The 72089-nt window shown below is 32.3% G+C and overlaps 1 protein-coding gene across 1 annotated transcript; it reads left to right on the top strand.

Annotated features, from left to right (window-relative positions):
* Window positions 1-21178: 21178 nt before the first annotated feature.
* LOC114749512 (WD repeat-containing protein 74) lies at window positions 21179-35860 on the top strand. Its single transcript, XM_028938008.1, has 12 exons — window positions 21179-21342; window positions 21450-21565; window positions 21652-21681; window positions 21783-21919; window positions 22249-22425; window positions 23408-23471; window positions 23596-23703; window positions 30281-30434; window positions 32457-32546; window positions 32923-32978; window positions 34416-34473; window positions 35239-35860. The coding sequence occupies exons 1-12, from the start codon at window positions 21261-21263 to the stop codon at window positions 35508-35510; spliced, it is 1344 nt and encodes a 447-aa protein (XP_028793841.1). The 5' UTR covers window positions 21179-21260; the 3' UTR covers window positions 35511-35860.
* The last annotated feature ends 36229 nt before the right edge of the window (window positions 35861-72089 follow it).

Genomic DNA, 72089 nt, shown 5'->3' with positions numbered 1-72089 from the left:
TTGATTACATTCAAGAGGAAGCTTTAAAAATTAGATGTTTATTAATTGGATAATGGGTTTGAAGATCAAAAAGATTGTTATGCATTAATTAGTTGTCAATGGGAAGCTTTGTTCTCATAATCTTTGGATTTTTGTTATGTTATATGTAAAATGTCCACTACTTGTAAAAGTAATTTTTATTTCTTTTTAAATTTTAAGAATTGGCATGATGATATAGTTATTATGAGATGTTTTATGTTGTAATTGGAATGAATCGGATTCAATTGATACCATTAGTTTTGAATTTGGTTAATGTTTATTGGGACTGTGCTGAATGGAATTAAATTGTTTAAAATTCCTTAGGTAGTAACGGAATGGATCATAGTTGGATGAATGCTTTGAGAACAAGTGATGAATATGAGAACGGAGTAGAACGATTTATTGAATTTGCTAAAAAGAATGCTCCTAGCAATAATGGAATGTATTTTTGCCCCTGTGTCAAGTGTTTAAATGAGAGTCAACTAAGTGTTGATGATATTAGGGATCACCTTCTTTGTGATGGTATAAATCTTCGATATACAAGATGGATATGGCATGGTGAAGTAGGAACAAGTTCAATACTCAAAGAAGAGGAAGTTATGGATGATGTAAATGATAGAATAAGTGATACGATTCATGATGTAGAGGTAGAGTTCTTTGTGCGATCACATGCAAATGATAACTTGAAGAGTGATGCAGAGATGCCTTTGTACCCTGGGTGTTCTAAGTATACACGATTGACAGCGGTATTAAAATTGTTCAGTTTAAAGGCAAATAATAGGTGGACTGACAAAAGTTTCACAGAGTTGCTTCAATTGGTTAGTGATATGCTTCTAATTGATAACGTTCTTCCAAATCATGTGTATAAGGAAAAAAAAATCTTGTCTCGATGGGTATGAACTATGAAAAGAAACACGCTTGTCCTAATGACTGTGTATTATACAGAAAAGAGTATGCTGGTCTACATGAGTGCCCAAAATGTAAAACTTCACGATATAAAGTGAAAAAGAACATGGACTATGCTGGTAACTATGATGGTGATGAGACAAGTAAAGGGCAACCTTTAAAGGTGTTATGGTATCTTCCGATAATACCATGATTTAAGCACTTATTTGCTAATACAACAAAAGTGAAGAAGTTAAGATGCCATTTTGGTGCGAGAATATTAGATGGAAGATATCTTTGGCACCTTACTGATTCTCCTTAATCGCAGAAAATAGATGAAATGTTTCCAGAATTTGGTCTTGACAAACTAGTAAGTTAACAAGCAATATTAGAACAGGTTATTGATTAAAGATTGATCGATAAAGTGATCGATAAAAGGGGAATTAAATAGAATATAAAGTAAGTACAAAGACTTTACCATTTATCTGTGTTCTCATCGATAACTCGTTGATCGATAAAAGCTTCCCAGAATTGTGTACCTTTTTTCTATCAGTTGATCAAACATTAAATTATCGATTAGTTGATCAATAATCTTCTGCAAACTTGTACACTAAATAGCGTTAACGATGATCGATAAACTGATCGATCAACTCATAAATTTTGATTTATCTAGCAAATCATCAATCAATCTTATTGCTACGTTACTATTATACTGAGACATTTTATCTGACATATGATCGATTAACCTTTGATCGATCAGGTGATCAATCAACTTACTGAACTAGAACTTACTTAAATTGTTATCACCAAAAACTTAAATCTAACAACCCACACATCGTCTTCTAGAGCCAATACCAAGCTTAAGGAAGTCCAAGTATGTAGTTAAAATTTACAAACAATCTAACCCTAATTTAAAACCTAAAGAGTATACCACGAGTTTAGGTCTAACAGAAGTGGCTAGTCCTCTTACAACATAACGAATCAAGATTTGAATCTCCATTAGAGGAGGTACCCATATTTAGTACCCAACAATATCTCAAACGAGATTGCCTCTAATAGAAAGATACTTGTGTTTAGGGAAATAAACCTAAAAAGTATTCACATCCAAAATTCTAACACTTACATATATATAACATTCAAAACCTAAAGAGTTGACAGAAGTAAAGCTTGTACAAAAATCTCCAAATTTGTTCTATTGGTTTTTTTCCCCTAATAATGCAATATTATTTTTTAACATTGATTATCATATCCTGTTAATTTTAACATGCTAAATAAGGAATTTAGAACTGAATGAAAGCCAAACAATCTAGTAGAGAAAGTGACAGAACACCCAGGCAAGGACTGGACTATCATTTTAAAAAGTTCCATTCAAGGAAGGGCAATATTAGAAACTATGCCCAAAATTCCTACAACTTCCTAGAAATTGATGAAAAATATAATAAAGTGTCTAGAAAAGTATTTGAGGCCTAGAGAATGAAAATAGAATAAAAATAATTTATTACAAAATTTTCTGTAATTATTGGTATTTTTGGCTAATTAAGAGAACATTAGCCAAAATGAATTATTTTAAACATATAGAGTCCTCAATTATTCAAAAAAATGAGAAAAAATTAGTTGAGAGTTTATAATGGATTGTAAAATTATTTTTGACATATGAAAGTGTAAAGGTTAGCTTTAAAAATATTTAAAGTCGAATTATGTCAATAAACGACCAATTTTGGAAAAATTTGAATAGAAAGAGTTACAAGTCAAATTTTCACCTGAGAAAAATTAGTAAACTTCTCCTCAATAAAAGAGAATTAATAGAGCAGAGAGATGAATTTTTAGAGCTATTGGATTGGACATGATCTGGGAAAATTTTAACCAATACAATGAGATTATACAGTGGAATAACCTAAAGCTTGGTGGGACAATCTTTCCTCCCATTTTCCTACTATTTTTGGTGCCATTTTTTAAGAGGAGGATATAGATGAAATTGTGCCATTTGTCAAGGGATATAATTAAAAGAGGCTAAATTAATAATAAAATAACGTTTTATAATCACATGTGTATTAGGTATCATGACATGATGCACGATCATAGAGGAGAGGACAAGATCATAAAACAAGTGGACAATGGAATTATAACATTTCACCAAGGGCAAAATAGGAAACCTAGGCCAAATATTTGTCTATAAATGCCCCAATAAGTGATAAATTCAACCAAATTTGGACAACTATGGAGGGACGGTTTTACTCTTGAGTTGAAAAAAAGAAAGAGCAAAGGGAAGAGAAAGAGGAAGAAAAAAAATCAAGCTAATTTCAAGCAATCATCCAAGAAAAGTTAAGATTTTTATTAAGGATTTAATTACCTTGATTAGTGGTTGTTTTGGAATTGATTTGGATGGAGAAATATGGCTAAAAACCCTATGGTACCATGCTGTACAAAATGCCATATAACTTATTATGAATGATTAAAAGATGGCATAGGGACTAAAGGATAGAAAATGGTTGAAAAGTTGTGTTGTAACTTGGTTTATGGGAGAATTTCAATCTGTAACCCTAGAGTCTATGTTTTGGCCAAACTTGGATCATGAGGCTAGGGTTTGATTCAAGTTGATTTGATGCTTCCAATAAGTTTAAAAGATGAAATTGTGTAAGAGTATGTTGAGACAATATGTTTGGAAGCATTAGAATTGAAAATGAAATTTTTGGATCTAAATACCCTATGTTGTGGCCAAGCTTGAGTATGGGAAAAGGAGTTGGATTTTGATTAATCTAATTTCCAATATTAATTTTAGATAAAAAAATCATGTGGGAAAAGTGTCACATCTCACTAATTTTAACCCTGAGAGTATGAATAATAAATTAGATAGAGGGCTAAGTAGTAAAGTAGATTCAAAGTCGAAACAACTTTTGAATTGAGATCTAAACCTGACTGGACTGGCATTTTCAAAATTTCTAGTTCAGGAAGGGCAAAATGAGAAAGTTGGTTAAAAATTCTAGAAAATTGTCAAAAATAATTAAAAAAATAAAATAGAGAGTTTAGAATCATATTTGAGGCCTTGGAGGTGAGAGTACTATGAAAATGATTTATTACAGAATTTTCTGTAAAAGGAGGTTCTTCTGATTAAACAGTGAAAAATTGACTAGAAACAGTTATTTTACATATATAAATGTCTCAATAATTTTAGAAAAAATATGAGAAAATTATTTGAAGGTTTATTTGAGATTATAAAATTATTTTTAGCCTCTAGAAGAGAAAGAATTAATTTTAGGATAATTTTTACAAAAAAGTTATCGGTAAAACTCGATTTGCAGAAAATTCACTACAAATAGTTAGAAGGTGAGATAAATTCTAAAAAAAATCAAGGTCACCATCCTACCCAGGATCAGAATTAGATATTTCCTCGGTCTCTGGGAATTGTCTTAATGGCAACCGGTCTCCTCTTTCTTAAATGTTATTTTAAAACTGGGAGAAAGCAAATTAAAGAACCCGTGGATATGCGCAAAACTAAAATTATTGTTAGCCACGGAAAATGACTCATGGTAAAGACAAGATAGACTTTAACCAGACCTTTCTGTATTAAAAGAAGATTATTGATGGGTAGAAATGAATTTTTGGAGATTCAGAATTATTATTGAAAATTAGACAGAAATTTTAGCCGATATGACGAAATCGAATTGAGAAATACTGGGAATTGAAAGGTCACATTTCTTTCTTCTTTCTTCAGCCTATTAGGCATGAATTTGGGCTAGAAAAGCCCAGAAATTTCATGGCCCAAGTAGCCTATGTGATTAAGGAATAAAATAATGGAATTTGATCGCATAATTAGCTAATTACATGATTCCCTTGGGACACTTGGCTTGCCTAAAATTTTTGTAGCTTATAATGGTGGACGCATGGACTTTTGTCAGCAGATTTTTGAGGGACACTTGGAGCTTAAGGGAGGCCAAAATCTTGCCTATATATACCCCCTCCCAAGCCTTCAATTTTGGTTATTTTGGCACCTTAAAAGGGCTAGGTTTTGCTGCTAAAAATCTCATCTTAAAGGGCAAAGAACTCACAGAAAACAGCAACCTATTATTAAGTAAAGGTCAAGGATTAATCAAGGTAAGTAAGAGCTTCCATTTAACAATGGTTTTAGCTTGTTTCAAATAGAGTTTGGTGATAAAAATCTTGAGGTATCATGCTGTTTTAAAATTAGTAAGGAATGATTAGGAAGGATAGAAACCATAATTTAAGGCTTGAGCTTGTCCCATCTCAATTTTTAGACCTAAGAGCCCTGAAAGTAGCCTAAAGAAGGTAGGTTACTAAGCCCTTTTTAAGCAGGAGTCCCAAAAATGAGAAAGGAAGTCAAAGCAATTTCAGGGACTAAACTGCAAAGTGAAAGTTTTCAGGGATTGAGGTGTAATCAAAGTTAGAGGCTTTAGTAAAGTCTCAAGGACCCAGAAAGAAGAAAGAAAAAAGAAACTAGAAACAAGCTAAGGGGTAGGTTAGAAACTTCAAAAAGATGGTTGTACGAAGTTAAGTCCAAACACAAACTAAAATGTAAATTCAGAAAGTTACGGCCAACAGGGGTAAAAGTGAAAGAGTATTGAGAATTCCAAGAAAATCCTAGAAAATGGGAAATAATATTTTAAGACTCTTTTATGAAGAAAAATAACAAAAATACCCCTGAGGCAGCTTAAATGGAATTTATAAAGTTATGGCATGTAAAAAGTACACCATTTGAAATAATTATTTAAAATAGTAAGAGACCTCAAAAATGTATGCAAAAAGGAGGTTAAATGATTGAAAGGTTGTCTTAATTTATAAAATTAGTCCCACAACCAAAAGGCCAATGGAATGGCTTTAATAAATTAAAAAGCCGTTTATGCCAATAAAAGGGTATTTTAGTAAATGAATTTTATACAAGGCTTAAAGGAAGTGTTACAACCTGAAAAAAGTTATAGATATTTTCTAGAATAAAAGAGAATTTATGGAGTAGACAGGAGAATTTTCTGAGCTTCAAAAGGCCGTCAAAAAAGCCGGAGAAACGTGGACCAGATAAATTAGGAGGAAACTTAAAGATTAAGTTTTGATCCAACAGTTAGGATTTAATCTCCCTTCTCCTCCACTACATTTGTGACACTTGGCACCTTCTAGAAGAATGATATAAGGATGATGCAAGAAGATGATATAATGATTATGTGAAAGTGCACTTGAAATTCCAAGATTGCCCTTACTCTTTCTATTAGCCATTAAGGGCATTTTGGTCCATTCAAGCCAAAGTTTTGACTATAAATAGAGCCTCTCCTCCCCCTTCATTTCGGCCAACATGAGTTTAAGAGGGAAAACTCTTGCAAAATGTTTTCTTGAAGATGAATCAAGAGGAAATCATCTATCTAAGCTTGGATACAAGGTTAGTTTTATGTTCTACCTTGTATTTTGCTTCGTATTCTTGAGTTTGATGGTTGACAAATGTGGAATCCCCCAAGGGGAAGTGCTGGCCAAATTTATATAGGCTTAGGGGAGGATGATTTTGATGTTATATCTAGTTAAAACCCATTGATTCAAGGTTATTTCAAGTAGTTTTAAGTTGTTATTGAAAAGATTTCATGGTTGGTTCACTAGGGGTATGGTTCAGCCAAGATGAGAAATATAACCTAGGATGTGATTTTGATGATTCTAAGGCTTCCAATGGGTTTAAAATGGAAAATAATGTAGGGTAGACCTAAAGAACAAGCATTGGAATCATTGGAATTAAAGTTAGAATTTTCAGATTTCAAACCTCCCTATTCGGCCAACACTATTTCTTGGGGAAGGAGTTTTTTTTTCAATCAATCTAAGCTCATATTTGGATTCATTCGGAAAAATTGTGTAGGATTGGCCTAAGAGAATAATTTTTACAAAGCTAGAACATTAATCTAAAAATTAAGAGAAAAGGGTTAGTTCAAAAAGGTTAGTCTTGAACTTTATTTAATCTCTTGGTCCTAATAGATTGGATGATTAATGTGACTATGTTTAGGACCTTAGAACATCTAAGAGGATGTGCGAGGCAATGAACTTATCTATTGTCATTGCTTGATGTTGTATGCTTGTGTGTTGCTGTGTACATGTTATTTGAATGTTATTATGACATGTTTTAGCTGCTGTAATTGCTATTCATGATGAGTAGATTATGTCTCCATGGCCATGCATCAAGAAGTTAGCTTTGAGCATGCTAATATGTCACTAATTAACAAGAGAATAAAAAAGTTACGTGTAGTGTATTAGCATCCATCTAGCATGATTAATATGGTATTGTTTGCTATTGAGATTCCCCTCAGATCTCACTCCCTCCCTAACCAGCCATTTAGGTCAATAAATGATAGGCAATAATGGCATGAGAAGCAAGGAGAAGAAAGTAGAGAATTATTGATGTTAATGAATGAGATTAATGTTCAATGTATAATTCTCCTATGTTGTAAATTATGTTTATAAATGCCTTGATGCAATTTATGTGCATAGAATGCTTATGGCATGTATGAAAATGCATGAGCATGAATGAGAAAGAGTAAACCCAAATTATGTATGCCAAAGAAATAAAAAGAATTAAAGCAAGCAGAGGTGAAAGGATAAAACATAGGTCCTGAAGTAGTTAGTTTCGAGCTTCAGTTTGACATATCAAATGAATGAGTTAAGCCACAAAATTTGGCAGATGTATAGTACACATCGTAAGTTTTAGATCACCTCAATTGGATGTGTACACAAAGAGATATGAATTTCCAAAGTTGAGGCACATAATTTGGAAGTTCCAGATTTTACCAAATAAAGAGTAATCTTTACCTAATAATCTGTATGAATTGGGCAAGGATAAGCCCAATTGGACTTTTTTCTTTAAAGTGCATTAAAAGAACTTTCCGTAGAATTTTGGAGCACCTCCATACGATTTTTCTAGAATTAGTTATGATTTTTCAAAGTTAGACCTGTAATCTGAAAAATGAGTAGTGAATAGTAATTTCTGTAAATCAGCATCCAGTGCATTTTTATGAGCTTAAGGCCATCCAAAGTGGTCCAAAATGGCTCTGAAAGGACTCTAAGGTATTATATAAGTAAGGTATGACAGAGCTACAGCTACCTTGCTTGATTGATATTTTGATTGATTTTGGAAGAAACTCCAAATTCCCTAAATTAGGAAGCCTATTCGGCCAAGCTAGGTTCAAAGGGTTAGGAGTTGTTTCAGATTAATTTGATGATTCTAATGAGTTTAGAATGTGATTTTGTGTGGAAAAACACCAAGAGAAAGTATTTGAAAGCATTGGAATCAAAAATGGAAATTTAAACCCTAATGGTGACACCTCTTGGCCAAGGACAGAACAAAAATGAGGAGTTTGATTTTGATAAAAACCAAGTTGATATTTGAATTTTATATAAAAAATTGTGTAGGAATGGCCATAAAGACTTGTCAAAATAAAGGTGGATTATTGAAGTCAAAAGCCAAAGAAAAAGGGGTTATGAAATTGTCTTGATAGTTAATGGTATTTTATGTGACATTGTTGGTAATGTGGCATATATTTGTACATGAATTGGTAGACACTACATAAAGTTACAAAGAGAAGCAAAAAGAAGAAGTAAAGGAGGCCGAACATGTTGAACAACAAAAAGGTAGCAATGAACTTACAATTTGAATGCTAACTTACTTTGCTTGCTTTGCTATGTGTTGCTTGATCTTTCCATGCCATGATGTAGTAAAGCTTGTAAGAATGGCTGAACACCCAAAGGGGGGTGATTGGGTGTTAATTAAAATTAAAAATCTTTTCACAATGTAATGAAATTCATAAGAAATTCTGAATATAAAAACAATAAATCGACATAAGCATAATCACAGTAGTAAAACGATTTAGCTGGAAATATAAAGAAGTAAGGGAAGAGAAGATGCAAACTGTGATTTATCCTGGTTCGGTCCTCACCGACCTACGTCCAGTCCCCAGGCTCCCCTTGAGATTTTGAATCAACTATCTCCCTTAAGTTTAACACGGGTAATTGAGAACCACTACAACCACAAGTTTGATCTGGGCACTTGTGTTGCCGCTTACAATCCTTAGACTAACCAGTCTATTCAACAACGACCTCTCACTGAGGTAAATACTCCCCCTTACACACCGTAAGGATACAATATGATATTGATAAAGAAGATTGAATATTATTTCTCTCAAAGAAGTTATAGATGAATTTTAAACACGTCTGGGAAACTCTCCTCTCTATCTTACGAATACATAAGTCTTAGTCTATGAAGTACAAAGACAAGGAGTTTTCTCTCGAAGCTCTAAATGAGAATATATTGATTCGGCATTTTAGCATTTGATGTTGTAAGCTTAGACTCTTCTTCTTTTTTTTCTTATTTTGAATGCTCTTCTATTTATAGATGATATTGGGCATTTGACTGTTGAGCATCTTCTTCCTGTTTGGCTCGAAGAATATGACTGTTGAAACTAGCTGTTGGAAGCTTCTGACAAAAGTTGATTCTTCACATTATAAATTCATTGTGGCTCTTTACCTGAAATAATCTTCCTCAAATCAAGTGATAAATATCTGATAATCTTAGAAACAATAAGTTGGAAAACATGGAATCAATCATCAAATATTCAGATATTCAGAAAGTAAGATGAACTTACTTAATCCATGTCTTGATCGACAATCCCTGGATTGATCATATTATCGATTAATTATATGAAGAAAAGATATAGCAGATATATGCAATTATCGAATAGATTATAGATCATATAATGATCGAACAAATGATCGATAAATGATTAAGCATGTATGCAGTAAGCTTTAAATGGATTATGTAAGGATAATCTTTTTCAAGTTACGTTTGCCTTCGTATCCTTTTAATAGAGAGTTATATGTAAAAAGAAGGCTGAGAAAAGCTTAAAGATAAAAAGATAAAATATTTCGAAATCATCGTGAAATGCTATTATGAAATGAACTTGTACAATAATCGAACAAGTAATCGAAAATTGTTTGATCGATCATATTATCAATAAAGCTAAACATAAGAAATATATTTTCAAAGTGTGTTGATCGAATACTGTATCGATAAACGGTTGATAGGAGAAATGATCGATAAAAAGTTTCCAAAAGATTTTCACAGTGAAGTTACTGAATATAAGATGATCGATTAATGATTAATCGATTAAGTGATCAATAAAATATCATTGAAAACTTATTTCAGAAATATTAGGAAAAACCTTGATCGATCACGTTATGTGAAAACAGAAGTTTCAGAAGATTGGATGATCAATCATTTTATCGATAAATCAATGATCGATCAGGTGATCAAAAAAAGACTTAAAACAAGTAAGTGCAGTGAGATGGTGATGATAGATCAGTTGATCAATAAACCATCGATTGATCAATTGATTGATTAAAGAATTTGTCAGGCAAATTTAAATAGAATCTATTATCGATAAAACAGTAAACAAGCAAGGACAGTTATCGATTAACAATTGTTCGATAAAGTGATCGATAAATGGTGAATAAAACAGAATACAACGTGAGTAGGAAACTTTACCATTTATCTGTCTTCTCATCGATAACTCATTTATCCATAACGTTAACCTTGTTTACCGATCAAGTAATCGATAAATACATTTATCCATAACGTTATTAGGAACTCGACAAAGTGATCGAGTATGTAGTTGCTTACTCAGGCTCAAGTAACATCTGATAATGGATTTTCATTTTCTCATTTCTTTTAGTGCTTTTACTCAATAACATGTTTAAGTAGCATGTTGCTCGAGAGCTTAATCAATCAATGTAGAACTTCTTGTCTTTGCCTCAATAAATTCGAATTCTGATTCAAGCAAAACAAAGGTCAACTTTGAGTGATTATAAATCTTCCAATTCAACTCCAAATTTTGCAAATGACCTATCCCCAGAAAGCTCTTTGAGTCTACTTTCTAATGCAATAAGAACCACCCAAAAATTCGTTGTGGTTACAAAGTTATCTTCATCACAATTACTGAAGTTCATAATAAAGACGTTAAACCCAATTGCAATGTTTCGAACAGCATATCTCCCTCATATGAAACTCTTTGAAGTTAATTTTGGTGTCCATGAGCCGTGTTCTGAGTCTAGTTTCATATGAATCAAGTTTCACCTCAAACAGATTTGTGGTTTAAGAGATATTAGAGAAATACTAAACCTATGTCAGAGCTGAACGAAGAACAGAGCATAACAGAGTATATGTTTTATTGATAAATTGATCGATAAGTATCTACTCGATCAATTGATCGATAAATGCCCATTAAAATCACCTCTAAAGCTTATTTTCAACGCTTTATATGGAGGGTGACTCAATATGTGATGATATAACTTCCAGTTTGTGCATTTTAGCTTCCGATTGAGCCATACAAACTTCTGATTGAGCATAACAACCTCCAATATCAAATCTATGAATTTGAATCTTGATATTTCCATTTGATCTTACAAGTTATTCTTTTCTCAATCTCTCTTCTTCTTCCTCCTTTTGATCATTTTTCATAACTCAAAGTTTAACATAATAACCCCTTTCTTTTCGTGAAGAAACTACATAAGATATTAAGTACGGTAGTTAGTCAAAGTATGAGACAAATAATTTATGCAAACTTTTTGCTTTATTATTTGACATCATCAAAACTAATCATCATATCTAACAGAGCTAAATGGATGATAATATGTTAAATCCATGTATAATGTGTCTTGGCTTTATGCAATATTGAGTGATTGAATGGTATGTTTACTTGCTCCCTTTCTATGACATAAGAGCATGTTAGTATGCATGATATTTTATTAGTGACATATGGCATTCTTGCATTGCATGTCTAGCATGATTATTATGGTTCTCGCTATTGAAATTTCTATGAAATCTCACTCCTTTTTATGTCTAAATAATCAATAATTTAAGAGTTGGACCATCCAAGGAGAAGGGCAAAGAGATTGTGATGGGATGAAGGTGTAAATGTACTTAAGTTTGGCATAAACTTATGCTATGCAGTATTGTAATATTTATGTATGAAGTTTGAGTGTTTATACCTATGACTTTGGTGGCTATAAAGGACTAAAAATATTGTGCTTGAACTTGTATTATATGAATGGAATACATAGATGATGGCAAGAAAAAGAATAATTGAGAAAAGCATGAAAAATGAATGAAATAACCTTAAAAATAGCTAATTTTCATGTCAACATGATTCTAGCCAATTGAATGAGTTCTCAGCTGAAACTTGGCAAATCTTTAGATAATAGTTTTAGCTTTAAAATAGGGGGTAATTTATCAAAATTAGAGTTTTGTACAAAAAGTTATGCTTATCCAAAGTTAAGCATAAATTTTAAAAAATTAAAAATTTACCAAATAAATAGTACTTCTTTGCATAAATTCTGGGAATGATTGACAAGGGCTTGATACTAGAGAGTATTTTCCTCTAAAGATCATTATAAGAGCTTTAAGTAGAACTTGAAACCATCTCATTCTAATTTTTTGTAGAATTAGTTATGATTTTTCAAATTTTGATTTAAGTTAGGGTTACAATAAATAGTAACCAGAATTTAAAGAATTTTGAAACTTGAATTTTTCTAACTTAAGGTGTGAAAAGTGGTTCCAAATGGTTCTATTTGAGAGGTAATTGTTGGAAATTGTGCCCTAGGGGCCAATCATTATGTTATGAACATTGTTGATTTATGAATTTATTGATTACGTTATCATATTATTTGTATGTTTACTGTGATGACTATCCTTGGATAACTCATGATTTATCCTAAATGTCCCTGGTCGGTCATCTATGTGAGAGCAGAGATGAAATAAGACTAGTATGACTTTAAAGATATATGGAGATATAAATTAAAGTCATAGGCACATGTAATAGTACAAGGTGTTGGACCGACCCGCTATGAGAGAGCTGCATGGGTTAAGTCATAAGCTTCTCTCATATACAAACCATGTCACTGTGCCCTTTGACCTGAGATCATCATGGATTCCTACATGAGAAAAGCTCAGCTTTGACCTAGTCAAAAGTCACTTTTGACCGAGTGATCATAAAGACTATGTTCAGGCTTAGTGGTTTTTCATGCGGAGGAATGTGAATGGTCAAGATGGAATTTGTCCCTCACATTCGTAGAGAGATATTATTGGGCCCCTCGATGAGTGATTCTGAGAAATGTATGGCCATACTATAATGGAAAGGTAGTTCCATTTCTATATTCAGACTACTCAGGGATCGAGAAAGTAACGGTCATGAATAAGAGGATGACGTTCTCCATGCCTCATCCATGACCAAAATGTCATGTGACAAAAGGGACGTGATATGGTTGTATGAAAGGTTGCATCGTTCAATGATCCTCATATGTTTTGGGTAGTCGTGATGTCTTGCTAGAGACCGCTTACGACTCGTGAGTCATTATAGTTAATGGCCCACTGCCAACTTCATATGGGCCTACAGGGTCGCACACAAAATAGCCCAACACAAGTTATGATGTCCAGATTCATTGAATCTAAGATATATCCAGATTCAATGAATAATATAGGGTGGACGTGTATATATATATTCGTATATATATATACATATTATATAAATATAAGAGATATTAATTGTTAGATTTAATTTATAAGGATAAATTAGATCTATGTAAATTAATTCCGTCATATCTTTATTTTAAATTAAATAAATAGGTGAATTAAATATGTGAGACGGATTTAATATAAACCGTATTTATTTAATTGTTCTCTTATCTGATTATGCAATATTTGATATTGTATTAATTTCGGAATTAATTTAGGATTAATTTCGAAATTAAATATCATTCATAATACCTATAGCATCCTATATATTTGATATTAGGGAGCTAGGGTTTGAGTGAGAGTGAAAGCACTTGCAGATAAGAGACGGCCAAAAAGAGAGAAGGGAGGACGGATTCTTTGAAAACCCTAGACGGACAAAGACGCTAGCACGTCGTTCAAGATTGAGAGCTATTCGCCGGTAGAGGAAGCCGATCGGAGTTGTTGACTTCGAACGACAAAGGAGGCGAGCAGAGGCATCCTGAACGGCAGAATCACCGAGCCATCAAGAAATTGAACACCGAAGGTAATACTTCTTACTACTTGACTTAAACACGATCGGTAGATCCGGGCAAGGGATTGAAAGTTTTAAAATTTATCTTCCATTGCGCGTCTTTCAATTCCCTACAGTAATATGGTCTAAAAGGAAGGTATTATAAAAAGCATATGGAAATTATGTTAAGAAAGACAATACAAAAACCTTAAAATAAAAAATAAAGGGTTAGGGTTTTAGGTTAAGTTTTAATGAAGTTGTTTAAGTTAAAAGTTAGAATGCCTTTACTGTCTGATTGATAGGTATTGATCATTGAAAAGAAGAGCCTTAAGAACAAGGAAAAGGAAGCAAGAATCAAGGGTTTGTTCAAGGTAGCAAGAACTTACAATTTTAGTGTTAACTTGTATTGGTTGTTTTGCTATGTGTTTTTACGTCATGTTGTTGTTGAGCTGGCTATGATATAATGTATTTAACTCCTTACATTTTATTCCTTGACAATATGTATAGTTAATTTGATTAATGGTATGTTTATATACTTCCTTTATGTGGCATGATTTTAAGAGAGAATGCATGAAAATGTTGATTACATGTAGCATAATATAACCTTACATTGTTAGTATTATAATTGTTTTTCTTTGCTACTGAGTTTTCTTTGAAATCTCACCCTTCTTTATAACTAATTGACACCATAGGGACTAGTTCTTCAAAGGATAAAGGAAAGAATGTGGAAGCTTGAGGAAACATACATGAAATGCCACGCAATGACTTGCTTGACTATGTTTTGTAATTATGAAATTTGAATAGATTTATGTAATTTATGTAAACTTTAATGAAGGCTTGTACAGGATAATGCTCCCACCTTTTGGGAGGTATCATTATGTTTAATTACAAGATAGCATGAATGGTAGTTGGTAAATATGAAGATCATGGGTTAAATTTCATGAGTTGATGTAATTAAAAAGGGTTGGAAGTACTTGGAAAATTATGATTTTGCGGCAGCAACTTTTCCAGACAAATGGCTGAATCTGGCTGTGAGATTTGATGAGTTTAAAATTCACACTCACGCTTCAAATAGAGTGGTAGATCACCTTATTTGGAGCTATGTGTTAGAAGTTATGAATTTTTGAAGTTATGGTAAAAAGCTAAAAAAATTAAAAATTGACTAAATAAATAGTGTTTTTTACACCCAAAATGGAGCTTGATGGGCAGAGGTAATTGACCAGTGAGTATTTTTTCTAGGTAAAGAAATGAAAGAGCTTCAAATAAAACTTAGAACCACCTCATTTTGATTTTTCTAAAATTAGTTATGAATTTTCAAAATTGGCTAAAATTTTAGGGTTACCAAATGAATAGTAACCCAAAAAAGTGATTTTTCAAAGTTTGATTTTCTAAACCTAATGCCATGCAGTGTGATTCTATTTGACATGTTTTGGTTCCATATATAGTTATAAATTATGTTAAGTTGATAGGATGAACTCTATGGTGCTAAGAAAAATTCTTAATGTTTATTGTCAGGCATCTATTTAGATGGTTAATTTTAACAAATTGAGAATTCTTTTTTTCTATCAACAAATAAGCACATCTTTGGATCCCCGGGGAGAAAATGTGTATAGGAAATTGGAAAACGCACATTGGTGGGTAATTGGAGATAAATATTTGTTTATGTGGACTTTTTTCTCAAACCAGCTTCTAGAAAAAAAAAAAAAAAAGCTCAGTACATTAGAATGCTGGGATTTGTCATGGTTAGTAGTGAGAAAAGCTCTTTTGAGCATTTAATACGCATTAAATTTTAAATTACCATATTTATCCTTCTATCTCTCCTCCCTCGCGTTACTTCTCCTTCTCACTTTTACAAGGAGGGTCTTTGGCTATTACGAAAAACACTTTCTAAAAGCACTTTTTCCACAAAATGAGACAAATTCCTCCACATATTTGCTTCGTAAACCGTAAAAGCAGTTTTAAAACTATGATTTGGTTTCCGTCCAAACACTCCCAAGGTCAATAAACCTTATGTGGCTTTCACAAATTACTATTCTAATTATAAATGTAAGTCACTTGTAGGAAAAGTCTTGATTCTAAGTATAATTTCTATGTAATATATTTAATGCTTATTTTCTAATTTTATTCCTATTTAATTCTTATTGGAAAGAAAGAAAGAAAAAAGAGATATGAAAATGATTTGTAAATATAAAAGGAGAGAATTTTAATAGAGGTAAAACAAATTGTACAAAACTTGCAATCCAATTAATTATATAATATTATTTGGTTCAAAAATTTTACATTTGAATAACTTTTAATTTATATTCATGTTAATTCATTAAATATATTTAATTAACTAGATGTGTTTTTAAAATTTTCTCAATAGTAACTGTTTTTATTTTTATTATTTCAGTTTTAATTATTTTTTAACAATTATTACATTATAAACATATAATATAATACTTATTATTTAATAAAGTTGATATTCTTTTCAGTTATTTTATATTTAAATTTATTTTTTTATTAATCATTTAAACAAGTTTTAACTTGTAAAACTGACTTTTTTTATAAAATCTAATCCAAACATAAATCGTATTATATTAGCTAATTTTTATTTTAACTTTAGTTTGCAAAAGTCATATGTTTTTGTCACTATTAATCTAAACGTATTCTAAACAAATCTACTGTGCTTTTCCTCCAAAAAGCAACTTTTCACTCTTCTAAGGCAACCTGTCTTTGTCTCAAAACACTAATCCCCTCCCCTTATTGGCTTTTTGGGCTAGCAGCAATTTAGAAGTTATTTTATCTCAAATGCCATGCTGAAATTAAAGCCATTTTCTTGGCCTTAGATGCTGCTAGCATCGCGGTGATAATTTCATTCCTTCTCTACCCTTTGCCCTTCACTCCGCATGGCCTGTGAGTTGTTGTTAGGGAGGATACTTTCACAAAACATCCCATCACTAGGCAATAATTAAAATAAAGGTAAAATAACTTTTGATTATGTTTTTATAATATTTTTAAATTTTTAACATTATTTTAGACAGTATATTTTACATATATTTATATTTTTATTCGTCTGAATATATCTCTTTTAATATTTATAATTTTTTAACAATTCTTTTTGTTTTTATGATATACGCATCTTCTTTTTAGTCATTTTATATCTAAATAAGTTTTTCAATATATTTATCTATTAAATATATTACCAAAATTTTCCCAATAATAACCATTTGTATTTTTATAATTTTTATTTTAATTATTCTCTAAGATGTATCACATCTAATTTCTTTTATTAATCATTCAAACAAATTTTAATTTTTTTAAATAAAACTCAATCCATGCCAAAGACCCTTGGATGAGCGTGTTTGTGATGTGTGTTAATTTACTTTGTATGCTTTTCATCTGTCTCCCATCAAAAAAATATTACTCCTCTGATTCTAAATATAAAACCTTTATACTAGTATAAGAGTCTTATATTTAAGACCGAAAGAATATTATATTAATTGACTTTCATCCTTACTTAAATTTGCAAAAATCAGAAGAAATAAAGGTTATTTTTGCCACTGCCAATTCAAACACATCAAATATTATCATGAGCTTTTGCAAATCACCAATAGGAGACTTTTGGCTTTGTTAACGAAGAAGCTATGTGGCAGCGGTTTTATTTTCTGCTTTCCATTTTTTTTTTTTTTTTGGTGCTTTTTGTTTCCCATACAGCCATACAGATTCATGATATGACACAGACATTGAGTTATAATTTTGGGATAAGATAATTAAATACTTTAAATATATTTATGAAGAAGCACCCATCACCTGGAATTTTTTTTTTTTAGATTTTATATACTATAGAAGTTTTATGTCATAACATTTTACCCTAAATCATTATCTATCATTAAGTTAGACCGTTAAAGACATTAGTCAAATCACATAATTTAATTGTCAAACTTAATGACGGATAATGATAAGATATTTTGGCTGTGAAAATAAATTTTCAGGGTGTATAAGAGTTAAAAAAACTTTCAAATGCTGGATATTCTTTTATATATACTTTTAGGATATTTAAGTATTTTATCCTTATAATTTTTCGTCAAATTAAACTCAGTGATGAATGGAGATAAGTTATGGATGGTAAAATATAAATGGTTTCAAGACCTAATGTTGAGTTTTGAGTGAAACAAAAGTTGAAAGACTAAAATATTAATTTTCTCATTTAATATTATAATTATTTTAGTTAAAATTTAAAATATACATATTTAATTGAGAAATTTAATAAGATCATAAAATTTATAAGAAATTAATATCCTATTTCAAGAAAAAATTTCACTATGTTAATTTTTTTAAAAAAATTTATTAGAATAAAAAGAATAATGTTTTTGAAAATTTCGTATTCATTATTGTTTTTAAAGACTTCCTGCTCAGTTCACCTGTGAAGGTGTTTGGGTTTTTTTTTCCCCCTTTTTTTACCTGAAGTTTAGGTGTTTTTTCTTTTCTTTTTTTTTTTGAAAAATGGTTTTAGAGGGAAAAAATGGTTTAGAGAAAAATTATCTAAGCACCAATTTTTTTTCACAAAATCAGTTTTGAATTTAAAATCTTGGTTTGGGGTATAAAACCATGGTTTTCATAATTTTTTTCTTTTGCTTTTGGAAGTATAAAACCATGGTTTGGGAATATAAAAATACATTTAATATTATATTTTATAAATATATATACACATATTAATTAGGGAAAATCCTTTGAACAAAAGAAACTTAAATGACTTAAATTTTTATTTAGGTTATTAAAATTGTCTAACTCCTAATCAGAGCACATGACCTGAAGAAAGATTTTAAAATTGTATGAAATGAATTTAATATGCTTTTCATCATAAATCAAGAGAGAAAAATTTTAAATTAATGTGTTTCGTTTTGCAACTAACACGTCTCAATTTTAAATTAACAACTATCTATATCCATAATACATTTGTGCAAGTCTTTGAATAAAATTTGATTACAATACAACCTTAAAAATTAATAAGTTCAATTATGTGGTTATTACAACAAGTCCTTGAATAAAACTTGATCACACTACAAGCTTAAAAATTAACATATTTTATTTCACAAGTTAACATGTTTCAGTTTTAAATTCATAACTTTTTGTCTTCATAATACACTTGTAATAAGTATTTGAATAAAATTGATCATAATACAACCTTAAAAATTAGCATATTCCATTTTAGAGTTAAAGACGGGGAAATTTGGTTAAAAAATCCCTATTTGAAACTTTTAGCTAAAGGACCTAAATTTGAACGAGTGTAATTATGATATGTGAGTGTAACTTTTCTTCTATTGTGTGTAACATATCTTTCACTGTATACAAATGACTTTTGTGTTGATGATTGTTGCACATCATTGATGATATGTTGCACATAACAAAAGAAAAGTTGCACATATGGATCATAGTTACACTTGTTCAAATTTAGGTTATTTTAACCAATTAAATTTTCACACAAGGATCTTTGACCAAATTTCCCTTAAATTAAATATGTTTCAATTCTAAATTAATAACTTTTTGTCTCCGTAACACATTTGTAATAAGTCTTCTAATTACAATACAACTTTAAAAATTAACATGTTCCATTTTGTAGTTAACACGTTTTAATTCTAAATTAATAATTTTTTTGTCAAGATAAAACTATCAGGATTGATGGAGGAAGATTTAATATATAACTAGCTCACTATTATCTCCTTGATTGATTTTTCAATTTTGTAATGGTAGATACTAATTTCTCTTGTTTAGAGCTCTTACGTAACATGAGAACAATAGAAAATCCCCAGGTTTCTAATGAAAAGGGCATTAGAATCATTTCATAAAATTCTAAAATCTCTCTTTAAGTCATACGACCTAATTAGAATTTTGACAAATTCAATAACCCAAATAGTAATTATATAAATAATAAATTAGTCTTACATACTACTTGTGGTCCTTAAAATAGGAGCTAGTTGAAAATTCAACGTGTTCCTAAATATAAAATATTAATCCATTTTATTTCTCATATTTTTTCCTTCTTGCTCTTAAGTAATCTCTAAGATGATTGTACTATGTTAAAAGATGATTGTACATGTTAAGGAGTCCTTATTGATATTAAGGAGTAGTTTCAATATATATGATTGATAGAAGTATTTAAAAAAAAACAACATTCATTTATTACAAATAACTAACTTAACTAATTTTTTTAATATTTACAAATTAGTTATCTAGCTCTTATATTAAGGACCTGATATGATATATTTATTCAACTTTTCTAAAAATATTATGGCACATGATGTTTAAAATTTTTAAAATGGAATTCTCAATTTTCTAAAAAATATAAATTAAGATCTGCTGTCATTATAAATTTACTAACTGATGTCTTTTTTAATAATTTGCACATAAAAAAATGATTTTCATAACAACAATCTAAACACTCCTTAAGTCTTTTTTCTTTACAAAATCTCATAAGAGTATAATGTTAGGATTACAAATTTTGTCGAGTATGGTGGTGACACATAGGACTGGCTCAGGACATTTTGATAGTTAAGAGGGAATGTAGTAAACTTTTGATTAGATCTTTTCATGTATATTGATATATTGACTTGTATGTCATGCTCTATTCTAAACAAAAGGTTATTTGTCAAATTATGGGCCTGTTTATTTTTGTTCTTTATTTTTTTGTTCTCAAAACAATTTTATAAAATTGTTTCTTGGAACAAGTTTTGAAAATAAAAAAACAAAAGAATTTGTTTAGATAATAATTTTAAAAAGTTATGTTTTAAAAAACAAATAATGGAAAATTACACTTGGTAAATGATAATTATCACTAGTAATGATAAGTGGTGGATAGTAAGTAAGAAGAGAAAAAAATTTCTTAAAATTTTTCAAAATAAAAAATAAAAACACAAAAACAAAAACAGAAAAACATGTAAAAGTTGTTTTGGTTTTTTAATTTTTAAAACCATGTTATTATTTTTTTGTTTTTTAAAACAATCAACTAAAAACAAATTACCAAATAAGTTTTTTTTAATTTTTAAAAACAAAAAATTATTTGTAAAAGAGACCAGACAAGGCGGCTCTTCTCAAACGGCCCCTAGCCAAATGTTTCGTACAGACACATTATATTTCCGTAGGATCACACAAACGGTCTAGATTCTTTCAACGCCACGAATATGGTTTCCGTAAGATTACACACGCCGTAGGGGATCCGGATCTCAGTAATTCTCGGCTCCGTTCGAAAGAAGCCTAGCCGCAAGGCGCTGTCAATCCTCCCTCCAAACCAAGGAGCTACTTGGGAACGCACAGAACTGGAAATTTCCCTCGGCGGCGCCGTGAACGATGCCGCGTACCACCACTGTTGACTGCCCTGGTTGCCCTCCGTTTCGAGCTCTAACTTTTGACGCACTTGGTCTCATTAAAGGTGATTGATTGATCATATTTATGCACTCATCTCCTGGCTCTTCCAAAGTCGCATCTTGTTTTGCTCCACTCTTTTGATTAGCTTTTGGGTTCTTTTGTTTGTGTTAGTTGTTGAAGCCCGTGATAAGCAAGCTGCGGTTCCACGTGTCGTGGATAGATGGGGTGACCCAGACTCCTCCAGTTGCGTCTCAGCCGTGTCTTTCACTGACCGCAAGGCTGACCCGGTATGTGCTGTGTTGAAAAGGTACCATGGAGAAACATGAATTGTTGTTCTCTCATTATTTTCCTTTTTTTCCCCCTTACATTGCAGTTATTAGCCGTAGCGAGGAAAAATGGGAGGGTAAGTTCCTTCATAATATCATTGAATGTTTCTTAACATGTTTTGGTGTTCAATCTTTACTGTCAGATTCTAAAATGCATTAATCTACATATTCACTTTAGGTTGAAGTTCTGAACCCTGTAAATGGAGATGTACAGGCTGCAATGTTAAATTCTAATGCTACGGATATTAGGTCTGAAGAAAATGTTATTGGTGGGTTGCATTTATTTGCGAAGAAAAACGTGGAGTTAGCATCCAGGTAGTATATATACCATTTTCATTTAACTGTTCAAATTTGCTATGCTTGTTTCTTTTGTGCCATATTTTTATGCTCAATTTAGTTAAAAGTGATTATCACGGTGAATTTTTGTTCGTTTTTGACACATACACGTTATCTTCATGTTCTGTAAATCAAAATGGTTGTTGGCTTTCATATTGGTGGTGCATTGGTTGATTTCTCGTGCTTACATGATTGATATAGTTTAATTGCTTGTAATGCTCTGACGTATGCATGAATGGGTCTCAGTTATATGTCTCTTTTTTCTACAGCTTTAAAAGTAGTAATTCAAATTTAGTATCTGTTTTTAGGTCTTGTACTTTACTTACCTGCACAACCAAGGGAAACGCGAGTGTGAAGTCCTTTGAAGTGACCAATTCATCTTCAGAATCTGTTTCTCTTAATTCTTCAACTTGGAATGTATGTGCTGGCGGTGACATCTTATGTTGCAAGGTGGATGGAAGTGAGAAGTATGCTTTATTTGGAGGGTAAGTCATTACCATTTACATGAGTATCGCATATAAGCTGTAGAAATCAACTGATTCGAAACCATTATCAAACTGTTCAAATAATTTATTTCACGAACTTTTGTAAAGAAGGGTTTTATGAGTAGAAAATATGGGAACAAAGGAAAAGATAGTTCCCTGAATATTGTGAAGTGCGTGAACTAAAAGGAATGGAGGGCATTGAAAAAAACCAGTGTTATAAGCTATTGGGTGATTGATACCCCTTATTATCTTAAAATAACCATTACAACATAATCATATTTGTGTTTTAAAGATTATCATTTACTGCAGCAGATGCTAGGCATGAACTGCTGCATGAAAATCCTGGCTTATTACCTTAATCATGTATTGCACATTCATATTCTTAGGTCTTTCATAATGAATCTGTAGAAACTTTGCAAACAATTCGGGCAAAAAATTTGTAAGTACCTTTCTATTAATAGTTAATCTTCATTTAATTCCTCATGTAAACAGATATTAGTTTGGAGTTACTTAAACACATGGTATGAATACACAGAGACATTGTGTTATAACGGTTTATGCTGCTTCTGGAATGGCTGCTCTGTATTTGTTCTAATGTTATCAAGTTTTGTAGACCAAATAGACAGTTTTGATATTTTGTGGTTGCTGAAATTTCTTAGTATCTTAACTGTGAAAAAGACTTGCAGTTTGCAATGTATTATAGATATTTGGGAGTTCTAAGAAGCAAAAGAAATTTCGCTGTTTCTCATTTAATATGGCTAATAGAGAATAAAAAATTCTCTGAAATATAAGACCTCCAATGTTGAAATATATAAAATAGAAAGATCTTGCAATGATACAAGCTCGAAGCCAAGGGAAAACAACGGAGAGGGAGGGCCTTCTTAAAATCTGATGAGAAACCAATACAAGCACTATCATCTATCAACTTATTTTAGATATCTGAGCTGGAATATTCTAACTATTGCTTATATCCATCGCTTAGGAAAGGCGTTGAAGTTAATTTTTGGGATCTTGACAACTCCACTAAGATATGGAATGCCAAAGCTGTGAGTCTGCAATAAATTTATTTTTGTCCTTTCAATAATTACTTTTCCTTTCCCACCCATATTATCTTCTACTGTATCATATCTTGGTTTTCCTATATTCATAATCTTACCATTTGTTTTGCAGCCTCCTAAGAACAGCCTTGGTATTTTTACTCCTACCTGGTTCACATGTGGTACATTTCTTAGTAAAGACGATCACCGTAAAATTGTTGCTGGAACTAACAGCCATCAGGTAATTTTAAACAGAAACTAGTATGAAAATTTGAAATTAAATGTTGGAAGTGGGTCCAATAAAGGCCCAATTACAGCAAACCCTAGCTTAATTAGTAACAGCCGTAACAAGCAGTAATTATAGTTTTTAGTATCTGCATGGTTTTAGAGATTTGTTAGATATTTCTCTGATTTATTATCCTATCATTATTCTAGATTAGATTTGATCATATTCAATCAAACCCTTTCTCCCCTATATATGTATCGATCTGTTTCATGAAATAAAATATGAGTTCAGCGCCAAACTCTGTCATGGTATCAGAGCGATCATGACCTTCAAAGCGGCGCTGATGGGTACTCCACGAGCCTTCACTGCCGGCGGTCTGAAAAACTCATCTTCGGCCGCGACTGGTGATGGCTCAAATAGCGAGACCAATTCTGTAGTGAACCGACCCTCGAACCAATTTTCATCTTTGAGTTCAGCGTCGGATTCACTATCTCAAATCACCATCTCCCATAGACTCAACGGGAACAACTACCTACAATGGTCCAGGAATGTACTTATGTTTATTCGAGGTCGACACAAGGAGAAATATCTCACGTGGGATCCCCAACCACCATCAACTGAGGATTCCCAATTCGATACATGGCGGGCCGAAGACAATTTAGTAATGACCTGTTTAGTGCATTCCATGACTCCAGAAATCAGCAAGAATTATGTGCTTGCTAGTTCAGCTCGTGAAATCTGGGAGTTTGCTAGGCGAACATACTCAATCAAGGAAAATTTTGCCGCTATAATTCAGGTCAAACGGCTCCCACGTAGTCTAGTTCAGGGAGAGCAAACCGTAACCCAGTACTTCAGTGCACTCATGTGACTCTGGTTGTAGATTGATCTGTATGATGTTCATCAATGGACCTGTCACACAGATGAATCATACTACAAACAAGTGGTTGATCGGGATCGCTGCTATGATTTTCTATTAGGCCTTAATGATACCTATGAGGATATACGAGGCAGAATTATGGGTATAAAGCCTCTCCCTTCGCTTGAAGATGCCTTTAATATGGTTAAAAACGAGGAGAGTCGTAAGGCATTGCTCCAATTAAACCCTCAAGCTCTACCTTCTGCTGATGCCTCAGCCATGGTCATCCATGGCAATCCTGAGAATGAACCTAAAGGAAAGAAATTTCAAAGGTGTGACCATTGCAATAAAAATGGCCATACATGAGACACCTGCTAGAAGATTCATGGAAAACCAGCTCATCTTAGACACCGAACAAAAGGGGACAAGAGCAGTAAAGGTATGACAGTGAGGAACATGCAAGACGATGAGTTGTTGAACCAGGAAGAGGTTTCCATCCTCCGGAAAATCCTAGATAAATATATTTAAGATAAAACAAGTGATAAAACGACTCCTCAAGTTACTTTAGCACATGCAGGTATGATTTTCTTGGCTACTCACAAAATAAAGAATACTTGGGTGGTTGACTCTAGAGTCATAGATCATATAACCGGATTTCGTGAATTATTCTTTGACTTTAAGCCCTATTCTGAATACTCCCGAGTTCAAGTGGCCAATGATACATATGCAAAGGTCATGGGGTTCGGCACTGTTATTATCTCAGCCACTATTATATTATATAATGTCCTCTTTGTACCTGAGATCAAGTGTAATTTACTATTTGTTAAAAGTGTCACTTACCAATTAAATTGCCATGCAATATTTGACAAATTTCACTGTGATTTTCAAGACTTAGCCTTGGGGAGGGTGATTGGCAAAGCTAAGGAGTGTCATGGACTCTACTATCTTGAAGGCGACTCGAAGACTTCTATGGTTGATTCTTCTGTTTCAAGTTCAGTTTTTTCTGCTATGTCTCATGATGACATAATGCTATGGCATTCTAGGTTAGGTCATCCAAATTTTAGTTACATGAAAATTCTGTTTCCCAACTCCATCAATAAAGATTTTTAGTTTCATTGTGATACTTGTCATCGAGCAAAGCAAACTCGCTCAACTTATTTGCCAACTCCTTACATACCTACACATCCTTTTGCCCTAATTCACAGTGATGTTTGGGGTCCATCTAGGATTGAAAATGTTTCTAATGCAAAATGGTTTGTTACATTCATTGATGACCATACTTGCCTAACATGGGTATTTTTAATGAAGGAAAAATTAGAAGTCTTCTCTATCTTCAAGAACTTTCATGCTTTTATTCAAAACCAATTTCAAACTTCAATAAAAATTCTTCGAAGTGATAATGGTAGAGAATATATTAATATGGAATTTCAAAAATTTCTTACTGAAAATAGAATTCACCATCAAACTTCTTGTGTGCATACACCACAACAAAATGGTGTAGCAGAACGGAAAAATAGACACCTTTTGGAAGTGGCAAGGGCTCTTTTGATTGATAAAAATGTTCCTACCAAATTTTGGGGAGATGCTATTCTTACTTCTGCTTATTTGATTAACAGAATGCCTTCCAAAGTACTAAAATTTCAGACTCCTGTTCAAAAATTCTTAGAGCATTATCCTCATTCTCATCTCCTCAACTCCCTTCCCAAACGTGTATTTGGATGCGCAGTTTTTGTTTTTGATAATTAGGGTGGAAAACTAGGCTCTAAGTCTGAAAAATGTGTTTTTCTGGGTTATTCATCCGCTAAAAAGGGTTATAAATGTTATTCTCCTGCTTGAAAACGTTTTTATATCACTCAAGGTTAAATTTGTTGAATCTCTTCCTTTTTACTCCGAATCACCCATTCAGGGGAGAGTGATAGAGAATGGCTAATTCGTGGTGGTGATGAAGGTCATATCAGTGAAACCAATTACGAAAATCAATGAACACCTAGCTATGGCCCCCAAACAGCACCTTCTTCCACTATCCCAGTTGACACTAATCCATTTCCACCTATGATGAGCCGGCTCAGCCTATCCCTGCTATTGAACAACCTATTATTGAACCTGAACAGTCTATCACCGATTCTGCACGGCCACCTTCAAACCTTGACAATAGACCTACCCATGATCCTAACCTTGAGTCCCAAGTTCAGGAAACAGAGAGGAGACAACAGTGAACAGAGAAGAGTCCATTGCACTACCAAGGCTGAGTCATGAAACTCAACTTGAGTCTATTTCCAAAGATCTACAGTGGCCAATTACACTAAGAAAAGGAAAGAGAAGTTGTGCCAGGTATCCTATTAACAGCTATGTCTCCTATGAGAAGCTCAACCCATCCTTTAAGGCATTTGTTGCTAATATTGACAAAGAAGAAATCCCAAGATTTTTTGATGAAGCTGTATGTGATTTGAACTGGAAGTTGGCTGTTGACAATGAGCTGAATGCCTTAGCTAAGAATCAGACCTGGAAAATAGTGGATTTGCCACGAGGAAAGCCTGTTGTAAGTAGCAAATGGGTTTTTACCAAGAAGTACAACCCAGATGGAAGCATTAATAAGTATAAAGCGAGACTGGTAGCAAGGGGTTTTACACAAACTTATGGTATTGACTATCTTGAAACTTTTGCTCCTGTTGCTAAGTTCAATACTATAAATGTCCTATTATCTCTTGCTGCCAATCTAGATTGGCCATTACATCAATTAGATGTTAAAAATGCCTTCTTAAATGGGGACCTAGATGAGGAAGTGTATATGGAAATACCATCAGGATTATGGAACTCTGAAAATCAGAATAAGGTGTGCAAAATTTATAAATCTTTGTATGGACTTAAACAATCCCCGAGAGCATGGTTTGAAAAATTTACATGTGCCATTAAAAGATTCGGTTACACACAATGCCAAACAGATCATACCTTGTTTATAAAGCACTCTAATCATAAAATTACTGTGCTAATAGTTTATGTGGATGACATAGTATTAAGAGGGAATGACTTCAAACAAATTGCAGAACTGAAACAGAGGCTAGCCGCAGAATTTGAGATAAAAGATCTTGGAAATCTGAGATATTTTCTGGGACTGGAGATTGCTAGATCACCTAAAGGTATTAGTGTGTCACAAAGAAAATACACTATGGATCTTTTAAAGGAGACAGGGATGTTAGGAGCTAGACCAGCTGGGACTCCTATGGAACTAAACTATAAACTTCAGATCACACCAGATGGGAAGGCTACCAACAAAGAACGTTACCAAAAATTGGTAGGTAAACTCATATACCTATCTCATACCAAACCGGATATTTCTTATGCTGTAGGGGTTGTAAGTCAATTTAGTAGTAAACCTCAAAAGGAGCACATGGAAGCTATATACCAAATCCTCAGGTACCTGAAAAATACACTTGGGAAAGGGTTATTCTTCGCTAAGGGGAATAAAAAGCATGTGGAAATATATACAGATGGAAAAAGGGTGAACACTGATACAAAGAAGACAATGACATTGAAGTACATACTGATGCTGATTGGGTAGGTGCAATTGATGATAAACGCTCTATTACGGGCTACTGTACTTTTGTGTGTGGCAACCTAGTAACATGGAGGAGTAAAAAACAACCTATTGTATCTAGAAGCTCTGCAGAGGCAAAATATAGAGCTTTAGCTCTTGGAATCTGTGAAGGGATATGGGTTGTACGACTACTGCAGGAACTTGGGATAGAGACTACACCAATAAAAATGTGGTGTGATAGCATGGCTGTGTTGAAAATCGCCAATAATCCTGTTCAGCATGACAAGACAAAGCATGTTGAGATTGATTGTCATTTTATTAAAGAAAATATTAAGGCTAAGGTGATTGATTTGGCCTACATTCCTACTGGAAGACAAATTGCAGACATGATGACAAAGCCACTGGTTTGGGCAAAGTTTGATGAACTCACAAGCAAGCTGGGAATGATCAATATCTATTCCAGCTTGAGAAGGAGTGTTGGAAGTGGGCCCAATAAAGGCCCAATTACAGCAAACCCTAGCTTAATTAGTAACAGCCGTAACAAGCAGTAATTATATTTTTTAGTATCTGCATGGTTTTAGGGATTTGTTAGATATTTCTCTGATTTATTATCCTATCATTCTTCTAGATTAGATTTGATCAGATTCGATCAAACCCTTTCTCCCCTATATATGTATCGATCTATTTCATGAAATAAAATATGAGTTCAGCGCCAAACTCTGTCATTAAACAATAAACATATTTGGAATGTGTAAAAATACTTAGGGAAGCTTCCTTGCCATGATGCTTATGTCCTTATACTATAGCTATATTCAAGACTCTGAACCACTATATTTTAATTTTGTCAATGGTGTATGATAGTGACTGGCAAGCCCCTCAACTCTGTGGTGCCACAGGGAATGGCTTGCTGGGCACCATATTGATGGTTGACTGCCATTTCATTCAGGATGTATTTTATAAAATGCAAATTATTTTAAAACACATTATAGAAAATAAACTGGCACAGTGGGAGAATCACTAGAATAAAGTAATTTCCTGGCAGATAAAGTCAGCACTTGTTGTATAAAAGTGCCATTAGTGGAGCCGACAGCTCACAGGTCTAAAATTATTTTCCTTTTCTATATTCGTTATGTAGAAGCTGTAAATAATGTCATTTATCTGTAGAGAAAGAATAAAGATACAGGAGAGATGTGTTGGCAGAAAATTGAAATGATGGGAAAATAGGTGGTTTGGTGGAGCTATATGGTACCTGGAAAGAGGATCTCAGCCAAGTATATGGAGATATAAAGCTTGAGGATCCTCTGATAGAGCTCTCTTTTCCAAAGCTTTAATCATAGAGAACACAGATGAACAAATTCTGGCGTATTTTCTGTCACAATTTGTTGCTTTATTTAATCAAAGATTCAGAGACACTGCCAATGGAGCCATCCCCCTAAAGTCAACGATATCATTGGCTGCTGGCTAGAGATTATGAAAATTTAGAAATGCTGTAACAAATACTGTTTGCTTTCTAAATTCAATAAGGCACTCGTCATGGATGATGCTTGCCATTGCATAGCAACCATCAAGCCTTGTTAGTTTCAGACGGAGGATCTTAACTGTCATGCCATTTGATTCTGGAAGCCATGATTACTGCCATTGTCGACACAATTTAGTTACTAATATCATTTCCTCTATGATGTTTTTGATTTAGTTTCTACATCTAGGATAGGCATAGCCTTTGGCTCAAGCTGCAACCCCACTTAAAAAGGAGAGGTTGTGGGATCAAACCCCCAAGTGGTATAGGGAGAATGGGTGTATGCGTGTGGGTCATCCTTCCCTATGGGGAAGGATTAGGATAGGGTAAACAAAGAGGATAAGCATAGCCTTTGACATCATGATGCAGAGTGAAGCATAGATTGTATTTATAGACAAGTACATATTATTTGATGCCTTGAAGTAAATGGATAAGTCTATGGGCTTATAGTACCTGTTTTTCTTGTCATTCACAATTTTGAGCTATAGTCTACTGGATGTGCTTATGTCAAATTGGGTTATATGGGTACAAAGCTGGAGTGATCAACCTGCGGATGTGTTGCCTAATCCTATATATCTTGCTATTTCAGAATATAAAGAAGTCAATAATTCTATTATCTACTCCCTTGCAAAGCTACTTAATTTTTAATGCATTCATCTCTTTTTAACTTGTAACTTTTAACCAGGTCCGTCTATATGACATCTCTGCTCAGCGAAGGCCTGTTATTTCATTTGATTTTCGTGAGACACCTATTAAAGCAGTGGCTGAGGATATAGATGGTTATTCAATCTACATAGGGAATGGGTCTGGTGACCTTGCCTCTGTTGATATACGCACAGGTATGTGCATGCCTTTCAGTGTCTGGCAATTATGATACCAGATTTATAATTATAATTGTGTAAAGAAGTGGGATGGTTAGGGTGGTTGGTGACATGAAACCGTTGGCAATATTAATGCCTTGGTACTATATAGCTTTACTTTAGGCAAAATCTGAATTTGAATTCAGTTTCCGCTCTCTCTCTCTCTCTCTATATATATATTTATATATATATATATTCCTATCTTTTCTTCTACTTTCTCTTCTATCTTCTGCTGTATCAGGTTATCAATATCTTCTTTCCATGACTAAATTCGCCAGGGTAATTTATTTGATTTTAGGCAATGATATAAATTGGCTAGTTATCAGTTGTTCTGTGACTAAAATTGCATCTTGTACTTGAGAGAGTAGAGTGCCATATCGTAGCAGTCAATGGATAAATCAATTTTGGGGTTCCAAACATTTGAGTGCTGATTTACTGCTTAATAGTTACATTGGTGACCATGTAATTTTCTTGCTATGACCTGAAATTACTCTATTAATAACTATGAAGGAGTAAAATCTGTAAGCGTTGAACATTTCATATTAGTGTTGTGCAGTGGCAGATATAGATTGATCTTACATGTACCCTTTCTCAAGAAAAAAGCCATTTATTCCTTGTAAACAAGCCTGAGTTGGCCATAGCTAGGATTTTGAGGCAACTTCTCATTTTTAACCTTTCAGTTTAAGTTTTAGTGTAGTTATATGAGGCTGTATATTTTGGTTGAGATGATTGGTAGTCATTTCTTATGGCTGACAAGTTTCATGTAATGGGCTTATATGCATTTTCTCTTATTTAGTAAATTAAGGTTCATTGGTAATTTACCAAGGCTCGCATCATGATAAATTTTAACTCGTGATGTGCAATGTTTATAGTTTTATGGTTTATTTGGTCAGAGCTTCTTCATATGCTGTGGGATAAAGTAATTTCAATGACTTCACTTTGAATTTCTGCATGTGTTTATGGGGAATTTCCTGTTCGTATTTGCAGAGATCATTGTTTCTAGTTGCATATTTGAGATTATGCTGTTTTCTTGCTGTTCTTTGTTTTCTCCCCCCCCCCCCTTTTTTTATGTTGATATTATCTACTACAAAGCTTTGCTCTGTCTTATACAGAATAAGTTTTTCCTATTGTAAAAAAAATATATTTAGAACGAACCCAACGTGGATATTTAATATTTATAGATGCTCAAGATTTTACCTAAAACGTGTAGCATCTTCTTACGATATGGAATGGAGGAGAGGATGATGGTGAGGGTGTAAAAGTGAAGGCTTGAGGGAAAGCTTGAGGTTTTGAGCTGTATAAATTATGGCTGAAGAGTTGTAATGACAAAAGGAGAAAGTTTGAGTTAATAGCTTTAGGGGGTGTTTGGCAACCTTCAAACCATGGTTTTAAAAGCACTTTTCCGCAAAACGAGACAAATTCCTCTACATATTTACTTCGTAAACTGTAAAAGTATTTCTAAAATCATAGTTTGGTTTCTATTCAAACTCTGGATTAAATGTACCTGTCATTTGCCGATGGTTTTGTAACCTAGTAACATGAAAACTCCTTTATAAGTGAGAAGGTGACATGAAAACTCCCTTGTAAGTGGGAAGTTGCGGGTTCATTTCATTAAAGCCCTTCCTTAATAGAAGTGATTTCTAACGCCTTTAGCATTGCTAGCATTTTATGCTTAACATTCTGAATGGACATTTTCTTGTATAGATCATCTCCAAGACCTTTTGCAATGAGAGAGACGTATTAATATTTGCATGCATTTATTTCCTGTATAAGATGGGAATCTCAATAACCACATTTAGTATTGGTGTGTTTTTCTTGGATTTTCTGACTCTTGGTAGTTATCAGATATGATTGCATTGAGTTTGAGCTGCTATATTTTTTGTTATTATCATTTGATATCCTCTTGCACGAGTTATTTTCAGCTTAGTATGTTGATCACTGTCTTTGCATGAGTTGTTTTTTTTTTCCGTATCATGTTAATGGACGCACAATTTGTTACAGGAAAATTGCTAGGATGTTTTACTGGCAAATGCTCTGGAAGCATCAGATCCATAGTTAGGCACCCTGAGCTGCCGATTGTAGCTTCATGTGGTGAGTGGGCTTTCTTTTCCTAGAAACCTTTGGAGCAGGTGGTTTATTGGAGTTTGGTCTGCCTTTTCTCATCTCTATGTTACTTGTTTTAGAATTATAGTGTGCTATGTACAGTCTTATTTTAAGTCGAAATTATTGTTTTAGTTGTTGGTCATACCGTTTGATCTATTATTCATAATTTTTTGTCACTCTTTTTCTTCCTTCTGGATGATTGTTGTGAAAGCTCATAATCAATTGAAAAGGTACAGGTCTCTAGTTTTGCTGATTCAACATTTTTGGCTCTGATAAGAACATTTCAGCTTTTGTACTATTGTATTAGCATTTATAAATTTCCATATTCATCACTGAAGCTCATATCACAACATGCTGCTTCTAGGACTGGATGCTTATCTTCGCATTTGGGATACAAGGACCAGGCAGCTCCTTTCTGCGGTATGATTTTGTACCCTTTTTATTATTTATTATGATATTGACTTTGGCTATGTATTTCATAATATGTTCTTGTTGTGTGAAGTGCTCTTATATTCTCTCCTGCGGAGAATGTTGGCTTGTGTATCTTCTCTGTGCAAAATTATAACTTCTTTGTGTTCATTTTTTGAAGCTACTATGGTGCATTTACAAGCGTTTCGCTTCATGCGCTGATGCTTGAAATCATATGGATTTGAAACTTAGTACTTATCACACATTGAAACCCAGTTGTGTGCTCTAAAGTTGTAGGAGGTAATGCAAAACCTTTGAAAGTTAAAATCTGCAGGATGAAACTCATTTCAACTTTTATCCATTGGTGTCCTTTTTTGCCATTTAATATTGAGCCCATGCCATTCTTCATGACCTCTTATTCCCTTATTACGCCTCCCATTTATTGATTGAATGTAACATGCTTTTGGTATTTAGACCGAGGAGTTGCTATGAATTAATAATTTTCACTGAATAAAACTATCCAACTCTAAAGTGAAAGAAGCCCATATCACAGCAGGTCAGGCAAATTTTTTTTTATGTAAAAGTTGATATTGTTTTAGATATAAGAATGTTGGGCTCTAAAAGAAAAACAAGAGTATAAAGTTGAGGTAGCACAAATGTGGATGTTGAGATAGATGTGTGGTCATATGAGAAAAGATAAGATTCAAAATGCCAGTATCAAAGCAATAGTAGGTGTGGTGCCTATCGAAGAGAAAGTGGTTGAACATCGTTTGAGGTGGTTTGGGCATGTGCAGAGAAGGTTATTGGAGGTACAAGTAAGGAAGATAGATCAAGCAGTTTGAAGTCTTTTAAAAAGAGACAAAGGAAGGTCGAGGAAATGCTCAATGAGGTTATTGAATGGGGCTTTTTGGTTAATAACCTGTCTAAAAGTTTGGTTGTTGATAGAACACAATAGTGTCATACGATCCCAGTAGCTAACCCTGCCTAGTGGGATAAGACTTGTTGTTCTTGTTTAAGGTCTTCATTTGTGCATCATGTTCCTCCTTCTAAGACACAGAATAAAACAAAGATATGAGGATATAAGAGTGAGAATCAATGCCGGATCCCCATCAAAATCCTATAAGCTAAAATCCGGAACCTCTTTTAGATTTGATATTTCCTGAGAGTCCATCTTTAGATTAAGAATAATTGTGATATTTGTAGGCAAGAAATATGATATAATTTTTGGACGACATGTTTCAAGACTGATCATATAACTGACTTTATTGTGAAGCTACCTGTTGTATGTTGCCAAGAAAAGCATAATCTCTTAACTTGAACCAGGTGGTTGCTTAGTGATAGTTCAAACTCTCTGTAGAATTTACAGGTCATAATGATATGTTTTATAAATTAGAAAACATTTCAAATAATTATGAAGTTATTATTATGGAAAAAATTTTCTTCATGCAGGTCTTCCTGAAGCAACACCTTATGCATGCCGTTTTTGACTCTAACTTCATCAGTCAAGGTTTGCCTATTTCTTTCGCTCTCTCTCTCTCTCTCTCTCTCTCTCTCTCTCTCTCTCTCTTGTTTTGATATTGTATATTAAAATCCTTTTGAGATCAAGGAACATTAAAGGTACTTGGTGCCTGGAGTTGAAAATTGGAAAGGTGGATCGGAGAATAGTTTACGGGACACAGCTGTCAGTTTCCTTTCTATTAAATTGAATGTCAAATACTGAATTAAAGCAAGTTAGTCCGAAGGTGCTCACCCCTAAGGCATTGATTTAAGGTGCTGAAAAGGCTTAATGTCTTTTGCACCCTGAGCGGCAGACTTTAACCAGGCACTCGCCTGGCGGTGCCTTGGCATTTTTTTATGCTTCATTCAATGCATGTGCCTTAGGCACCTAAATTTACAGGCGTGATGAGAAGGAAAGGGGCATTCTTAGAAGCCCAACACAAATAGTTACAAATTAGGTGGGGCCGTGTCATGCGTGTAGCCTAAGATATAAGCATTGTTCATGGCATAAACAATGTCGGCTCTTTATAGGATCAATTATTTATATGGATGATATTGATAGCGTTGCTTCTTGAAGGATTGGAAAACCCAAAAACCAACCCCTTTTCCTGGAACAGTCTTGGTGGGGTCTTTGGTTTTTATATTAAATATATCTAGTTAGTTAATTTTTTTTATGATTATATAATAATATATTGAGGCATCATTCCTCAGTGTCTTTTATTGATTGACATTTCGTGCTACCTCTAATGTTAACGTCTCATGATGTGTAAAATAGAAGACCAGCTCCCAAACGAAGAGCAGGCTAAGGATAATGTCATGCTTGGTGAACAATTTGAGGCAATGCCTTTGAAAAGAAAGAAGTCTGAAAGTAAAGAGACCACTGTGAACACAACAGATGGAAAAAAGAAGGAATCTAAGAAGAGGAAAGGTCACAACAAATCTAAAGAAGATAGTCGAAGCGAAAAGATTACAAGAGATGAAGTAACCAGGTCAAAATCCAAGAAAAAAAGCAAGTCAAAACTGGAAATTCCAGATGGAGGGTTGTGATCCGGATGTACTAATTACTGCATCATGACATAGGAAATCTGAAAACCAGATAGTAATGGGGTTGGTCGTTCTAAAATTGGACCAGCTTGGAGGTGAAATTTCTGGAGGAAACCTTCCAATTGATTTTGCATGCGTGATGCAGTTCATTTTTGTGGATTGGCTATGTCCAACTAATCATGTTTTAACTTATTTTATATAGGTAGGTAAAATCACCTCCCCTCTACCATATCTATTGAAGGTTTTTCTTTTCTTTTTTTAAAATTTTTGGGGTGAGGGGAGATTTTTGTATGCCTTAACATGAGGAGAGATGAAATTTATTCTTGGCTTATTTTTGCTGTCCTTATTCTGCATGATCTGGCGAATTTTATGACCATCATGCTTTGCAATTGCAGTTTCTATAGAATGTCATCACAGAAAAAAAAGTGATGATAAATAAAAAAAAAATATTAATAAACCTACAGTGTAATTGTGTTTTTCATGTCCATAATAATTTATAAATAGAATGATTTCTATAAATTTTATATTATGTATAAGAAGTGATGCAATTTTTGGTGATGTTATTAAGTTATTGTTTACATTTTTTTTTCTGTTTAGATATTATGTGCTCCCTAAAATACAAGTCCTTTCATAAGAAAAAAAAAATCATTGTCTTATTTATAATCTCAATATATCATTTATAAGTATACTCATCTCTATTTTTTATTAATTATATCTATGTCTTATTTATAATCTCAATATGTCATTTATAAGTATACTCATCTCTATTTTTTATTAATTATACAATATATTAAGGACAAATTAGAAAATGTAAAACGAAAAAAATTCCAACACAGTAAATACATTTGTCACCATGTGTATGAAAGTTCTAAAAGACTTCTATTTTGTAATGAAGGGAGTATATATTATTGTTTTTTGGTTTTTTGGCTGCCAACGAGTATATTGTTTGTTATACTGTGTGCGCGCGTGCGTATATTTGGCTGAAGCTTATTGTCTTGCATCTTTCATTTGAAAACAGTTGAGTCTTTGACAGCTCAAACCTTCATCCACTTGGGTCACCATTCCTTAGATTTCCTATAATGTCTTTGTTGTTTTCATGCTTTATTTACATTACATGTAATACTATCCTTCAATTAAAAGATCATAATCGACGTAAGGAAAAGGGCAGAGACGTATAATTTCGCTTGAATTAGAATTATTTAGAGTTTTAATCTTAATTTTTGATTTGATAAATCAAATGCTAATTACTGAAAAGTGAAGATTAAAACAAACAATGTAGAGTTTATACATAATATAAATTGGGTTTATTGTGTACTTGAGTGTTCTAATTATTGTGTGACCCTGAACTGTTTCTGAACTGGATTAGCTGAAAAAATTTTAATATAGAAATATTAATATGTGAGGTTCTATAATTTCATCTCAATTTTAATTTTAATTTCTACACTTGATTGCACTAAATGTGCCTTTTGTGGCACTAGAATGTGGGTTTGATCCACCCCAAGCATTAGCTTGTAATTATTGGAAAAAAGGTGAATGTCAATTTTAATCAATTCATTATCTATTCCCAACATTCATTAAGCCATTAGTATGTAGTTAAATATTTAAAATTTACGGACATGTAAAAAAATATAAATCAATTGTTATATTAGGTATTGTAGTTTGTGTCTTTTGGCAGTCAAGTTAATGAGTAGCAAAAAAATAATTAAATACAATTATATTAACTTTTGTCATTGCACAAAACAATTATCGACCCCGAATCACCAATGGACTGATTATGCAGCCTTTATGGATGTGAACAATAGTGAAAGTGGCAGCAAATTATTAAATACATTCAACAAAATTTGTTTGAGCACTTTGTTCCTACCTAATTGTAAATTATTTTTTTATTTTAAATATAATATTCATTTTGTAATGTAATTTAATACCACTTATTTCCACAATTAAACAATCTCATTAAACCCCCCCTTGATAGACTCAAAAAGAACCTACCTGCAAGGAAAGATACCCGCACTGACATTGTTAGACAGATTAGATCTCAGGTTCAGGAATTCCTTTGCCTTGCTTCGCCTACTCCACAAACCTTAAAAATTGTAGAAACTGAGGCTTCCGATATTGGTTATGGAGGAATCCTCAAGCAAAGAATTGGTGGGAAAGAAAGCGTTATTGCTTTCACTTCAAAACATTGGAATGCAACCCAGCAAAACTATTGTACTATTAAAAAGGAGATGTTAGCTATTGTTTTGTGTATCTCTAAATTGCAAGGCGATTTATTATAAATCAGAAGTTTTTGGTCAAAGTCGATTGCAAATCTGCCAAAGATATTTCGCAAAAAAAAAAAATGCCAAAACTCTTGCGTTAAAACAAACTTTTGCTAGATGGCAAGCCATAATAAGCGTCTTTTATTTTGATATTGAATACATGAGAGGCTCTACAAACTCTTCCTGACTATCTTACTAGAAAATTCTTACAAGAAAGATAAGTTGCCACCCAAAAAGAAAGATGACAAAGGAAAAGCACAAATAAATGCAGCCACTCCATTACCTATACAAGCCGGAACATCAAACCAAAAAAGTTCATCCACCCCAAAATTAACCATTGAAGCTGGATTATCCACCCAGCGAGGGTCATTGACCATAGGATTAAACAACCCTGAAAACCAATCAAAAACTAGGATCAAATGTCCAAGAATGAAACCAAACCACAAAAAGTAACCCCAGAAAATTATGCCTTTCCCATAAAAACCCTTCAAGCCGCGGCAAACCGTGGCTTAACTCATTTAGTTAAGTGTTTTTAAAAATAAAAAAACAGAAAAAAAATATAAAAAAACAATTTTTAGTTGTTTTCTTATTTTTTGTTTATGCATTTTTTATTTTTTGGTTGAAATAAAATGAGAAATTCTTTCTTCCCCGCTCGATGGCCTTGTCTCCATCTAAGGATTTTTTTTTTTTGGAATAAACTCCATCTAAGGATTTTAGTTCTCATCAAAGCGTCACTCTCCAGCGTGAATATATATATTTTCAAATGTAATTTTTTAGACAATTATCCAAGCATTTTTTTTTTATTTTCAAAACTTACTTTAAAAAGTAATTTTATAAAAATGTCTTTAAAATAAAAAGCAAAACGAAACCCGTCCCAAATCTTCTTGCTCTTCAGGATTGAGCTTCACTTTCAAAACTTGTTGGGCCGTACAAAAGTAAGAACCCACTTTGTGTGTCACTGGGTAACATCGGGATATTCAATTGTTGATATTCAATTGCATTTGACGACCTTTTCTTGGGAACGGCTTCTCAACTTCTCATTAGGCATAGATATAAATCAAATAACAAAGTACTCTTAGAAAGTTGGCCAATGATTGAATTATCTGGATCTACCAATTTTATTTGTATTAAAATTGATTTAATTATCATTAAATAAAATATAAAAAAATATAGGGTTCACGTGAAACTTTCAGGCACACCTTACTAGACTTCCCAGGTAGGCTTAGGACTCAGTATTGAAGAGACTCTAGTCTGCTAATAATCTCTTTCATTTCATCATCTGAAGTCTAAGCCTGAAGATGCTCTGTTCCCCCTCCCCGTGTATTTGTTTCTCCGAAGCATGCCAAAAAAAAAAAAAAAAGGATCCATCACAATCGAGATTCGTGAATTAAGATCTAGGGTGTGTATGTGAAAGCGGTAAAATGCATCAATCGTGCGGTTGAATGACCAAAAGCACGGTGCATGAAACTGGCGCTTCACAGTTGGGCAATTTGACTTTTATATAAAAAAACAACAATAAACTATAAGTAAAAATTAGTTACTTATGCTGTGTTTGGAATCGCGCTTTGGAGCCTAAACATATGTTTTCACTGACAAAAGCTATTTTTTAGATTTTGAAATTGTTTGAATTAATTTGATTGAATTTTGGGTCTGATGAGTTTATGAGCAGAAGCTACTTTTTTGTGTTTTTGGGGTTGGGGACGGTGGGGTATGTAAAAGAGAAGGAAAGAAGAAAGAGAAGACATCAGACATGACATTGAACATAAACAGTTTTTTTTTTTTTTTTTTACATTCACATGTGGTAAAAGTTGAACAATAAATTGAGGATAATATTTTTTTTAGTAAATACTGAACGTAAAATTGGGAAAAAAAAACAAAGCACCATGCCATTTTTTCATGAGAAAATTGGGGATAAATCCTCCATTGAAAATTTAATTAACAAATGGGACCTAAAGATTTTGTGCAACTTAACTTTTTTTGTGTGTAATTTATCTTCGTTTGTGTGCATTATATTTTTCTTTATGTTTAACTTCTTTTATATAGTATATAGTATGCAATAGTGATGGTACAATTAATTTCAGTGATACATAAAATATTATTAAAATAAGTTTTTTTTATTACTTTAATTACTTTGCTAACACTGTTGCCGGCAACTGTACGGTGGTCTAATGACTGGTTAGTGATGATTCAATGGCCGTCCAACCACCAGCCAGCGTAGATACTAGTCCGACGGTTCAGTCAAATTTAGTTAAAGGGCATTTTAATTATTTCACATGTATAGGAGGGGACACTCTTAGCGGCAAATTCACTGTACTTATTTGTCATTAAGTTGGACCTATTTATCATTTTTCTTGTTAAAATATAAATAAACAGAAGGAACTATCTTCTTCATCTTAAAATTTATATGCAGCTCATGTGTGATCTCTAGATGAAATGATGATAGTATATTAGTATGTTGGGCATTTAGCTCAACTATAACATTAAACACCTCCTTAAATCTTATTTAATCATCAAGTTATCTGTTAGACCCTTCATAAATATGATGGATTTGTGAGTTTTTTTTTTGGTCAGTTGAGTGAAAGATCGGCACACAAAAAAAAAGATGATTGTATAAAATAAATAAAAAATTTGCCTGAAAAGTCAGAAATATCAGAAATGACAAATCATTCATGCCAAGTGTGGATGAAACCCAAACTCCAATTATATTTCAGGGAACAAATCATAATACAACGTGACAATCAAAAAATCTAACTTTTTTACTATACTTGGAAGCACAAGCAAAATGAACATTTATAAAATTAAAAAATATTCCTCGTAATGAATCTAGCTAGTATTATTATATCCCACTTTTTTGTGCTTAGTCCCAAACTCCAATTGATTTGTGCTTTGTCTCAATTAGATCCCACCGGCCGCACGCGGCACGCCACAACCTTTGACTCTGCCCTCCTTCGTCCTCCCCTTCTCAGTGGGAGAAGATCCGAAATCACAGCGTCGACCTCCCCTCCTCAGCAGGAGATGATCTAAAATCGACCATCGTTGCCTCTGCCTCCGTCGTCCTTCCCTTCTCAGCTTCTCAGCTTCTCATTGTTCGTCTCTGAGAGCTTCAGGTTTGTGGGTTGTGGCTTCTAACGTCCTCTCCTCCATCATCTTCTATTCGGACTTCGACGACTCTGCTTCGTCTTTCAGTGTCTATGCGCCTCCAAATCGGTTGATCATGGCCTCCCTCTTCAACTCCATTGCTCGGATTCTGAGCTTCATTGAAGCCTTCCGGCACCTCTCCAATCAAAAAGGGTAACTTCAAGTTCTCTTCCCTGTCTTTCAACTCCGCCGCTTCTGTTGCCCGTTCATTTGGTTTTTAACCATCGTCGCCTTCTTCTGAAGTACAAGGTATGTGCGCTGGTTCGTCCCTAATTTGCATCTTGCCATGCTGCTGTTGCTTGCTTGCAGAGCTGAATTAAATATGGTTAGAATCATTTCTTTGCTTGCAGTGTTCTTAGCCAGATAGAATATTAACTAACTGATTGTCTGATTGAGTTAATTGATTTGGCATGTAATTCAATTTTTTTTCTCTCCACGGAACATGAAGCTAAACAACTAGATCCCCCGTAAATTTGATTTGGCATGTTAAAGCATCATTAAGAAAATTCAGCCCGAACCCCTGTCCCTTTCTGTTGTTTTGCACTACACTGCACAAATGCCTCTCCGGTCAGAAAATGTAAATTAAAAAGAAGAGAGATTGATTACAGATGGGAGTTATCTATTCATTATAAATTGTCCTCATTTAGTTTCTTATATAATTTGATTGATTATAGGTGTTGGTGAAATCATGGGTGATGCTCGAATTGGGAATGACACGGCTACTCAAACAACAAAGCCTTTAATGTCGGTTGCAAGTGGGACTACAGAAAGAAAAAACATGAACCCAAATTATATAAGAATTTGGGGATAAGGATTGTATGGAATTTGTTGTAATTTTGTTAGTTTGTTTGGATTTTAATTAAGTTTGGATTGATGATGAATTGATTATTAGTAATATATGTTTGGAATTTAGAACTTTTGTTACACCTTTCAAATATTTAAATTCATTGTCCAAAAGAAGCCCAAAAAATTTATAATCTTACTATTTACCCCTTTTTTGGCATTCCAAATTAGTATGATATGTTTAAAAAAAAAAACCAAAAAAAGGCTCACTAACCGAACAAGCCCACTAACTGAACGAAATATATTTCGGTTATTTCTGTTCGGTTTCAAAATTATGATATGTTCAGTTTTCAGTTATTTTGGTTATCTTCATTAACCGAATCGAATAACCGTTTGTTTAAGTCTACTTTAAGATGAGTAACACAGTGGATTCTCATATCTCACCAGTGTTTCACTTCTTCGAGAGCTTTTATTCTTTTAGATAGTGATGCAGGTGAGTTGGGTAGCCATTTATAAATATGACCTGACCTGACCTGACCTGACCATACAGTGGCACCAAGCCAAAACATGACGTGGTGGAAAAAATAATGATTTTTATGTTACCTGAGTTAAAAATCAGTTAGTATAATATGATTTGTATTTAGATTAATTTTTATAAAAATTAGCTTGATAATTAAAACTTGTTTGGACGGATAAAAAAAGTAAGTCTAAATGTAAAATGATTAAAAAGGGAATGAGTTTTAAACTAACTTATAAATTAATATATAATCGAATAATATAAGATATCTTAATGAAATAAACGAAGTTCTTGCACGAGGTTTAATCCTTCTTTTCATATTTGATTATGAGATCAAAGACTTTAGTTGTCCAAAACAGATAAGATTAGGGTAACCCTTATCGATCGAACTACAAGAGGTCCATCAAACCATGTAATATATAATATAATTAAATAATTTATTTAACTTTCTCAATCTGTTTAAATTATGTATACCATTTGATAAATGTTTAAAAAATAATAAATTAAAATAATTAAATTTTATTAGTTAATTTTTTAGAAAAGAAAACATTAAATTATTAGGTTTAAATATGACTCACTTAAATATCTTTTTTTTTTTTCCATCTTCATTTTTTTTCTTCCTCCAGGTTATAAATGGAAGAAGCTTAAATTTTTAACTTCTGTTTTTACTTCCATCTTAAATCCAAACATTACTTCATTTCCAAATGACACAATAAGCTCACTGTATATTTTTCAGAGTACGTATGAGGTTTGAGAGGCTCAAATACTGCTCCAAACATGCTCTATATAATTGAAAAACTTGGGCACTTTTGTGAAATCTCGTTTGGTATGAGGAGAGAGAAGGTAAGAGGAATTTTGCTCACCTTTTTTTGTTGGGGTTGTTAAAAGTTTAGCTGTTCAGGAGGAGGGAAATTTTTTTTAAAGATTTTTCTTCCTCTTTTTTCGTAGCCTTCCATTCCTCTTCCAAATTGGAAAGGTTGATAGTTTACCTCACGTGCAGAAGAGATGATAATCATAACACTGTTATCAAATCAGGAAGAACCCCCTCTTGCTTTCTCTCATCGTGAAGCCAAATAAAATAATATTAAATTTTTTCCTTTTCTTATTTTCTCATCTCTTCTCTTTCCTTCTTTTTAATTAAAATCCTCATTCTTCCCTTTTCTTTCTTTTGAGCCAAAAGCACAAATTTCAGAACGTAATGGCCATGAGCAATCAAATTGCTCGTGAAGATCCTCCTCCTATCTGCCTCTGCCGACGCTTTGATGCTTTAACGCTTAAATTTGAAACTCTTTCATCTTGATGGATGCAGGATTATCCATCGTTTCTATTGTCTTTTCTTTGATTAAATTGCTTCAAGGTAACTTGTTAACTTTCAATGCTATTTCTTTGGTTTTTTTTTTTTGTAGATAATTTCTTTTCCTTTCTGCGGATGAGCTCTCTTTCCTTTTCTCCTTTTTTCTTTTTGATAGTTTTGTCGGCATTTTTATTTTATTACTTGCTTTCTCCTCCTCCCATTTGTGCTTTTTTCTATTTTAAAAGCAGATCGTAGGCTTGATTTGTGGGTTTTTAGCTAGTTTTTCTCCTTCTTCAGAAGAATAATACTACTTTTTAAGTTTTTATGGAGATTATGGTTTGATAACTTTAGTCTATTAAGTCGGTGTGATTGGCTGTCATTTCTAATGTTAATATGCATTGGCGAGGAATTCTTGGGCAATACATTGGCATCTTCAATTGCCATTTTTGGTCACGAAACTTATTATCAAAAGGATGTAAGGTTGCCTGTCAGTCTGTCACTAGTCCGCCGTTGGGCTACTGTGGCTTCCATCCGCTTTCATCCTGTACTCAAAACCACACAAACTACGCCCAACATGTAGACGAGAGGGAGTTGAATACCTTTCTCTTCTTCTTTTTTTCCCAAATAGCATGAATTATTTCTCATAGTATTTTTAAAAAAATAGATTTTAATAGATTCAGCACCCATTATCTTAAAACAATTTTTAGTATACTCAATATTTTAAAATATTTTTTTATGTTATTTCAAAATAATTTTTGGTATATTCATGATCTATTAGGATCCGAGGTAGAATATAGGTTATATTGATAAATTTTCAATGTATTAATAAAAAATATTTTAAATAAATAAGCACACGTTTTCTTAACAATAATTAGTTTACTTAATTTATGTATATTTTGAGTAAAATTTATATATATATATTAATATAGTACATATTAACTAATTCTTACCACTGGTTTCGATATGTGTCTCATGGGTTTTCTTTCTGCTTTGATTAAATCACAATGGCATGGGTTCAAGCCGACTGTGAAATTGTGAATTTTCCAAGTAGTTATGAATTCTTTTCTTTTTTTATAATAGATTTGTAATTGTTATTTATATATTTTCTTAATATATTTTACTTAAAACTAATTACTAGAAAGGCTAGAATTTTCAAATGAAAAAATTCTATGTGAGTAGTAACCTCACGTGTATTGTAAATTTTCTGAATACAAAACTGAAACAAACAAGAAGTCAGATATTGTGTATTGCTCTTTCCATTTATTAGCTAAAGCTTTTGCAGCATTTTTTTTTAAAAACAAGATTAATTCCTATAAATAATTATTATGAAATTCTCTCTTTTTATGGTGAAGAAACATGGGAAAATTACACACAATCCCAAGGATCAAAATTTATTCATCCAATGTCCCTTAAAATGTCAAAATAAATAAAAAGTCCTATAAGACTTGAGAGTAATATAATGTGAATAGGAAATCACATCGTTGTCCTACCCTTAATTCAAGCTGAAGTGCATTCTATCTCTCACAGTGTGTCTCTCACAAAATCAATGCCTCAAGCTCTCTCCCTCTCACACTCAATTTCTGGCTTGCTCTCTCTTACTCACCGAGCTCTCTCCCTCTCGCAGTCACCCCACATTGGCGTTGCCCTCGCTTCTCTCTCCCACTTACCAAGCTCTCTCCTTGTCGTAGTCACCACACATTAGCATTGCCCTCGTTTCTCTCTCCCACTCATGGTCTCGAGCTCTCTCCCTCTTGCAGTTACCTAACATTGGCATCTTGTCGTCTCTGCTTGTTGTACTCACTCTACTTATCGTCATCGCTTGCAATCACTCCCCCCTTCTTGACGTCTGTTGCAATCCCTCTCCCTTCTTGCCATTTGTGGTAATCACTCCCCCTCCTAGTGTCTCTCGTTCTCACTCCCCCTCTTGTCATCTCTCTCTCTCACACTCACAGTGCTTGTCAATGTCTTGTGTTGTCTTTCCATCTCTATTGGAGAAAAATCCAAGAAACAAAGGTTAGTGCGATTTGATTTTGCTCCAACTGGTACTTGGGTTGAGAAGTATTAAGATTTAGTGATTAAATAGAGTTGAATCATAACTAATATATGAAGTCTGGGGCTATGAGTTTAAGAGGAACAATTTCTTGAGAACTTGTAAAATTTTTTAGATAGAATTAAATGCACGTTATGATTAAATGTTTAGGAGATAGAATTTTTTTATTGTTATTCTATTTCAAAAGTTTATTTTTTTAATGAGTTTGGGATGCCTGTGGACTTGGAATCTAGTTTAATAAAATGGTTTAAGAAAAAGTAAGAACAAAGATGAACAAATGCTTGGAAACTTCTTGGGATACACACTATTTATTGAAGAATTTTACGAAAAGAATAATAAGAAATTTAAGTCTTTTGAAAAGGGCACTACCTCTGTTAAAAAGGCTTGGGGAAAGTTAATAGAAAATGAGAAAGAACGATATGGTGAAAGGACTAAGGAAATGAGAGTCCCAGCGAAAGAGAAGAATTATATTATTTCCTTCTACACACGGTGTGCTCCCTCAAAGCAAGAAAATTTCAATTCAAGGGAAGACACATGAAATGGGGCCTGGGGATGTAAATTAATTGATAGGCCTACCATTTGAGGGGCATGATATTGAAATTAATATGAATAATGAAGATAAAATATTTAAGAAATTAATGAGTAACTATGGAAAAGCGCCATACAAGACAACAAGAAAATGGTTGATTGAAGGAATAGAGGATGAAAAGTTTGAATTCCTTTTTGTTACGTATGCATTAGAAGTCCTCTTTTGTATGAGTTCTAGTGTATGTGTAAATGATAAAGTGTTGAAAATGATGGTGGCGACAAATCATAGTTTAGGAGAGTGTGATTGGAGCATATTTATTTTCAATAAATTCTACAACTCAATTACAGAGTTCAGGAAAGAAAGGAAGAAAGGAAAACCTAATGGGACGAAAACTGTAGGAGGCTTCTTGTACTTTTTAATGGTAAGTGTGGGTATGATTCATTTACTTTGAGGTTAGTTGTATTTTTAATGTGCTCTGTGCTGTTATCAATGGCTGCTATATATGTTGTAATTAGCTGCTTTCTATGTTGTTATTTACTACTTTGTATGTTGTCATTGGCTGGTATGTATGTTGTCAATCGCTTATGTATAGGTTGTTATTGGCATCTGTGCATGTTGTCATTGGTTTCTGTGCATGTTACGTTTGGCTATTGTGCATGTTGTCATTCGCTTATGTGTAGGTTATGACTGGATGTTGTGCATGTTGTCACTCAGTTATGTGTAGGTTGTGATTGGCTATTGTATATGTTGTCAATGACACATATGTAAATTGTCATTGGCTTATATGTAGGTTGTTATTGGCCGCTATGTATATTGTCAATGGCCTCTCTATATGTTGTCATTGTTGTATAGATAAATTTTCATTTATTTGATATGCAAATTTATTCCCTGCAACACTTTCCTTTAGAAAAACAAAATCCCTCAAAAAATAAGAATGCCATTATATGGTGGGATGAGGACAAAGTGAATGTCTAAGCAAAATTAAAAAAGGATAGTAAGAGAGGCATATTACATGGTGTGAGGCTGGGCTTTCATCTGCTGTATCCAATGCAGAAATAAAGCTAACTCACCCAGTAAGTAAAATAATACTGAGCTTAGTTTGGTGCTATGTACAATTTTGAGTAATGATTACTTTAATTACTATTACTTTATAAGAAATAAAGAGACATATGAAAGGTCAGTGACCATAGGTGAAGGGTTGGTGTCCACAATTAGAAAAGAATTAGTTTCCTTGTAGTTGAGGTTAATAGAAGAGAGTAAGAAGAAGAAGTGGTACAAGTAGTAAGTAGTGAAGATGAGGAAGAGAACTCAAGTGAAGATGAAAAAATTGGTAAAGATAATAAAGGTGGGCCAAAAGATTTCATACAAGAGGAAGAAGAAAGTGAACTAGAAACAGATGACAAAGAAGAGAAAAAAAATACTTCAAATGAAGAAGAAAGTAACTCTCAAAATGAAGAGTAAGGAGAAAAGGATAATGAAGAAGACAAAAATGAAGACAAGTCAAGTGATTCAACAGCGGAAAAGAATAAGAGGGAAGGTGATGATCAAGAGGAAAAAGATAAAATGAACAAGAAAGTACAGGGGTAAATCGAAGTAAAAAGATCAATATGGTTGAGAAACCGTGCAATCAAATCTCTATAGTTAGAAGAGGTCAAAAAAGCCCGTGACAAGAGAAAACTTGATCAGAAATAGGAATTATTTTGGATGCACACAACAAGATGTGATGAAGAGGAAGGTGGCAAACAAGTCTTCTGACTTATTGTAATTAGGAGAACTAAGTAACAATAATTTTAGACATACCACTTGATTGCTGATTGTTCCTCTTACTGTAGGTACATTGTAGAGATGTATGGATACTTCCTAACATACTGAGCTTTGCTGCCTACAAGACAGGAAATGAATCAATAACAGGGTAAGACACTTGTTTACATATATAGAGAATTAGCAATATAATTATAATTATGACTAATTGTTTGTGTATATCATACAGTTCATGTTTATGGTGGCAAGAACTTTGGTTGGAGATCAAAAAGAAAACTATGGTTGTGTCAATTGGTACATTTTTCATCAGAGTTAATGCAAATAATGACCTCTAATCCTCTTAAGTGGAGTCTGGAAAACTATGAACATGAAATCTTGTCAGAGCACTTAGGATATAACATTGGAAACTATGACTTTATATTTGACCCCACCCTTTTCAATTACTATTAGTTTTGTTATGTGATGGAGATAAGAACCATGCGTTTCTATGTCCTTGATTCATTAGTCGATAATTTGACCATGTTGAGATTACAAAAAGAGGAAGAAAATGCAATCAAAATAGGGAAGAAACCAAGTGACATAGAGGAACTAAGACAAAAGGAAAGGACAGATAGATCCTAAGCAATTCATGGGAAGAGGAATTGTATGTACAACTTTTCATTCATTGTATTACTTATTAATGCGTTATGGTTACTTGTCGCTCACCACTGTCATAGTTATTAATGCTTCATGATTACTTGTCATTCACCATTATCATAATTGTTGATGCTTCCTAATTACTTGTTATTTATCACTGTCGTAATTGTTAATGCTTCCTAATTATTTGTCATTCATCATTGCATAATTATCATATCAGTTATTCCCTTTTTTTTTTTGCAAAGAGAATATTTCTACCAAATTCTTCGTAGAGTAAAGCCAGTACTATTTAATGAAGAAAACAAAATTGACAAGGAAGTTACATGGGGCAAAAGTACATGTGCAATCTGACACATGAGTTGTTGTGCACAACATGTTATTGTATTTGAGCTTTTGGGGGATAATGTTCATTGACTAATGTACTAGTATTTTCTTTTCAGGGACTCTTGTGAGGTTTGTGTATTAAGTTGGTTACAAGCGTAGGATGGCACGAATTTGGTGATGAGGGCTACACAATGCCTAAGTACTCCGCTCAAAAAAATCCATGACTTGAAGGTTGGATGCTTGTGGTGGCTTGTAACTTATCAGAACAACCTGCATGGTGATCAAGTACTGTTTTTACTACAAGGAAATCCCTAAAGCAAGAGAAAAAAATAAACAACCAGCATATATAGTATTTTGTTCTTTTATTTGACAATATCATGACAGTTCAATGTAAAGTTAAGTTAATGTGTATTGACATTACTTAGTGGTTATGAAGTTTTTTAATGTCATTCATGTGTTTTGAATAGCACAAGATTTTTCATTAGTACTCCTATCATGTCCATAAATGAAGACTTAATAAAACTGAAAAAACAAATGCTAGCTATGATGACACGATAGATATATATCACAGTCTTCTCTGCCAGATCTATTGACAACCTCAATGGCTAGTGTTGACAACCCGAGGAGAAGTTGTTAACAACCTCGACAGTGTTGCTGACAACTGACTCTGTCGGATAGCACAACTTCTAATCAAATAGTATTATTATCATATACAATGACTTTAACAATAAAATGAGAAGCTCTTTCAAGGCATTAACAGCTTTAAGTGAACCTAATAGAATTACAACAGAATTTTATTGCAGAGATCCATTGACAACCCTAACAGCAAGTGTTAACAACCTATGGGGAATCTATTGACAACCTCAGCTGTGTCGCTGATAACTAACTCTGTGGGATAGCACAACTTCCACATAACATCAAATTATAACCAAATAATATCATATCACAACTTTACACACTAAAATCATGTGTTAAGAAATCATGGAATACTGCAAGTATATGAAATTGTCACTTTATATCAGTAACTTAATTCAAACTGCCAATGACAACCTCCACGGTGTGTGATAACAAGTCCATGGTAACTTATTGATAAGTATAGCAAAATAAAAATATGATATTATATCAAATTACTTTCAAATATTATTTACCATTATATATATATCTATAAGGTAACTACACCAAATTTATAACCATTCAAAAAAGTATGCGGGTTGTATATGTACATAATGATTGCTTAACTTGAGGTGTGTATAATGACATCTATAAAACAATATTGTCACATACATTCACAAAAAAAAAATAAAGAAACCATCAACAAAGCTCAACTTGGATTAGGGTTCTTGCAAGTTTTTCCAGTATGGCTTGGCTCATGGCATATGCCACAATAATAAAGCTTTTTATTTTGAAATTGAGATTCAATTATTCTTTTCTTTGGCCTCCCCGAGGGCCTTTTAATGGTTGGTAGCTATAAGAATATTTCTGTTATCATCTGCGTAACTGTGAGAACTTCAGGATGTGGGCAATCATGTGTTGTAATTGGCCTCATACTACTTGCATATATTTTCTCTTGGGAAGACAGTTTATAGCAGTCATCCATAAATTTATAGACACTACTGTGAACTAATTTTATTGCCACACATGCATGTACACAAAGTATTCCAGTCATTTGCCATGCTAAGCAAGTATATTTGTGTGTGGTAAGATCAACAGTGACACAAATTATTCTAATAGGAGATGCAGTATGAACTCAAACTCGGTTATCTCTATAATATACATTATGCAAATTCTCTACTTTTGCTATTTTTTCTTGCAACTTGGACTCAATATTTGGCCCAACATCATTTGTCTAATTTTTTATTACCATTTTGCTTGCAACCATCTTCTTCGCTAATTTCTCCATATGCTCATGTATGATAACTGACACATTCTGCTTCTTCTCCCTTAAAATCCAAGCATTAAATGACTCTGCAATATTAGTGGTGATATTATCCCATTGTTTGAAAGGAAATTTGCTTAAAGCCCATCAATCTACATCCCCTTAAGTCTCAATCCTAATGCATGTCAAGTCAATATAGTTATTATTGTTATTCTTTTTTGTTATTATGAAATTTCCTTTTTTGAGTTCATTGTTAATTATTAAGATTGTGTTGGTGTTACATTTGTCAAGATGCAAAGATAGTGTACGGATGGAGAGAATGCATTATAAACAATTATTTCAGCTTTAGTGTAAAGATGCAAAGCTCTCGAATAAAAGCTAAAAACTATTAGTTGACAAAGGAATGCTTTTGAGAATAGTTACTTATCCTTGACATGCTGAATGAACACTACTAGTTTTCTGTACCTCCCAATACTTTTACAAACCATATAACTCCATTGCCTTCTAAGATCATTTATTCGTTATTTGTAAGGCCATCCAACATCTCAAAAAAAAATCATTGGTGGATTTGCTCTTAACTTTATCTAGTTATATGTAATTATATTGTGTTTGAAGACAATAGTATTAATATGTGTGATCATCTCATCAAAAGTTTTTTCTTCTTTTTAATTATGGTGACAACAGATGTTATGCGTTTGCAATAAGAGTTTTATAAAATTTTACTTTTGATAATGTCTAGCAAGGAAGGCATTACTTGGAGAGTTGAGGACTAGGGTTACTTGAATAGATCAAACGGCTCTGTTTTTGGGGTTTTAGAGAAAAAGATGAGATAATCTTGACTGCAAGTAGTTATGACTGGAGTTGTAGAAAAAAGAATGACATAACCATGACTGTAAATAGTTATGATTTGAGTTGAAGAGAAAAGAACATGACTCAACTTGTAAACAAATACAATTCTAGTTTGAAATCAAATTTTGTATTGGACACCAATATAATGAAATAACCTTGATTGGACATAGCTTAATTAGTGCTTGAAATTGTTACTAAACATGGGATAAAATTATGTGTGTATGATGTTTATATGTGTGTAGAGTTAGTTTGGAGTTATTTTTTTATACGCAATGCTTTATTATACATTTTTAACCATATTTCAGTTGGTAATTAGTAAGATAGTTTATCATATATGTATATATATGAATGAAAAAGTGTTATGAGTAAAATATAAATTGACATTTATTCCCCAAGTTGCTAATTCGCTTCTAACTTGCTAATTCCTTGTGTGTTAAATTCCCTTAAATGTTATTGGTAACAGCTATATATTTGACATGAAAGCTCCATTTTGCATGTTATACATATCTATTTACACCTTGTATTGTAAATTTTTTGTGTTGCGAGTAAATGTCCATACATGCTATTGTCAATTGGCTTATATCTTACTAATTATATTATAAGTCTTGTATAAATAGACACTTATCCTGTAAATCTAATAAATTTTAATGTTAATATCCATATTTGATGTATATACTTTTTTGTGTGTCTTATAAATATCCACTTACATCTTGTGTGTCAATTCCTATAAGCATGCTTATTCATGATATAAATGAGAAAATTTGTCTTATAAATCTTAATATGCGTGGTTGTGAACTTTCTTATGCTTTATTCCTTCTTGTGTATTGTATAACTAGAGACTTGCTACTTATCCTTTGAATGTCGATAAGTGTTATTTTAGTATTTGTAATTAATGTGCAAACTCCCTTATGCGTCTTATAAATATACACTTACATCATATGTTGTAAATGCCTCCATAAGGTGTTGTAAATTCGCTTATAGGTTATGTCAAAAGGCATGTATCTTATAAATGTTTTTGTATGTTGTGTAAAGCCTCTTGTGTGTCTTACAAATGTCCTTAGTGTAACGTCTCTCTTTTTTATCATATAAGTTATCAAATAGGAGCAAAATGAATCACATTTCATTATCTTAATATTAGAAAATCAAGTTTTCAAAAATTTTCTTCTCGAATTATTATTCACAGGGTAACCTTAAGTTTTTGGCCAATATTGAAAATTCATAACTAGTTCTAAAAAAATCGAAATGAGATATTTTCAAGTTTTATTTGAAACTCCTTCAATCATCTACATAGAAAAAATACACACTGAATTTATAGTCTTGCCACTTAAGTTCCATTTTAACCCAAGGATGTACTATTCACTTGGTAAAAAAAAATTTCCCTAAATTTTTACTATAACTTCAAAAATTCATAACTTTTTGTACATAACTCCAATTTAGGTGATCTACTACTCTATTTAAAGCTCAAGATGAGCAATTTTAGTTTGCCAAATCTCATGGCTAGATTCATCTATTTGTTCTAAATCTCATACTCACTAATTTATTGCATTTTAAGTAATTTTCTTATACTTTTAATGCCATTCTTTAGGCATTTGTGTCATATTTAAGTTATACAAGCCATTCATCATGTATATCAATATATATATTTATACCTCAGCTATACATAAAAGTAAAGTTATTAACTCATATAATCATTCATAATCAATTTACAGATTCACAAAGTTTAAAGCAGAATTCAAAATTTCATAATAGAACATGTATCCTTTCATGGTAACTCTATTTTCTTGGTTTTGCTTCTAAAATGTTCAGCCTTAGATTGTGTCATTTTGGATAGGGAAGGGGTGAGATTTCATAAAAATCTTAGTAGAAAATAACCACAATAAAAATACTAATAATGCAATGTTATGTCATGCTATATATCAATCATCATTCTCATGCATTCACTAGCATTACCATGTCATGAAAAGGGAGCTTATAATCATATCATTTAACAACTCAACTATGCATTTTGTTAAGACATCAAATACAAAGAGTTTAACACATCATATCATAGCTAGCTCATCTACCTCATGGCATAAAAACATATAGCAATAAACAAACAATGCAAGTTAACATCAAAGTTGTAAGTTCTTGTAAGTCCTTGCTATCTCTTTCTAAGCTTTGATCTTTACCTCTTATTTTTTGTTGTTCTTGGGGCTCTTCTTCCAAATGATTAATGCCTATCTATTATACAATAGGAGTATACTAAGTATAAATTCACAACAACACATAAACTCTTCTAAATTCCCTTAACCCTTTTCTTTAATTCTTTAGGGTTTTTGAATCATCTTTTCTACAACAATTCTCACTTGATTTTCCTATATAATTTAGCATGTAGAATTCATATTTAAATGTAAATTCATCAAAACCCAACTCTTTCCTATCCTACTCCATTTAGCCGAAAGATTAGAATCTTCAAGCTCGAAAATCTATTTTTAATTTTACATACTTGGCCCCCGACACTTCATGGGAGTCTTTAGCTTTCTGGTTCCTCAATCTCAGAATATTTTTACTTTGCAATTTAGTCATTGACAATCCTCTTATTCTTTCAGAAACTTTTAGGACTCTTGCCAATTGGGGTATAGTAGCCTATCCATTTCAGGTTGTTTTGGATACTTCTAGGTCCAAATATTTGGGATGTGACACTTACTCTCTAATGCCCATTCCCTTTTGTCTTGCTAATTTCTTCACTTGTCTTTCACCTTATGTTGTGAATGCCCATAAGCGTTATTGTTAATAGCTATACTAATGTGTAGAGTTCCTTGTGTGTTATATAAATATGCACTTGCATTTTATATAGTAAATACCTATAGAAGTAGTTGTAAATACATATATTTGTCAAGCAAAGAGCTATATCATTGTGTAAATATTTGTATGTGCTATTGTAAATTTGCTTATATTAGATTGATTGCATCATGAGTCTTGTATTAATATATACTTTCTTCTCATCCTTTTGATGCCCATAAGTTTTATTGTTAATATATGTATTTGACATGTAAAATTCCTTGTGTGTCTTATAAATATCCACTTGAACCTTATGTTGTACATTCTGAAAGATGTTGTAAATTCACTAATACATCATGTAGGGAGGCATGTGTCTTGTAAATTTTGATATCTGGAGTTGTAAATTCACCTATCTTACTAAGTCTCTCACGTGTCTTGCATAAATAGACATTTTCTCTGTATCTTGTAAATGCTCATACGTGTTATTATTAACATCTATATTTGATGCGTAATCTCTCTTATTTGTCTTATTATTATCCACTTACACCTTATATTGTAAATTTCTTTAGAAGTTGTAGAAAATGTGCTTATGTGTTAAGTAAATAGGCATATGTGTCGTGCAAATGTTCATGCATTTTGTAATAAATCCGCTTATGTCTTACTAAGTCCTTTATGTGCCCTGTATAAATAAACACTTGCTCCTAATCCATTACATGCCTATAAGTAATATTGTTAATACTTATATTTGACATGTAAACTCTCTTGTGTGTCTTATAAATATCTACTTACACCTTATGTTGGGAATTCTTTTTGTTGTTGTAAATGCGCGTATAGGTCATGAAAGTAAGAGTATATTTAAAATTAACACCATTGCATAAAGCTAGAGAGAAAACACAATTACACAAGTGATGCATCCCTATTTTATTATATATTTTAATACACCAAGAAAATGGCTATTTTTTTAGAAAGGAAGTCAAAGAGGGATAGAGATTTATTTAGATGCTAGTTGAGCAGGATCAATAGTAGATAAGAGATCTATAACTAGTTACTGATCCTTTGTATGGGGAAACTTGACAACATGGAGAAGTAAAAAACAATCTGTTGTTTTTAGAAGCAATGCAAAGGCAAATTAAGAGCATTAAATCAAGGAAGTTGTGAATGTAAATGTCTTGAGATGATCCTTGAGGAGCTAAGGATCAACTATGATAAACCAATATAATGAAAGTTTGGTGTGATAACAAAGCAACAATTAAAATTATGAAGGATCGTGTATATCATGACAAGATGAAATATATTAAGATCGATCATTATTTCATTAGAAAAAAGATAGAAGACAAACCTGTTGATGTTGCACGTACTCCATCTAGTCAGCAAGTTGCAGATGTTCTAATCAGGACATTGTCTAATGCCAAGTTTAAAGGATGTACAAGCATATTGATAAACATCTATTCCCAACTTGAGAGGGAATGTCAATGACGCAAGCGCAAACCCACCTAATTGGACTCACTTATTTATATTGCTTATATTTAAGTGTCCATATTTAATATCTGACAGTGCCTAGAATTACCTCCAATAGAATGATCCTTATGCTTTGGCAAAAAAAAATATTGCCTTTATTTATTGTTAATTAATTTTCATTATCCTAGGGGTAGATTAGATTAGATAATATCTAATTTTATCTTTTTAGATATTTTGTTTTATTTGTAATTTACCTTAATTAGGAGTCTATATGTACTGATTAGACTCACTGAATAAAATTTAAGCTAAGTCTCATTAAAACAAACAACATAGAGTTTATATATAATATAAATCGGTTTTATTGTGTAGTTGAGCGTTCTAATTATTGTGACCCTGAACTGTTTCTAAATTGGATTAGCTGAAAATTTTTTAATATAGGAATATTAATATGCGAGTTTCTATAATTTCATCTCAATTTTAATTTAGTTATTGTAGTTTTTTTTAGTTGTATCTTTATAATTTCCTCAATTATAGGTATTTATATATTCATAATTTGTTAATTTACAAGAAAAACAATATTAGTAGGTAATGATATGATTTTCACTAAGCATATGCCTGAATTATTACTTCTTTTTTTTTCTGTTGACTTGAATTGATTTCGTCATATGGATTTGAATACAACTAAAGTTAACCAGATTACAACTTATATATACATGCAAGAAAATGGTTATGAGCATGACAATTTTTTATTTTAAATTAATAATGAATAAATTTTATTCTATCATTTTATTTTTTAAACCCCTCTTTTTATTTTGTACCACCTCCGATCCTTAATATAAGATCTCATTTGAATTTTATTTTGGTCCTAAATATAAGACTTCAATTCATTTTATCTCTCATATTTGTACATTTTTTTCCAAGATAATCCTTCAAATAATAGTAGTTCTACCCAAGACACTTGATTAACAAGGTTATTTTAGAAAAAACAACACCTATTTATTACAAATAACTAACTTAACTTATTTTCTTAACCTCCTCAAACTAGTCAACTAGCTTTTATATTTAGGGCCGGAGATAGTATTTTGTAGAAACTTTCATGATGTTTAGTCAATATTCACATCAACCCTAATTAATAAATTATGAACAAATGGACTAATCTATAATTGAAAACAAAGTAAGGACCCAGTAAAAATAAAAATATTGAGGGAATTTAATTAACAATCAAGTAAAATTATAAGCACGGACAAATCAATTTTTTAATATTTATCTAATTTTTGAGAAACAGGTTTTATCATATAATTAGTATTAAATAACCTGCAAGTCAAGTGGCATACTTGTAAATTTCTTTTTTCACTTTGGGCATTTGATTGAGCATCTGGTTGGGGTGAGGACAAATTTTTTACTGAAAAATGAGATATGTAATAAATAGAAGATGGATGATGATAAAAATAAAAATTGTGTTATGGAGTTGAAATTAGAATTAAAAGTACATTTGACACAAACATTGTGGGTTTATAATGTGAAAGGTGAATATCAATTTGCCCAAGGCCTCTTGATCTAGTGTTTCTTTCAGGCACCTTTCTACTAGAGTTAATTATATTCGAGGTGTTGTCAAATACTAAATGTAGGTATATTTCTCAACGAATATTTGAACCTTAATTCGTTACATTGTGAGGAACTAACATCTTCTACTAAACCCAACTCCGTTGATCTCATCTAGTGATAGTGAATGTGCCTTATGTGTGGCATTAGAATGTAGGTTTCCCAAGCGTTACCTTGTAATTTTTTTTTTTAAAAGGTGAATATCAATTTTAATCAATTCATGATCTATTCCCCAACATTCATGGAAACATCAATATGTAAGTTAAATATTTAAAAATTTAGAGACATGGGAAAATATGGATCCATTCTTATATTAGGTTTTGTAGTTTGTGTTTTTTTTAGTATAAACTTGGAGTCTTTTCAAGTCATTTTGGATTTGAAACTAATTTCTGTCAAATCGGGAGCGTTAAGGTTAAAACTGTCCCAATAAGTATGCTTATAGATATTCAAACTTATGTTCTCCTTCTTAGGAAATAAGACTGCTTACCATCTCAGCCAATGACTTGTTGATTATAATTTGTGTCTTTCTGCATCTTCTATTAGCAATTAATTCATTAATGCAGCAAGTTAATAAGTAGCAAAAAAATAACTAAATACAATTATATTAATTTTTGTCATTTCAAAAAATAATTATCGAGGAGTCACCACTGGACTAATTATGCAACCTTTATGGATGTGAACAATGGCAGTAAAAGTGGTAGCTAAGTGTTAAGTACGTTTAACAAAATTTGTTTGAGCACTTTGTTCCCACCGTAATTGCAAATTATTGAAAAAGTGGTAGGTTTCATACTCTCAATTAAATCTAACAGTCGCACATATTTCTGAGCATGATCTCAGTTCCAACACTAGTTTTGATTGGATATCCTACATATTTCTCAAATGAATTCTTCTTTATCCAATCAAGTTCAAAAGGATAAAATAACGAGCTTCAACCTAACTCGTTAACAACAATGTACTAAAGACAGCCAAATGCTTTATATCCTAGCGGCATCGATGCTCTCCAAAGGGCCTGTTTGGTTTGAGAGGAGGGAAGGGGAGGGAGGGGAGGGAGAGGTAGGGGAGGGGAGGGGAGGTTTCATCCTCACATTGTTTGGTTTGATTAAAAAGGAGGGGAGGGGAGGGTATTTAATGATCCCTTATTTGGTTCAAGGAGGGGAGGGGAGGGATAGTAATAATCAATTTACCATTTTACCCTTATATATTAGTTTATGTTTTTTATTGATATATTATATAAATTAATTTACATCTTAATTTAAATTATATAATTTAATCAAAATTCAGTCTTATCATGTTAATATGTGTATTAAAAAATTGGTATAGTAATTTTTCATTCTAATTAATATAATAATATATTTAAAATAATCAAATTAACAAATTTTATATGCTCTAAGAAAAATGAAATTTTATTTTCTTTAGGCTATCTTTTTTTCCAGCTTTAAAATATATTTAATAAATAATATATTTATAAAAAACAATTAATTTTATAATATTATAATTTTTTATTTAAATAATTTTTATTTTTAAATAATTTTTATAATATATTTTTTATTATAATAATGTATATTTTTTATTTTTTTTACTTAGGATAATATATTTTTTATTTGAAATAAATATTATAATAATATATTTTATGGGTAGAAGTGGAATATTAAAAAAATCATAAGGGCATAATGGTCCAAAATTTTGGCTCCCTTCCAAAAACCCCCAATTTGGAGGGGAGCCAAAATGGGGGGAGGGAGGGGAGGGGAGGGGACATTTTAGCTCCCCTCCCCTCCAAAATTTTTAACCAAATGAGGGGAGGGGTTCATTTTCCCTCCCCTCCCCTCCCCTCCCCTCCCCTCCAACCAAACACACCCAAAAAGTGGGATTACTCTTGTAACCTCAAGTCATTAGGCCATGTCCCTTTAATTCAAAAAAAAATAAAAAGGTACCAAAAGGCATCATTCTCATATTTCATTTGCCAGCTTCACATTCCTGGACAATTTTTTCACATGGAAACCGATAAAGAACTTGAGATCATGCCTGGAGAAGGGAAAGATAAATTCACTGAACTAAAAAAAACAAAAAAAAAAAAACCTCAAATAGGTGACGAGTATTCAAGGCACAACAAGTAACAAGTAAATTGGTTCAAAAAATTAAATTCCTCTTCATTCTTCTATACTTATTCTATACTTATATTAAGAAGGCGTTTAGATGAAAATTAAATAATAATTTTACAGTATATAAAATAAACATGAGAAAAGAGTTTTATCTTGAATAGTGTGAAAATACTTTTCAGAAGTGTTTTTTTTGTTAAAACCAAACACCCCTCACTCAACTTTATGGATGGCCATGCTTTGCCACGTGATTAAACTTCATTGAATTGTAAAAGAAGAATTTAATTAGAAGCATCTAAAAGTGCTTTTTAGAAACACTTTTTCACAAAATAAGACAAACTCCTCCATATATTTATTTCGTACACTGTAAAACTACTTTTAAAATTATAGTTTTGATTACATCCCAACACCTCTTAAATATGTATGGTTAAGGCTCAACCTACACCCTCAATATGTACGTTAATATTATGGGCTTTTAATGGGCGTTCTCTCTATCTTTTTTATTCTTCCACCTTTTGTTTTTTCGACCGGTCTTCGACCTTTTCTCATGCTTCTAGTTATTAGGCTATTAATGTCATGTAGAAGGCTTTGATATTAATTGCACCCTTCTTAGATGACGATGATAAATATCATGTACGCATAAGCATGTGTGATGCCACCTTAACTAACATGTAAGATTTGGATACCTTATTGGAGGCCACATAGGACGCCACCTATGCACACATTAATTTTGATGAAACTAGCATGAGTTTTTCCTTCCTGCTGCAATTATACCTCTCAATTAGGCTTATGAATATGAATATTAAAAAATTATTTAAATTAGTTATTTGTAACAAATATTTTAACTTGCTGATTGTATTAAAAATAACTTCAGGATACTAAATACACTAAAAATTAACTAATTTAGGATAGTAAATGTTACTGAAAAAAATTCAATAAGAAATAATTAATTTTGAATACCGGTGATACTAAGAAAAATATTTTAATTAAAAGTTAATTAATTTAGGATATTGGCTGTTATTTTTCTGGATGCTTGATTCACTAAAAAAATAATTAATTCAAGATTTTGGGTGGCTGCTACTAGAAAAATACTTGAGGATGATGGATTCACTAATTTAATATACTGAGTGCTACTAAAAAAAATATTTTGGAATTTCAGATATAAGTTACTCTAATAAATAAAAAATAAAATTAATAAAAGTTATTTTACGAAAAAAATAGAGAAGGGGGTATCTCATCATCCCCAATAAACAACGTTTGGGGATGAATCAACTCATATTCCAGGGAAACATGAAGCAGTTGAACAAATTGAACACTAAAATCATTCCTACGGCTGCGTTTGGATGCACCTCCAAACCATAGTTTGGAAGCCCAAACCATGGTTTGGATAAAATGCTATCCAAACACCCTGTCCAGAAGCCCAAACCGTGGTCCAGCTGAAACCATGGTTTCAACCGGTGAAACCATGGTTCTACGAAAATAAAAAAAAAGTCACTTCTGGGAACCATTCGGGAAGGGGGCAACGGTCATACCAATAATACCCACACACAGTCATCCTTCTCTCGCTGGCTAACTCCGATTTCTCTGATAATTGGGAACCATTCGCGAATCTCACCCAGCTCGACTCTTCGGCCGGCTCATCCATCGGGTCGCCTGTTCGCCGGCTCGCGTCTTCGCCTTCTCGTCACCATCAGCTCGCTTCTTCGCCGTCGGTGCTCTAAGTTTCTTCACCGGTGAGATCATCTTGGGCTGGTGAAAACAGGGGCTGGTTGTGTGTTTCTTGGCGCGCCAAAACCAGATCAAGCGTTGGGTTGTCTGATCCGTCCATCCTCCATTTCGAAAGCTTCGTTCTTCAGCTCGCCCGGTCAGGTCGCTGGTTAGCTCGAATCTGGTTAGCTCAGGTTAGCTCTCTCCGGCTTTTGTTCAGTCATGCATTTTTCCCATTCGCAACCGGCATGTTGTTCAAATTTTGTTCGCCGTGTGTTCTGGTTCGGTCCCTCTGAATTTTGTTCATTGTTTGGTTCTGGTCGGTCCCTCTGATTTTGCACCGCCGTGTGGTTCTGGTTTGGTCCCTCTGAATTTTGTTCACCGTCTAGTTGTGGTTCGGTCCCTCCTCTGATTTTTACACCGCCGTGAACTTGTGGTTCGGTCCCTCTGATTTGTTCACCGTGTGGTTGTGGTTCGGTCCCTCCTCTGATTTTTGCACCGCCATGTGGAACCAGAGGTTCGGTCCGTCTTGTTCGCCGTGTAGCTCTCCTGTGTTGAATTTGTTTAGAACCGTGGCTAGTATATTTGCACCGTGGTATGTTGATTTTTGGAATGATTTTAGTGTTCAATTTGTTCAACCAGGTTTTTCCAAAACTGACCGGTATGTTATTCGAAGGCATGAGATAATTATTGCTTGCTTTGGTTTCATAGTAGTTTGATTTTATGAAACGAAGGGGGAATAGATCAGATGCTGGTAATTGATATTTGACAAACATTTTCCTGGAAAATTTCCCTGCGGATCGAAGCTGGACTCATCAATGTCTGGTTCTAGAGGCAGGGATGTATGTGGTGATATTTTTTTATAGACGAGAAAGGCTGTCAATTGAATTCTACTGGATATATATGCAAGTTATTTTTCCTCTTGTTGCCTGGCGTGGGAGCTTTTTTTTTCTGTCCAGATTTTCCTCCCGGAGAAGAAGCCTGTGAAGTCAAACAATGTATTGGGAATTTTTCCCCCCCTTAGATAGTACTTTAATTAAATTAATTATCATGTAAATGTGTTGATCTGATTTGGAACGAGATAGGAAATGTGTTGTCCTGTACTGTTGTATTAAGGATTTTGATAGACTTATGGCCAACTTTTGAGAGTGAGGAAAAATGGAATCATAACTCAAATCCATGTATATATTGAAGGAAGTGATTTGTATTTTGGTCAGAAGTTTATGCTGCTAGTTTTTTTTGTACTTTCGGTTGACAAATCTGATAAGAATATAATTTTAAACAAATATTATGAAAAGCTGCTACAATATGTTAATTTTTTAAAAACAATTATGTGCTTTATAATATTAGTATGTTCATCATGAACATTTGTATTAATTATGTACATGAACGAATTTTTTTAAATACATTGGTAATACATAGTTATTTCAAAGGTTAAGTACAATATGATTTATGGTACATGATGGTTCAAATATGGTTTTTCTTATTATTTTCTCATCCAATCGTCTTTCAACAAAAGTTAAGAAAAATAAAAAGTATATATAATAATTTAGTTAGTTTTGATGTTTTAAAAGTTAGTATTTTGAAGCAAAAACAGATAATGAAATTTGAAATAGGAGGGAGGTGTATATTTTCCAGCCATGTAAAATTAGAAATTTCTTGTGTTTGTTAATTTTTATCGCGCTTGGTTTGGTAGGATGAAGGAATTGAGATTTGAAGATGTGGTCAACTTTTTCACTTATTACAGTAGATAATATGATTTTTGTTACTTCATATGATTTTGGGTTGATTAACTTGTGATGACTGAAGAGGTGTAATTGTGCTATAGCATAATGGGTAAGGATACGGTGAAAGCTTCCTGGGATGTAAGAACCACAAAAGTGTTTATTGACCTGTGCATTGAACTTGTGCAACAAGGAGAAAGAAGAGGTACAAGCTTAACAAAGAAAGCTTGGGATATTCTTCGTGATAAGTTTACTGCCAAAACTGGGAGAGTGTACGAAAAACAGCAATTTAAGAACAAATATGATTCCCTGCGAAAAGAGTGGCAGACATGGGATAGGCTGCTTCGCGAGACAGGATTGGGATGGGATACTGAAAGGAATACTGTCAGTGCAACTGATGATTGGTGGGAGAGGAAAATAAGGGTAATTATTGAACCTTTTGATCTTACATTTTCTCTGCCTGTTAATGTTTTGTGCATATTTACTGTTTTTTTGAATATTTTATGATATTATTGATGTATAATGTGCAGGAAGTTCCAAACTACGAAAAATTTAGAGAAAGAGGACTTCAATTTAGGGATCAATTAACTCAACTGTTTGGGAGTGTGGCTGCAACTGGACCACAAGCATGGGCACCTTCTTCCATGACACTTCCAAGTGAAGGAACACCGAATGAAGATTTGGAAGAAGGGTCCGGAGATAGTGATGAAATTTTAGGTGCACCAACTGGTATAAGTGGGGAATTTAACACAGTGAACTTCAATGATAATAGTGGAGGTAGTGGAGGCAACACTGAATTGAGGCAGGATACCAGTGGTGGGGGTACAAGCAGAGGTAGGAGTCGACCTAGTAGCTCACTGGGGGTCAGAAGGAAGAGTGAAGTCAAGAAGAAACGCACATCTCCCTCTATGAAAATAGCGGATGCAATTAGCAAGATTGCTGAAACAAATATTTCTGAGGCCGAGCGTGGAAATGAGGTCATTTCACGAGCAGAAGCTAGAAGGTTGGAAGAAGAAGCGCGTGCTTATGACATTTCAATTAGGGGAGTCCTGTCTCACCTGAAAACAGTTCCTGAAGTTGTCAGTGATCCTGATTTCTTTAGACGGTGCACACAACTCCTTATGGAACGGCCGGATGCACGAGAAATGTATGCAGCTCTGAAGGATCAGAAGGAACAACTTCTACCCATTTTAGAGCATTTTACTAGGGATTTATGACTTGTTTATTATATTAGACAGTTCCATATGTGTATGTTTTATGTGACCAGTGGATTGTTATATGAATCAGACAACTCTGTAACTTTTATAAATGTTTCGTAATTTCTACGTAGGAATTCTAAACTTTATGTGTATGTGCACAGGATAAAACGAATATGGATGATGAAATTAAACATGTGGAAGAGCATGCTAAGGGACGGAAAAAAAGGGTTAACAAAGTTGCAGCATTGGTTGGTGCATACGCTACTTTGAACTTGTGTAAGGAGCCTCGGCATACAAGTGCTTATACAGGCTGCATATGGGTAAGGGATGTTTTAGATGGCAACTCCAGTCGTTGTTATAACATGTTTAGGATGGAACGGGATGTGTTCTTAAGTCTGGTGGAACAATTGCAACAACATGGTCTAAAAGAAACTAAAAATATAGGGATACATGAATCAGTTGCAATGTTTTTACATACCGTTGGGCATGCACTTAGTAGCAGAATGCAGCAAGAAAGATTTCAACATTCAGGGGAGACAATTAGCAGACATTTTCATAATGTCCTAATGGCATGCTGTAGACTTGCCATGTCTAATATCAAACCAAAAGATCCAACATTCCGGCATGTTCATACAAAAATTCGGTTTGGTAAATACTGGCCTTTTTTTAAACATGCTATTGGAGCAATTGATGGCACACATGTTTCCTGCGTTGTCAGTGCAACAGATCAAACTAAATTTATCTCTAGGAAAGGAACAGTGTCACAAAATGTCATGGCGGTTTGTGATTGGGACATGTGTTTTACTTTTGTCTTGGCCGGATGGGAAGGTAGCGCACATGATGCTCGGATATTTGATCATGCCCTCACAACTCCTTCAATGAACTTTCCCCATCCACCTGAAGGTATTTTTTTATTTCCTATATTTTTTTTATATTTAGCTTAACAATAGAAACATAATTTACAATAATTTCATTTTTTATATAGGAAAATATTATTTGGTGGATGCTGGATACCCAACACCGAATGGATATCTCGGCCCATACAGACGGGAGCGTTACCATTTGCCTGATTTTCGAAGGACATCTGGGTTTGAAAATGACAATGAGATCTTTAATTATTTCCATTCAAGTTTAAGGAGTACAATTGAAAGAACTTTCGGAGTTTGGAAAAAAAAGTTCGCAATCTTACAAAACATGCCATCTTATGATTTTGAAACACAAGTTAAAATCGTTTGTGCAACGATGGCTATACATAATTTTATTAGAACGACATCTATTACTGATCCTGGATTCGTTCAGTTGGAAGAAGAAGGTACTTATGCAGAAGATGATGATGATGGGGTTAGATTTTCACGTATACATTCATCAATTCAATCTTCATCTTACATGGCTCAGGTTCGTGACAGCATAAGAGACGAACTTGTTAATTCAATACGAGGATAGTAGTCATGTCTTATTTATTTCCTTTTATCATAGATTGTAATATGTAGTTAAAAACAAAACCTATTACAAATGCTTTGTATCGATGCATCATCTTAATGATTATGACACTTCTTTATTTATATTTCTCTTATTAATATTATGCCTTATATTCTCAAGCTAATTATTACTTACTTGAATAATTAATAAATTATTTTAAGACGTGTTTATTCTATTTTATCAAACAATATCATCCCATTTTATGTTTATAATCTTCATGAAAAATACATGACTTTCTGTTTGCAACAAAATAATTCATCTTCTCTAAAAATATTTTTCACTCTTATATTTTATGAATATATATGTGTGGTGACAATTAATTAATTAATTGTATTAAACATCAGAGGTTATTATACATGTAGTATGTTATTACAAAAAGTAGTTGTGAAAAAATGTTATGGGATTTCACGTTTACAATCTTTAAACAAAATTAATATTTTTCTGTTATAAAAAAAATCATTTTTCTATAAACATATTTAATATTATGTTTTATAAATATATGTACACATATTAATTATGTATTAATTATATTATCTTATATATTATTAATTATGTTAGTAAAAATTATTTCATTAACAATTTTATTTCTTCAAAGCAAAATAAATCATAAAATCTATCCCTTATATAATTATCATATTAACTTATACCCTTTTTGGTCATTTCCACATGTAAAAAGCACTTCTGGTAATAACTATCCAAACACTCTCACTTCTCAGAATCACTTTTTCTCAGAATCTATTCTCCACAGAATCTATTCTCCAGAATCACTTTTCCAAACCACGGTTTGAAGTCATCCAAACACACCCGTAATCTCATATTCACGCGCAATCTGAATCTGATTTTAAAATATAATAATGACATGATATGATATTATGGTTTTGATCATAATAATCTGATTTTAAATTATTGGATGATGGTGATTAATTTGATTTTAAATATGACATAAGGATGTTTGACCAAAAAAAAAATGACATAAGGATGAGAGCATTTTAATCATTTTTTTTGTGCGCATTTTAATCATTTTTTTTGTGCCAACGCATTTTTATTATTCATTTAGATGCTCATTTTCTATCATCCCCACTTTGATGACATTTTTTAATAAGATAATATTACCTCCAGTCTTTAATATAAGACCCTCTTTGACTTTTATTTTGGTTCTAAATATAAGACCCCAATCCACTTTGTCTCTCATATTTATGTATTTTTTTCAAGATAGTCCTTCTAATAATTGTAGTTCTAGCCAATATAATTGATTAGTAAGGATATTTTAGAAAAGATAACACCTATTTATTACAAATAACTAACTTAACTTCTTTCCTTAATCTCCTCAAATTAGTCAACTGGGTCTTATAATTAGGACCGAAGGTAATACTACTTCTATAAGAGCTAATTATTAATTTGAAGATATTAAGAAAATTAGTTAAATTGTTATTTATAATAAATATGTGTTCTCTTTCCTAAAATATCCTTATTAATCATATGTATTTACTAAAAGTATATTTGATGGAATATTTAATATGTACAATTACTACAAGGACTACTTTTAAAAAAAAAAGATAAATATGAAAGACAAAGTAAATTAAGGTTTTATATTTAGACCGAAATTAAAAAGTTAAATTAACTTTTATATTAAAGTAGTATTTTATTTATAATTTTATTTTCTCCTCATTTTTTCTCTATCAATTTTCTTTCCATCTAATCTGAAAGATAGCCCATTCATCCCTAGTAATTTATTCATGATAAAATAGTTATACAACATGTGAAATAACCGTTAGAAGGATTTAATCCATCTTATTAGAGTTAGGTTCATTTTACAACTTATTAGAGTCATAAGACGTGAAATAGTAGCATCCAAAATTAATTAACGAATTAAATTTAATTATATGAATTTCTTCTAATAATAGTATTCATTAGATTATTAAATTAAGAGAGGCTTCGTACAATTTAAAAAGTCCTCAAACTAAATTATTGGGAAAAAAATATCTTACAACATCATATATCAATTAGAACAAAAAAAAATCATAAAACATTACAAAACCTACAGTAGAATTAGATCCTAAATGACTAAATATTTTATTAACTATTATCATAATATTCAAAGGACTCCGTATCAATAATAATATTTAAAAATTGAGATAACATGTAACGAAATAAGAAGTACAGTCTTATTTCATCACATATGATCACAATATTTAAATATTATTATTAATACAGAATCCTCCAAATATTATGATAATAATTAGTAAAATATTTAATCAAGAAAATCACAGTCCAATGGAATACAAAAGGATCCGTCCAGATCTGAGCAAATGTAGAGGAGAGTGCTTTACGACGAGCAAAACAGTGAAATATCAAATCACCGAAACTAAAGCTGCTGAAGAAGCCGTGAGGCGTGGCAGAAAACTCTTTGGAACACGAAACCTCAAGTTCACGCGCAATCTGAATCTGATCTTCCGTCATCTCTTCACAGTTCACATCTTCGAGAGCTTCGAGATAAAAAAAAAAAAAAAGAAGAAGAAAGAGTCAAAACCTCCCTTTCAGGTGCCGCCTTTCTTCCAAACTGCTAAAGCCCCGCGTCTCTTTAGCTCTGTTAGGGTTCAGCGTGTATTACCGATCCTTCTAGAAATAGTGTGGCTCATGGGCCGAAGATGTTGGACTCTTAACATTGTTTAGGCCCAAACTTGCTTAAGCTGTGTCTTCGGCTATTACTTTTTGGGGGTGGGGGGTTGAAATTTTGGTCATACCAGAACTAATTATTTAATTAATGTAACTTGTAGAAATTCAAAATCGGATCAATCAATAAATCAATAAATCCGGTGAGACAATAATTCAAAAATTAGTGTGGTTAATCCAGAGTCAGATTAGTCATTGGGAATAATATAACCGTGCAAATTCTTCTTGGATGATTTCACTCACACCCACACCTAAAAGTTTTTTTAGTGCCAATTTCCTCTCGAGAGATCAAAATAGTAACAATATTGTCCTTGACTATTAAACATGTTAAAAATCAACATCACTATTTTAATGATTAATATTAATTTTTTAATATTATGTGACAATATTATTATTATTTTAAACTTTTGAGGCAAATTTGTATTTTAAAAAATTTCTGATATCCAATGCTCCTAAATGAAAATTTATAAAGCAAATTTACACCTTATCCAAGAAATATTTCAAATATAATTCTTGGAAGAGTAATATTTAAATAGAAACAAGGAAAAATGGCAAAAAATAGAAAAAATTAGACATAGGAACCGTTTTATAAAAATTGTTGTCAAAACCTATACTATTGTTGTCAAAACCTCTACTAATATTATCTGGATGATTTTAAGAAATTTTTTTGCATTTATTTCTTTTAAGTGGGACTTTAATTCAATTTTTTCAAAATAATTTCAGGCTTGTGTCTTGTCCACCTCGAAGGTTGTGGAAATTGATTTTAATTTAAATAATGTTGTTTTAGTTTTAATACGTATTGTAAGTACGAAGTTATAAGCGAAAATCCAAATCCTCCTCTTATTAATGAGTTTTTATGCTAGGAAAATAGCATAAACATGACATAAAAAAGAAGTTAAAAGTTACAATATTTTAATTTAGGTATAAATTTTAAAATTTTAGGGGAAAAAAAAGTGATACCTAATTTGGTATTTTGCAAATGTAGTTAAATTACAAAAATACCTTTATATCAAAAAGTTTATTACCAAATTGTAAACTAGCAATAACAAGTGTTGAATAGCAAATGATAAAAAATATACTAGTAATTACAAATTATTTAATAATAAGTTGTGAATTAGCAATAATAAGTATTGAACAGCTAATAACAAAAAAAATGCACTATAAATAATAAGTTTGATAACTTTTTCTTTTTAAAAATCTAATAGTAGTTGCCTAAATTTAATTATATTTACAAAATACCAAATCAGATGTCACATTCTTCTTTGAAATTTTGAAGCCTTAGGTGCCGGAATTGAAATATTGCAATCTCCAGCTTTTTTTTTAATATCATTTTTCCTTTTATGTTTGTATTAAGCTGCAAGACCATATAAAATTATAAGATTCATTTTATAATACAATTTGCACTATAAAGTGAATTTTATATTCCGAAGATAATAATAGGTTATATTATTAACTTTTCAATGTAAATTATTTAAAAAGTATTTAAAATAAATAAGCACACATTTTCTTAAAATAATCAATTTACTTAATTTGGACGTCTATAGTAATTAAGGGTATGTTTGGATTGGCGTTAGGCAAAACTGACTTCTAGGCTAACTGACTTTTGTAACTAAAGTTAGAGTAAAAGTCAGTTTTTGTATGTTTGGATAGGTGCTTTTAAAAAATTAGTTGAAAAAGTTAAAAGTTGTTTGGATGATTAATAGAAAAGTTAGTTTACTTGTAAAATGACTGAAAAGGGCATAGATTTTATTAAATAGTAGTATTTGAAATTTTATGTTTTTAATGTGATAATAGTTTAAAAAATACGCAAAATTATTCTGATAAAATATAAATAGTGTATTTGTAAAATTATAAAATAAAAATATTTGTTACGGAGAAAAATTTAAAAATATATTGTAGATAATTAATTAAATATACATAATAGACAAACATGAATATAAATTAAAATTCATTTGGTCTGAATAAAAACTTATTATACTAACGAAGCAGATGAGACAGAGGAAAAAATGTGAGGACCTGCTTAAATAAAAAATAATTAAATTATTACCAAAGAAAAATATCATCTTATTGCATTACGGTAGAACCTACTTAAATACCCTTATCATTGTTTTTATCTTCATCCTTTCTCTCTCCACGTTAGAAACGGCAAAAGCTAATATTTCTAGCATTGTACCGTACTGAACTTTTTCTCCATAAGTTGGTTGCGTTTAAAACCCATCCAAACAATCTTTAATCTGTAAATGAACCTTTAACCTTTGTTTACCGTTGGTTCGGATCCGGGATCTGCAGATACGTACCCCTCCCCCCTTTTTATTTTTATTTTTATTTTTAATAGGTTTATAACATGTAATTGTAATTTGCAATAGTCCGTCCGATACATAATATGAGCCACTTCTAAAAGAATAATTCAATCCAAAATATAAGTTACTTGGTGAGTAATTAATACTTATTTGTCAATTATGTCTATGTAATTAATGTTGCAATTTATTCGTCTAGTCCTATTTATAGAGTAGAGAGAGAAAATATTTTTTGATCCTATTTAGAGGCATTGAGAGAAATTTTTCATATAGATATAAAATTTTACCCTTCATTTGTTGTTTATTAACTTTATTTACATAAGATATAAGGTATAATATATATTAAATAGGTATAAAGTTAAAAAATTATTAAATTTTAAATAAGAATTAATGAAATTTAAGATTTTTCTTAGTAAGTGACTTATAAATAGTATAAAAGCAGTAATTTATTGTGTTTTTCTCTCTTCTTCACAATCTCATTTAATATGGATAAAATTAAAAAAAATTTCAAATTATGATAGATTTAATGACTCAACTAAAAATTTATCTTGAAAGTTTTTGCTCAGGAGTGTTGGGTATCCAGAATTTTTCTAGGAGGAAATTTTCCTTGAAAGTTTTAAAATCGTAAAAATATGATCTTTTACTGTTAAAAATGTTAAGGATCAATATTACTATTTTAACAATCAACATTAGTTTTCTGATGGTAGAAAGTAATATTATTATGATTTTAAACTTTCAGGACAAAGTTGTTTCTAATAAAACTTTTACATATCCAAAGCTCCTGAGTAAATACTTCCAAAAAAGAGGCCCAAATTTATTCATCCCATCGCATTGACTATCACCAGACGGGGGTAAGAACCCAGCTTTTTAGGCCTTGCGCATTTCTTTGATCTATTTACGGCACATACACGAATATATAATCCAAAAACTTAGACCACCTTTTTGAAAAATCCTTATCACATCTCATTTTATTATCCAATTCTATATTAAGTAGGAGTATTTGGAACCATTTCTCAAATCATTAAGTTAGAGAAATTTGAACTTTTAAAACTTTTTTCTCGGATTACTATTCATTGTAACCTTAATTTCTTGAAACTTTGAAAAGTTATAACTAATTCTGAAAAAATTGAAATGGCATGGTTTGAAATCCTACTTGAAGCTTGTAATGAGCTCTTTAAGGAAAAAATATGTCCAGGGTAAGAACTCAGATCATGTGTGCCCAGTTTCAACATCAAGATGTACTGTTTATTTGGTCATTTTTCTAATTTTCTAGAACTTTTTGTACAATACTCCAAATATGATGAAATACCACTTTTTTTAAAGCTAAAAATACAATCTATTAGACTGTTAAGTTTTCAGATCCAAAATCCATTATTTGCTCAAAATCTTATGTGGTCAAACTTTGACATTATTTAGGTCAACTTTTATCCTTTGCATGCAAAATTTACCCAAAATAAACTATAGCCATTCCAGCATAAATCAGCAATATATCCCATCATATAATAAGTCATTTAAAGTAATTTACAGCCCTAGAAGTCATTCAAACACATATCTATAAATATTACAAAACTT

The sequence above is a fragment of the Neltuma alba genome, unplaced genomic scaffold (assembly GCF_004799145.2).
Source record: "Neltuma alba isolate B1F8T4 unplaced genomic scaffold, ASM479914v2 tig00000977_pilon, whole genome shotgun sequence".
Taxonomy (NCBI): Eukaryota; Viridiplantae; Streptophyta; class Magnoliopsida; order Fabales; family Fabaceae; genus Neltuma; species Neltuma alba.
This window is presented reverse-complemented; position numbering and strand designations above follow the sequence as displayed.

Excerpts from the sequence above, each read along its gene's own strand:
- LOC114749512 (XM_028938008.1), top strand. The coding sequence starts at position 21,261 with ATGCCGCGTACCACCACTGTTGACTGCCCTGGTTGCCCTCCGTTTCGA. Across the intron at positions 21,682-21,782 it reads TAGCGAGGAAAAATGGGAGG|GTTGAAGTTCTGAACCCTGT; the intron begins GTAAGTTCCTTC and ends TATTCACTTTAG. Across the intron at positions 30,435-32,456 it reads CTCTGTTGATATACGCACAG|GAAAATTGCTAGGATGTTTT; the intron begins GTATGTGCATGC and ends AATTTGTTACAG.